The sequence below is a fragment of the Rhinopithecus roxellana genome, chromosome 4 (assembly GCF_007565055.1).
Source record: "Rhinopithecus roxellana isolate Shanxi Qingling chromosome 4, ASM756505v1, whole genome shotgun sequence".
In the NCBI taxonomy this organism is placed as follows: domain Eukaryota; kingdom Metazoa; phylum Chordata; class Mammalia; order Primates; family Cercopithecidae; genus Rhinopithecus; species Rhinopithecus roxellana.
In genome coordinates, this window is record NC_044552.1 from 16397647 (window position 1) to 16469735 (window position 72089).

Sequence of the window (72089 nt, forward strand, 5' to 3'; positions counted from 1 at the left end):
CTTCAGTGGTTATGGTCACTCAGTGGACTCCTTGGTTCCCAGCAAGCTCTAGCTGTCCAGCTGAACTTCTCTTTGTGGGTTTTCAGAGGGCTGGGGAATGGAAATGCGTTAGCGTGTTTCTCCAGTTTGCTCATTCTTTGCCGTATGGCACTCTTACCTGCAGGGTTTTCACACACAGATGGGTTGCTGAATGTTCTATCACTGCAGGCTTGCCTCCAGACCCAGGTATATTTCAAGAGCCGAAGCCATTGGCACAATCACCCCTTATTCTGTTTGTGGAAGAAAGTTGCCATCCACACAGTTTTGGCTGGGCACGGTGGCTCACAGCTGTAATCCCAGCACTTTGGGAGGCTGAGGTGGGCAGATCATGAGGTCAGGAGTTTGAGATCAGCCTGGCCAACATGGTGATACCCTGTCTCTGCTAAAGATTTAAAAAATTAGCCGGGCGTGGTAGCGCATGTGTGTAATCCCAGCTACTTGGGAAGCTGAGGCAGGAGAATCACTTGAACCTGGGAGGCGGAGGTTGCAGTGAGCCGAGATCACGCCATTGCACTCCAGCCTGGGCAACAGAGTGAGGCTCTGCCTCAAAAAAAAAAAAAAAAAAAAAAAAAAAAAAATACAGTTTCTACACATGTGGGTTTGGAATTTGAACAAATTATTTTATTCTGGGAATGCTTTATAATCGCCTAAAATGATGACTTGTTTCCTAGTTGTGATTTCTCTTTGCCACATTACCAGGATGCACAGAAGGCACAGGGAGGAAAGCTCTGGGTTTGCCTCTTGCGAAACTCCAAAGCCACATTAAGGATGAGGCAGTCATCTGAGCCAGCATCTTGTCTGGAAATAATTATGCCTTGCTAACAAAGCTGTGGAAATCTGCAATGCACAAAAGTACAACATCCATGCAAACCCAAATAAAGGGAAGCAAATTCCCCTTGGACACAGCTATGCCTAAGACTCCTGGAATGAAGGGAGCAAAACTGTACCTATGACCTACTATTTCTATTACAAACCCTAGAATCAATGTCATGCTCATCACCCCATTAAAAAACAACAGATTTATGAGGAGAGAAGCTTCCAAAAAGACTGCAGAATTATCTTTTTTTGGTGCAGTTTGGGACATTAATTCTCAAAGTATTAAAACCTGTCCAGGTTCTTCTGGTATGTTCCTTCTGTCTATACAAGGAGCATGTGATTTTTTTAAAATGTTGACTTTGCGGATCCCATTAGTTAGGTGGGAAATTGAGACACCAGAGAGGCATTAGGTTCCTCATTTAGTCTGGACCCAGTTCCTTTCCTAAATTAAAGGAAATGCACCATACTGCTGACTGTGTGAGTTTGCTTTCAGTGCACGCTATGTATGAGGTTGTAGAGAGTATGGGATCAAGCAGTGTTGGGAACAGGCCCCCCAAAATCTGGCCATAAACTGGCCCCAAAACTGGCCAGAAACAAAGTCTCTGCAGCATTGACATGCTCGTGATGACCATGACGCCCACGCTGGAAGGCTGTGAGTTTGTGGGTTTACCGTAACGAGGGCAAGGAATACCTGGCCCACCCAGGGCGAAAACCGCTTAAAGGCATTCTTAAACCACAAACAGTAGCATGAGCGATCTGTGCCTTAAGGACATGCTCCTGCTGCAGATAACTAGGCAAACCCATCCCTTTATTTGGGCCCATCCCTTTATTTCCCATAAGGAATACTTTTAGTTAATCTATAATCTATAGAAACAATGCTAATCACTGGCTTGCTGTCAATAAATATGTGGGTAAATCTCTGTTCAAGGCTCTCAGCTCTGAAGGCTGTGAGATCCCTGATTTCCTACCTCACATGCTATATTTCTGTGTGTGTATCTTTAATTCCTCTAGCTGGGTTAGGGTCTCCACGACTGAGCTGATCTTGGCAAAGCAGCGTGACCTGTTTCCAACATCTGACTTTTTCTTTCTATTCTGCCCAGCACAGGGGCCAGCCAGAGCTCACAGTCCCAGCCTAGTAGGGATTGGCTACATAAGTCTTTTGAAGAATAAGCCCAGATGCATATTTATTTTGAGTTGCTTAAGAAACTCTAGGTTGATAAAATCGCAAGCGTGAGAAGTGAGGCAGAAGAATCTGTAGTTTTATCTGAGAATTCTCCTGCCACCATGTGTGTTGGAGAAAACAAGTGCACAAAACACTGGGGCTAGGGGGTCACCAGGGGCTGAGGGAAGGAGATGGGGAGTCGATGTTTAATAGGTACAGAGTTTCCATTTGGGATGATGAAAAAGTCCTGGAGATCAATGGTGGTGATGGCTGCACAACACTTTGAATGTACTCAATGCCACTGAACCGTACACTTTCAAATGGTTAAGGTGGTAAATTTTATGTCCTGTGTATTTTAACATGATTTTTTCAAAATTTAAAAAGTAAGGTAGCAGGAGTAAGTAACTCAATTAGGCAAACTCTAAGATGGCCCCACGAGTCCTTCTCCTGGAGCATGTTCTCTGGAATCTCTCCTTGAGTGTGGATAGGACTTGATGGCATTTCACTCCTGTGATTAGGTTACTTATAATGGAAAGATAAAGGGATTTTGCAGGTATAATTAAGGTCCCTAATCAGTTAACTTGGAGTTAAGCAAAAGGGAGATTTCCCAAGGTGAGCCTGCCCTAAATAGACCCTTTACCTGGGGGGCTTCCTGAGGAGAGAGTTGAAGTAGCAGAAACCACCTCCCTTGGCCCCAAAGATTTGCATGTTATGGAGAGGGCCACTGGGCAGGGAACTGCAGGTTGCCCTAGGAGCTCAGATGCTGCATCCTCCAACCACAAGGACCTGAATTCTACCAACAGCCAGGGAGCTTGGAAGGGGAGTCTGTGCCTCAGAGAGAATTGCAGCCCTGGGCAACGTGAGAATTTGAGCCTGGTGAGACCCTGCAGGAGACCCCACTGATGTGTGCTTGGATCCCTGGCCCACGGGAACTGTGAGTTAGGAAGTTTGGATTACTGGGAGTGGCTAAGTTTGTGGTCATTTGTTAGACAGCAGTAGAAGATGACTGTAGCCCTGGTAGTCACTGGGGTGTTTATGCTCAGCATCTGCTGCAATATAGGCAGATATTGTCCATGTATCCAGTGCACCTTGGCAGCTGCTCTGCACAGGTCAAAGAGGCCAAAGGTATCCATCCATGGAGGGAAAGCACTGTGTGGGGGACAAGGTGCAGGTGACCTTGTTTTATTTGACTAAATTAATATCAAACAGGGGATCCAGTGGAAGAGCCCCAGGGAAATCAGAGCTGCGTCCTACAAAACACGTTCTCCCCTCATAGGAGACAAAAGCATGGGTTAAAAAGCGCACTTTAATGCAGCACACAAACTTCCAAGTGTGGGTGCAAAGGGAGAGACCTCTTCTCTTCACACAGTCAGGCATGCAATTTTCATCTTTTGTGTCCATGAAGATGTGTGCCAGGGAGGAGGGAGATAGCTGAGTTATGTGTGCCTGGAGCTGTGAAACATTGAACCGTACGCTGGAAAGCAGTACCAAGTGGATGTGGTCAGTAACTGCGACCACGGGCAGTCACATGACTTCTCAGTTTCTGTACCTATAAAATGCCAGGACCAAACTGGAGTGCTGGTGGTGGGGATGAGATACATCCAGGGAGCCACAGTCCTCTGATCAGAGGCGGCACCAGCACTTCCATCCCAGGGATCTCCCCCAGAACCCAACTTTTCAAGCGTCAAACATCTCTGAGGTGCCCACGGTTGTTTATTACTAATCATGCAAGAACCGACCCAGAGGCTAGGAGAGGGAGGATGGACTTCGTGTCCCTGTGGAGCCACATCCTTCACATCACCCAACAGGCCCTGCCCGGAGTAGAAATAAGTGAGTGGGTAAGCGTTGTTGACGTGCCTAGCCACCCTAGTTTCGGGAGCTGGCTGTGGGGTGAATGAGTCCATGGCTTACAACGTCAAGCATGCATTGTGCTCTTCTTCACCCCTGTCCTCCCACAATCGATTCTCGGCATTGTAGCCGGAGTGATGGCTTAAAATACAAAGCACATCATGTCACACCCTTCCTTGAAATCCTCCAATGCTTTGACACCTCACTAGGCATCACCAGCAGACTCTCGGCCTGCTCAGCACACAACGGCCACCCTGACCCTGCCCTGACTCCTGGCGCTTTGTGCTTGCTGCTCAGACTCTCGGCCTGCTCAGCACACAACGGCCACCCTGACCCTGCCCTGACTCCTGACGCTTTGTGCTTGCTGCTCCTCTGCCTGGAATCCTTTCCACTGTGTGTCCTCACCCAGCTCAGCTCCTCAGGGAGGCCCTCCCTAACCAACCCCTCTAGACAGGCCCCTCCCGCTTCCCCAGGACTCTTCACCTTCTTTGTCATATAAGGCTGAGGAATGGAGGAGACTGGAAAGAACCTTGAGGTATCGAATTCAAATTAGACATAGAGGTATAAATTCATGAGATACATATCTGTATCTTACATATACCCAGAGTTAGAGAATTGTTATAGATGTATGTGCATGTATGTATATTTATGTATGAATATATATATGTGTGCACATATATACATGCACATACCTGCTATCTCTGTCAGCTGGAAGGGCCTAGAAGCAATGACAACCTGGCAGGCACAAGCACAGCCAGCACTCAGGCCTTGGTTGGAGAAATAGCCGATTCCAGCACAGGGGTGGGGAAAGTCCAAGAGAATTCGGGAACATATTTTTGTGCCAGATAGCAAAGAAGCACCCAAGAATAATAAGAATAATGGGGATATATCAAAAAGAGGCAGGTATTTCATTCCTGTAATTAGGTTAGTTATAAGGGAAAGATAAAGGGATTTTGCAGGTATAATTAAGATCCCTAATCAGTTTACTTGGAGTCAATCAAAAGGGAGAATTCCCAGGATGAGCCTGACCTAACTAGGCCCTTTAACTGGGGGCTTGAGGGGGCTCTCACAGGCCAATTTTAGAATAATTTAAGCATCAAAATAAATAATTGGATTACAATACATTGTATGAGATAGGAATCCATGAATGCATACTCATTAAAAAAAAGTAATCAATAAATAAACAAATGAGGAGAAGGAAAAGCTCTTCCTTGTAGTAGCATGCCAACTAGTAAATGCAGAGGGAATGATGGAAATAGATAATCACTCTTAGGCAACAGTAACAGTAGTTGTTGATCCATGTGGGTGTTCCTGGTGTGTGGAGGTTTGATGAGAAACAGGATGTTGGTGAAACACTGGACTACCTTCCTACAAACCACTACCAAATGCAAGGGGGAGGCGGCAGACACAGCTTGATTGCGTAATTAAGGTGAGACCATCTCAGGTAGGACAGGTGGCACCATGCGCCTCATGGTTTGATGCACGAAGAAGGACACAGCATCTCCTCGGTGGTATTACAGCCTTGAGTGCCGGGGGGTCTCAGCCCGTGGGATGAAGGACCTGTGCTCCTGTGCCAAGGGCACAGAGGCAGAAAAAGACTGTGGGCTGTTCCATATGGGAAGAGACTGAGGTGACCAGAAGCTCAGTGCAAGGCGTGCTGTCTCACAGCCTGCACAGGAAAGGCTGGTGGGCCCTTGGTGGAATTTGAACCAGGTCTGTGGATTGGATGGCTGTGCTGTATCTGTGTTCATTTCCTGACTTGGACAATCTTGTGTTGGGGTGACAAAGAGTGTCCTTGTTTTTAAGAGGTACACAGTAGGATATTTAGGGATGAGGGCACTGCTATGGTCTAAAGGTTGTGTCTCCCAAAAAGTCATCTGTTGAAACCTAATCACAAAGGTGATGGTATTAGGAGGTGGGGCCTTTGGGAGGCGAGTGGCACCCTCATGCATGGGATTAGTGCCCTTACACAAGTGGCGTGAAGGAGCTTCCCCTTCCTCTACGTGAGGACGCAGGGAGAAGGTGCGGTCTATGAGGAAGAGGGCAGGCCCTCACCAGACACTGAACCTGCTGACACCTTAATCTTGGACTTCCAGCCTCCAGAACTGTGAGAAACACATTTCTGTTGTTTATAAGCCACCCAGGCACAATGTCAGGATATATATAGCCAATACATGTCAGTGTATATATACACAACCCATTGTATGAGATAGGTGACATATCCTGACTATATATATATATACACACACACACACATATATATACACACTGACATACATATATATTTGATATATATGCATATATAGAGGGAAGGTGATGAAGCAATGTAGTGTTATTAACAATTATGAACAATTAACTACACAGTTGATAACAATATTAACAATTGGGAAGTCTAGGTGAAGGGGAAAAGGGAGCTTTTTGTACTGTTCTTACAACTTTTCTATACACTGGTAATCTCTTCTTAATCTACCTTTCAGGGTTTTTGAAAGGACCAGATGAAATAATGTTAAATCTCTATTAAAATATTTTTAGTGCAAACATATGTAATTACCTTGATCATGTCTCATTTACTTATTAGCCATCTTCCTGCACGAGACCGTGAGCTCCATGAGAACAGGGCCTTGCCCTTTACATCCTGCTAGATCTCCCTGCTTGGAATGGTGCCTGGCATAACAAATACCAAAATATATTTCAGTAAAAATACTCAAATATCTGTTGAGTAATAAATGAATCACAGAAATTGGGTTAATTTTATACTTACCATTATTATAATATCATGATGTATATGTTAGTAAAGAGAACTGTAATCACCTTTAGTCTGCCTCTTAGAAATCTTGAAACCTGTTTGGAAATCTACTAGCTTATTGATTTGTTATTAGAGTAATTACTGATATGTAACAAAAATATACTTCTACATAATTAAGTATGTTCATTTGCATGATAGAATTTGATCACTTTCTTACTGTAGTGGTTGTAGAGAACTGTCATTTAAACAGTGCAGATAAAGCCCTGAGAAATAAGTACGCATTTCCTATTACAGAAACATTCTCCAAGAGACATTTAAAAGGACCTAGGATGAAGACCCAGCATGGCCCTGCGTGGAGCCAGGACTTGGGTTTTGTACAGTTGCATGAACTGCCACTGGCTGTCTTAGAATAAAGTGCTCTACAAAAAATGTTTTCTAGCAGATAGTACCTTCTCATCGTATAAAAGCTTGGGTAAATTTTCAGGGTGGATGCAAAGTCAAGCAGGATCATCAGCAAAGAGATGGACGATAAATGAAGAAACATTTGTTCTTATCAGAGCCAACTCCGTGTGAATGATATTCTGCAGTTTGTCACTCCAGCTGCTGGAACAGAACATTCCAGGGAGATGGGATTTGCCCCATTGCTTTACTGGAAACAGTGGGCGGGGGTGCAAATCTGGTTCTTAGGAAAAGACGACTTCAGCCCTGAAGAGCCAAGATGTAGTCCCAACGCCTCAGAGAATGTGTCTGGCATGAAGTGTAAGCAGCAGATGTAGCTCTGTTATTCCTAATAACACAGACTACAGAAATCGTTCTTTCCTTTTTTCTATTCCTCTTCAAGCTGCTTCACGTACCTTCGCCATCCCATAAGTCAAAATCTGCCGCTGCGATTCCCTATTTCTTTTTTTCTGTAACTGGGGAAAATCCCTTACCACGCTACTTTCCCTTCCTACCTTTCATCCCTATAATTTCAGAATACGAACTTAAAATAATCTTAGGGAGAAACTGAGAAAGACTAGCAGTATAAAGGATATAAAATGTGGAAGGCACATTCAAATACCAAGATTTCAAAGCCAAATAGAACTATGGATTCAGCAGTCTGAAATTCCTGATGCATGGAATTTCTAACACGATACTGAGTAAAATATCTTTATCTGTGTATCTGACTCTATTCGGCCTTTTTTCTCTCACTTACATTTTGAATTTTATCCTTTTGAGTTTCATATCTCACCCTAGGTGCCTTAAATTCTGTGTGTATGTGTACCACCCACATCACTGCCCAATTTGGGAGCAGTCCTAGTTACATTTTATTTACTACAGAATCATAAATAGATGTACTGTAATATCAAAGGCACTTTCATAAGCCATCTGTTGACAATATTCTAGATCTTCTCACAAGTCGTATCTTATTAAAAGCCTGATTCATACAGACCAGATGTCCAACAGTCAGGAAATGGCTTAGTAAATGATGGTACATCAAGATCATGGAATATTATGTCATCATTAAAGTTACAATTACGAAGTCTATTTTGAAACACAAGACATTTTACAATTTTATGAAAAATACATAGGAAGTAGGTATTCTCTGCTGATAACTATGCTAAATATTGATGTACTGGAAAAAGTTAAAGGTAATATGCAAAAATGGTGAGGATATATATTGTTTTAAAAATTATTTAATCTTGGCCAGGCACAGTGTCTCACACCTGTAATCCCAGCACTTTAGGAGGCTGAGGCGGGAGAATCACAAGGTCAGGAGATCGAGACCGTCCTGGCTAACACGGTGAAACCTCGTCTCTACCAAAACCACAAAAAATTAGCTGGGCGTGGTGACTTTTTGTAGTCCCAGCTACTCGGGAAGCTGAGGCAGGAGAATTGCTTGAACCCGGGAGGCGGAGGTTGCAGTGAGCCGAGATCACACCACTGCACTCCAGCCTGGCCGACAGAGTGAGACTTTGTCTCAAAATATACATATATATATATATAAATCTTGATGACGATACATTATCCTTAAACAAACAAACAAACAGAAACATAATTTGCAAAATTTCTGAAGGAAAGTGTGACCCATAGGGTGATCTGGAACTCTATTGCTTGTGCACTAAATGCATTTGGTCACAACCCTGCCTGAGAACACTAGGTAGTTTTCTTCCTCCCTGTTTATATTATTTTAACTCTGTAGAGAGAGCTAAGTATGTCTGATTTGCCCAGAACTGTAAGTGGAATATGTCAGTGAATGAAGTAGTCAGAGAAACAGTAGGCAAAATTCATTTCTTCATTCAGAGAATATGTACTGGGACATTCACTCTGAACCAAAATCTGGGGGATACCAAGGCAGACATAGTGCCTTCTAGGCAGAAACACACATCTAATCCCAGGTAGACTTGTCAAGCTGACATTGCACCTCTGCAGTTTTTCCATAAAGAAGACATTTAGATTTCCAGAGCTGGATGGAGGCCGGGTGCGGTGGCTCAAGCCTGTCATCCCAGCACTTTGGGAGGCCGAGACGGGCGGATCATGAGGTCAGGAGATCGAGACCATCCTGGCTAACACGGTGAAACCCCGTCTCTACTAAAAAATACAAAAAACTAGCCAGGCGAGGTGGCGGGCGCCTGTAGTCCCAGCTACTCGGGAGGCTGAGGCAGGAGAATGGCGTAAACCCGGGAGGCGGAGCTTGCAGTGAGCTGAGATCTGGCCACTGCAGTCCAGCCTGGGCGGCAGAGCGAGACTCCGTCTCAAAAAAAAAAAAACATCGCAGTTAGGAACAAGGCAGACCTAGGGGCGAATCCTACTTCAATCATTAAGAAATCTGGACAGTTCCTGAAGCTATGACTGCCTCAGTTTCCTCATCTGAAACTGGGAAGAATGACCACTACCTCCTTAGTGAAAGCTAATGAGAAAATACAAGCTAAGAGTCTGGCAGTGTGCCCTGCTCATACCAGGATATTCCAAAATACTATTTTAAAAATTCCCCTTTCTTTCCTCTCTGTCCTTTTCCTCAAATAAATACTTGAGGAAATCTCTTGGCTGGTAGAACTTTAAAAACAAACAAAGGAAATTAGAATCTATTGTTCTTTGCTCCTTAGTTTCTGGTTTTCGCTCCCATAATAAATTCTCAGGATAATCATTGGCATAACATTTACACCTGTAGAACTGGATAACTGGATTTTAGTAATTCTAAAATCAGCAGACAGTTTGCTAATGGAGTAATCTTCATATTTGTTGACAACAGTGAGGAATAGAATCATACATTTTTGTTGACAATATTAAAAACCAAAGCTGAAAACCCCTTTCTGTTCACTGTTGCCCATAAAGGGAGATGCAGGGAATTTACTCCACTGTCAAATGATATATATATATTTTTAAACACAACAACAAAGACCCCAAGCTATCTTTCCAAAATGTCAGGACCAGCTGGCCCCACAGTTTAATCCAGAGCAGTGGGAGCAGCCACAGCAGCAGGCTCCAGTGAATTGCTCTAGGGATTGGCAAAGTTGACGTCCCATCTCAATACAAGCCTCACTGCAGGAGCAGCGCGTTCAGCCTGGTTGGGAAATAACCATCAAGATCTGGTTTTGTGAATGGTAAGGTCAGACCCATGGTGGGAAATAACCATCAAGATCTGGCTTTGTGAATGGTAAGGTCAGACCCATGTATAATCAATCTGAATTTGCGTAATTCACTTGAGTCTGCTTTTCCTCAGTTTACTCATTACATGGGGCTGAACAAAGCCTGAGATCCTCTAAAACGTATTATTAATTCATCCATGGACCTGGCCAGACAAAGAGGAGCTGGTTCCTAAAAATGATGATCTTGTGGCTTTGGAGACAGGAGTGCAGTTCACAAAACTTAGAACACTGTGGCTGAGGCTCACTCTGGGGCCAGCATCTCTTGTTCCACCAGACACCTCAGCGGCTGGTGTTTGCAACATATTCTCCATCCACTAATTGAAATGTTACAAATAATTTAATTCCACAGGATGATTTTATGTAATAAGTAAACAATCCAGTTGATCTCATTTTTCACTCTTTGACCTAGACCCTAGAGAAATGTTCCCAAAGAAGGAAAAGGAATTCGGACTCAGTATGCAAACAACAAGAGTAATTACTCAACAAAGAAAGTCAATTAAACAAATTACCCATGAACTTAGTGGCTTTTAAAGCATAATCATTATTTATTATCTTGCAGTTTCCACGGGTTAGGAATGTGGGAGTGTCTCGGGGTGTCTCATGAAGCTGGCAGTTACTTGGAGGCTTAGCAGGGCAAAAGCGTCCACTCTGCAGGCGACACCCTCACGATGGCAGCCAGCGGGTGCCAGTGGCTGTCTGGAGACCTCAGCTCCTCTCCACATGCTCTTCTTCACTGCGCTGCTTGTTGCCACAGCATGCTGGCTGTTTTCCCCTGAGCTTGCAAGCCAAGAGTCTAGGTCTGTGGTTCTTAGCTGGGAGCAGTTTTGCCCCCTAATATGGTTTGGATCTGTGTCCACGTCCAAATCTCATGACAAATTGTCATCCCGGTGGATTTCTCATGAATGGTTTAGCACCATCCTTTGGGGCCCTCCTCATGGTAGTGAGTTCTCATGAGATCTGGCTTAAAAGTGCTTGGTATCTCCCACCTTCTTGCTCCTGCTTTTACCATGTTTCGCTGCCTGCTCCTGCTTTGCTGTCCACCATGAGTAAAAGCTCCCTGAGGCCCCCCAGAAGCAGATGCTGCCATGCTCCCGGTTCCTGTGCCTGCAGAACTATGGGCCAATTGAACCTCTTTTCTTATAAATTACCCAGTCCCAGGTATTTCTTTATAGTAATGTGAGAATGGACTATTACACTCCCTCATCCTGAGGACATTTGGCAAAGCCTGGAGATGTTATTTTATGTTTACTATTGAGCAAAGGGTGCTACTGACATCTGATGCATAGGCCAGGGAGGCTGCTAAACATCTTACAATGTGCAGGACAGCCCCCACAATAAATAACTATCTGGTCCAAAGCGTTAACAGCATGGCTGTTGAAAACCCTGGTTATAGGTGGAAGCTGCAGTGTCATTCATGATCTAGCCTCAGAAGTTACCTTTGGTCACGTTCATCATATACCATCAGCCATCCCTGACCGCATGTGGGAGGGTGCAACACAAGGCTGTGACTGCTGGGAAGCAGGAGCTGTCGGGCGCTCTTGGAGCTAAGTCTTCGAGTGGGAGGACTACCAGTGCCTTTTTCCCCCTTTCTGCTTATCTCTATTGTCTGAATTTTCTGCAAGAAAAATAAACATTTATGAAATTACAGATACACACACACACATATCGTATTTAATACAAAACAAACATCAAGAACAATGCACTAGGGCTAGGTATGGAGCTCACACCTGCAATCCCAGCGCTTTGGGAGGCGGAGGTGAGAAGATTGCTTGAGTCCAGGAGCTGGCAATCAGCCTGGGCAACATAGCAAAACCCTATCTCTACCAAAAAAAAGGTTTTTAAAATTAGCTGGGCATGGTGGTGCATGCCTGTAGTTTTCTGGACTAAGCATCTTGCGGTGGGGACCCACTCAGGTGGGAGCATTGCTTGGGCCCAGGAATTCAAGGCTGCAGTGAGCTATGATTGCACCACTGCACTCCAGCCTGGGCAACAGAGGGAGACGGGGTTTCGCCATGTTGGCCAGTCTGGTCTCGAACTCCTGACCTCATGATCCTCTCACCTTGGCCTCCCAAAGTGCGGGGATTACAGGCATGAGCCACCATGCCTGGCCCACTAACTTCTTAAATGAGAGGTCTGTATTACTGCCTACATATCTCCGCCTCTCAACCCCCTTTTTGTCCTCACTGAGGCTAATGGGCTGCTAAAGACAGTGGTTTTCTCCTCTTATTTGCCACAATGTTTCTCAAAGACTGGGCCCCACTCATTTTCAATAGGATCACCTGGAGTTCTTCTGGACTGAGCATCTTAGGGTGAGAACCTGGCAGAATTGTAGATTTTGAGGAGCTGCCCCTGTGATTCATGCCCACCAAAGTTTAGGCATCTTGGGATGGGGAGCTGCACAGGAGGCTGAGGTGGGAGCATCGCTTGAGCCTAGGAGTTTAAGGCTGCAGAGAGCTATGATGGCGCCACTGCACTCCAGTCTGGGTGACAGATGGAGACTATCTATTAAAAAGAAGAAGAAGAACAATGCAATAAATTCTCAGCTACATTGCCCAGGCTGATCTCAGACTCCTGTACTTAAGCAATCCTCCCACCTCAGCCACTAGCTGGTCCTCAAGTGCATCCTCATAGGTGAGATGCTGCTTCTTCCCACGAGCTATATTTTGGTGCCTCTTTCAAAGGCAGAACTGGATCTGATTTGCAACAGAAATTCTCCTGATGTGAAACTGCACACAATGAAAAAGAAGAGAAAACTGTCCTGAAGAAAATGACTAAAGTTTGATCTCATTTCCTTTCCCTTTTTTGCGAGTTATTTATAATTGAACTTGAGATTCATCTTGGCTTCTTTGGACTTTGCATCTGAAGGCGGGACTTGAATCTTTACGGAGTAACACAGATCAGAATGATCCATCTGACCCAGTTAATATTTAGCACAAAGAAGCAAAGAAGGAAACGATTCGGCAAAGACGGAAGGGGGCTTGGAAGATCAAAGTATTTAACTCTGTCACTTCATAGCCCACAACATCAGATATTATCAGTGGCGTTAGATGGTTGATACAGTCAGAAATGTGCTGTCTTGAAAGACATATCTCTCTTTAAAAAACAAAACTAACGTGTCAAGCAGACCAAGGCCCTTATCTCCTGGTTAAATATTTGCATTTACTGAGTCAGAAGGGTGTGGACTGGGGCTGGTGGGGCCCAAGGGATGCAGTTGTAGAGGAGACTTAAGAGGCAGGAACACACTGTACCCGAGGTCAGCATCAGCAGGAAACAACGGCTCTTGGGGGATACCATTCTGGGAAGGAATCCTCAGTTGGCCTGCTGCATCCTCATCCAGTCCCCATGTTTCCCATCAAGCAGGTTCTTCTGTGCAGACTGTGGCCCTGTTCTAGTACCTGTTCCTTTTTCTCTTTGCAAATGGCCTTTTCTAGTGTGGGCTCTATAGACGGGTCCTTCTGGCAACAGGAGAGAGAAATGTCCCTATCCTGTAGCTCCAATCCTAAGATCGCCGTTTATGCAGGAGGAGATTGCTTTGCACTCGCTTTCAAGGCAGTTCCAGGCCCTCATTTCCTAGAAACATAGAAGGAACTGATCTCATGCCCATTATCTGGCCCAGGTGAAACCCTGAAGGATTATCTGGCCCAGGCGAAATCCTGAACACTCTTCAGTCACACAAAGGCTCAGTTTGAATGCCATGTCATTCTCTCCTGTTAGCCTCTGGTGGGTCTAGAACATGGCTTCAGAGAACCTTAGTGTCCTGATTTCTTCCTGTTTGAAGCCTGCCTCATGATGGAGAGACAGAAGCAAAACTGTCTCTACATGGAGAGGTGGCATTTAGGCATTTGGAAGCATTAAAGGTGGCTAGAGTGATAGGAGGGGAGAGATGTTATAAAAGAGATATTTGCCCTTTAACGTATTAATATAATGGTAAACTTAAAAGACAGATTTTCAAAATTGCATATAAACTTATATAAAGTTTAATGACAAAAATATATGTCAAGTTTACATACACATACATACCTGGGACAAAAATGACTGGGAGAAAAAAAATCAAAATAATAACAGTGGTTTATTCTGAGTAGTAGCATTATGAGTGATTTATTTCTTTTCTAAGCATGTATTGAACTTACAATATGAAAAACAAAACCCTATAAATATCATCTAAAAATTATATACAAGTTCTAGAGGAGGCAAAGGAGTCCAGGTTAAACCATATTCCAGGAGAGTTAAGTCAGAATTCTCTTCCTCTAAACACCGATTGCATCGCTAATTTCCTGTGCTCCGTGAATTGACCTAATTTGCGCTCCAGCAATGCCCTGCCTCTCTCCCTCCTACATGGGGCAGCAAGTCCCCGGCAGCCTGGACGCTATTCAAGCTCCACAAGCCCTCAAATGAGCATTTTCATCACACAGATGTTAGAAGTGAGACAATGCCATAGCAATTTAACCCAGCGAAGAAGAAAGAACGTGTAAAAAGCCATATGGTTTCATAGAATAACAAAGAACATCTGTCTCCAGACTCATGGGCTGCGTACATCTCTAAGAACAAAGCCCTTTGCCAGCCTTTCTGGAACAGGACTGCTGCTTCTAGTCAGAATGAAGCCACACAAATCCCTTTTCCACTGCTGAGGCAGAACCCTCTTTTCTGACTAACTCCCTAGTTAGGTCAGAGACCTCTGTAAGGGTCAACTCGTTGGCTCTGGAGTGTCAGGAGGTGAGGCCACTGACTCTGTGAAGTTGGCCTTTTCAGGACGAGCCCAGGGCCTTGGGCAGAAGTGCAACTGGCCGAGGGTTCCACAGAGACTCAAGAACAAACTTGAGAGCAGGTGTGGGGCCAAGACAGTCGCTGGGCACCATTGGAAACAAGAGGCTGCCTGAAAAACATGCCTTCAGCAGTTTGGCAAGGAGAAACCTGTCTGAAAGGGATGGAGGCTTGCCTTTGCCATCTGCTCTGGTTCTGGATGGTTTGGTGCTCACCGAACTCTGTTCTCTTTACATCTCATGCTCATGTCGCTTCCTGCTGGTCCAGGAGGCTACTTGTCTCTGCAGAGGGTGTCTTCCTGTCTCTCTTTGCTTTGTAAAGTCTCAGAGAGGAGATATTATGAGTCTTGGCATGGAGAACACAGTGTTTTCTGAACTGTGGCTTGGGATGCATTAGTGGGTTGAGAAATCAGTTTTGTGGGCTGAAGCCAGCATTTAAAATGTAAAGGAAGATGAAGAAACAGAATGGAATAGGAATGAATGAACTGAATTGAAAATATTGGTCTATTGTATATGGTAAGGGTGAGTATGATTTACTAGAACTTACGTGAAATCTGGTTTCAGTTTTATGAAACATACATACAGTTTTGTGCACATACATAGATATGTGTGGGTGGTGACTGTGTACTTGGCTGGGATATAAAATATATTTAAGAGTCATGGCCAGACAGATTTAGAAGCCAGTGGCTTAGGTAGATGTTGCTTATACGGGACTGTGGAATAAGAAGGGATATATATTTGGTCTTTTTCCCCAGTTCCTGGCACAGAGCTTGGAATTTCCTGAGTGATGGGCGTGTTTTTTGTTGTTTATAATGAGCCTCTTTCATCACACTTGAGTTTATGCTATGGAGGTGACTCCTGTTGGGGGCTCGTTGCCAGAGGAATCAACCATGTGATTAGAAAGGGGGAATTTTCAGCTCTAATCCTGACCTTCAAGGAACGGAGAGGAGCCAGAGATTTTTAATTACCAACAGCCAAGAATTTAATCAATTGTACCCGCATAATGAAACTTCCCCAAATCCCTGAACAATGCGGTTTGCTTCTGGGGTGGTGAACACAGAGGTGCTGGAAGGGTGGTACACCCAGAGAGGGTCAGGAAGCTCCATGTCAGCCCCTCTCATCACTCATCTTGTGCGCCTCTTCTATTTCGCGGTTCTTCCTTGCACCCTTTACAACAAACTGGTAAATGCAAGTAAAGCGTTTTCCTGAGTTCTGTGAGTGAATTATCAAGCCTGAAGGGGAGGGTCGTGGGAACACCTAGATCTGTATTCACCGGACAGAAGCATCGGAGCCCAGGCCACTCATTGGCAGCAGTAGTGTGAGGAGGGAGCTGTCTAATGGGGCTGCGCCCTCACCCTGTGGGGTCTGTGCTAACTCCCGGAAGTCAGTTCCAGAAGCAAAGGAAAGGCAGCTGCCCCCTGGCGCTGAAGCATCGATCGTGCTGTGGAAAAGCCCACACATTTGGTGTCAGAAGTGGAGTCGGTCCAACACAGGACCAAGAAGGAAGAACTGTGGTCCACCATGACTTTCTGTCTCTTCTACACACGCTGGTAATGACTGTGCGGCTCAGTCAGCGTCTTTCCCTCCGTGGTATCTGTGCTCATAAGCGAGTTTACTCTGCTGCTCCTGCAAGTGAGAAGCTGAGCGTCCACCTATGTGCCGCTTCTCCCTGCTCTACCTGCCACTAAATCTGCTCCTTCCTGGCACAGACAAGGAGCATATTATCTGTGTCATTTATTTAGAAATTAACGAAATAGGCCAGGCGCAGTGGCTCATGCCTGTAATCCCAACACTTTGGGAGGCCAAGGCAGGCAGATCACCTGAGGTCAGGAGTTCGAGGCCAGCCTGGCCAGCATGGCAAAACCCCATCTCCACTAAAAATACAAAAATCGGCTGGGCATGGTGGTGTGTGCCTGGAGGCTGAGGCAGGAGAATCGCTTGAACCAGGAAGGTGGAGGTTGCAGTGAGCCGATAGCACACCACTGTACTGCAACCTGGGCAAAGAGAACTAAATTCTGTCTGGAAGAAAAAAAAAAGAAAAGAAAAAGGAAAGAAAAATAAGTAAATTAACAAAATACTGTCATGATATTAGTGACTTCTTTCTGGGTATGCATCTTCACACTCTAATAAGGAGGAGTGCTACCAAAACCAGGCAGAAGCTGTTTTGTCTAGCCTTATAATCTTTTATTTTATATGTATATATAAATGAATTCTCACTCTATCACCAGGTTGGAGTGCAGTAGCACGATCTCGGCTCATTGCAACCTCTGCCTCCCTAGTTCAAGTGATTCTTCTGCCTCAGCCTCTTGAGTATTTGGGACTACAGGCTCGCACCACCATGCCTGGCTAATTTTTGTATTTTTAGTAGAGACAGGGTTTCACCATATTGGCCAGGCTGGTATTGAACTCCTGACCTTGTGGTCTGCCTGCCTCGGCCTCCCAAAGTGCTGGGATTACAGGCGTGAGCCACTGTGCCTGGCCCAAACCAATATTAAGTAGCAGTGTTCACCCATTACATTGCAAAGATGAAAAAACATACCAAGAGTGGGCATGGATTTGGGGAAAGAAACATTTTTATATACCGCTGATGAGAATATAAATTGGAGCAGTGTTTTTGGAGAGTGTTGAGTTATTGATTGCTAAGTAACAAACGAACCCCAAACTCAGTGGCCTAAAACAATATTCAACAACCATTTTATTCCTTCTTATGATTCTGTGTGTCCATTGGGCTTAGCTGGATGGTTCTTCTGCTATGCATGTTGTTGGCTGGGACTGGAGTCATCTGGTGGCTCATGTGGGCTCGCACATCCCAGATGGGTCACATACATGGTTATAGCTGGCAGTTGGCACTGGCTGTGGGCTGGGAGCTCAGGTTGGGCTCAAGTGAGACATCTACACATAGCTTCTGCATGTAACTTGCCATTTTTCAGCAAAATGGCTAGTTTTTAAGAGAGTGTGCCTTTTTAATGCACATTTTCCAAGGGGCGGGAAGCAGAAGCTGACAGGCCAATTAAAAGTTACATCCATGGGCACAGCGTCACTTCCACCATATTGCATCGCTCAAAGCGGTCACAAGGTCCACCAAAGCAGGTGGAGAGGAATACGTTTTGACAGAGGAATAACAAGTCCACACTGCATTGCAGAAGCGTGTATAGGATGAGAGATGTATTGTGACTGTCTTTGGAGAATTTAATATGTTGCAGAAAGTAACTGGGTAATGTTTATTAAAAATTCCTAATATCTCTATATGTTTTGTTCTGAGCAACTCTGCTCCAAAAATTTATTCTAAATACATAGTGATAGATATTTCTAAAGACTTGACTATCAGGTGGACATTTCAATTTCCTTCTTAATAGGGTAAAATTAGAAAGTATTCTCACGTACCCAAATAGGAAATTGATTAATGGTTGTATACCCTACTATATTGTCTAAAAGTGACCCTAAAAAATAATACATAGGGTAAATCATGTCAACACTCATTATTTTAGAGAAATAGTGTTCTGGGACATTTTTCTTGGCAGGGTGGAGCTTGACAGGGATCATTTTACCCGTGTTTCTCAGTATGTTGAAGTTTGCTGGGGAGCATGGGGCAAACTCACATGGATCAGAGAGCTTTCTCAGAGGAAAGGGACCAAAACTTCAACCCTGTCATGGGTCAAATAAAATGTTTATTCTAAAATTCAATGAGGTATTCCTCATCTAAGTCATGGAAATTGACTGGAACTTATATAAAGCTTATAGCTTTACCTGACTTAAGGTCTTCTCCCTCAAGGACAAGCTGTGGAGAGGTTAGCCCTGATCTGATAATTGGGAAGGTTTCTTTATTTAACTATTTCATTTTATTCTATTAATGGTCTGAGTATTACAATGGTCTGATTCTATTTTATTATATTAATTACTCTTCTGTTTGCCCATTTAAAAATAATCAAAAATATTTAAAATAATCTACCAATACCTCTTGAAGTCCTCAATCTGCTCCTTGAAAATCAAGCTCTTGTTACTTAGGATACTTTTTGTGGTTTTCTAAAAAATCAGTTCAAACTGTATTTATTTATTTATTTATTTATTTATTTATTTATTTATTTATTTATTTTTGAGATGGAGTCTCTCTCTGTTGCCCAGATTGGAGTGCAGTGGCACGATCTCGGCTTACTGCAACCTCCACCTCTGGGGTTCAAGGGATTCTCCTGCCTCAGTCTCCTGAGTAGCTGGGACTACAGGCACATTCCACCATGCCCAGCTAATTTTTTGGTTTTTGTTTGTTTGTTTTAGTAGGGATGGGGTTTCACCATGTTAGCCAGGATGGTCTTGATCTCTTGACCTTGTGATCATCCTGACTTGGCCTCCCAAAGTACTGGGATTACAGGCGTGAACCACTGTGCCCGGCCTCAAAATTTTAATTATAGTTTTATATTTTAATGGGTAACATATTTGCATATTCACAATTCAAAAGGTACAGCTGGATATACTGGGGAAGTCTCTTTCTCATGCCTGTCTCCTAGCCATCCTATTCCACTCCCCAGAACCAGACAGTGGCTTCCAGAATCTTGTATATGCTTTCAGAGATATTCTAAGCATAATATGAGTGAATATATCTATCATTCTCCCTCTGTCCTTTTTTATCAATAGTGGCACATTATATATATTGCTTTTCCTCACAGACTTTTTTCCTACTTAAAAACATACCTTGGAGCAGAGCAGCAGTGTGAGGAACTTGGGGAAAGTTCTCTCCCAGAAGGACAGCTATTAAGCTAATCAAAGTTAGCAAAATCTGATCAGCCAAAATCTCTGAAGATGGATCAAAGTGCTTACAACAAAGCAAACCTACGCAAACACAGTAAGAACGGGGGAGGCTATCCACTGAGCTAGGGCTTCCCCTCATCACCATAGCTTTGTGTTGCAGAGGAGCTGCTCCAAAGAATTTGAAAGCTGAGTGGCAGCTTCCGTCTCCCCCAGCTCCTTGGGGTAGAAGAGCTATTCCCAGTGGATTCCACAGGCGTTGAATATCGGTAGATCTATTTCCCAGAGCTCCATGCTGCAGAAATCCTATACTGAATGGTGGTGGCCGCCAGGTAGTGGAGCCTGTTTTCCCACCCCTACAGAGAAAGGATCTGGGTGGGACTGGTAAAAAATGCAGTCTCCCATTCCCTCCAGCACTGTGTTGTGGGAGAACTGCTCTGGTGGGCTTGGCAGCTTCCATCTCTTCCAGCTTCTGGAGGTGAAAGAACTATTCCAGGTAGATTTGGTAGCTGGTGAATATTGGTAAATCCTATCCTTCATTTCCCTGCCCCCAGCTGTGGCTCACAGAAGATCTATACTGAGCTGTCATGGCACAAGCTCTCACCTCCCATACACACGCAGCTCCTTCTTGGTAAAGAGGACCCAGGTAGGGCTGCCGGGTCCCCATCTTCTTGCATCTCCAGCTCCTGCTCCCTAGTGCAAAGTTTCTGCCAAGGAAAGCGTTGGAGCCAGTTTCAAGACTCACAACACACCGTCCTTGCCAAGGGGCTCTACTTTAATTGGATTAGACTGTTGAGCAATTTAAGGCCCTAGGTAATTATTGAAAACAATAGAACAGTCAACTAGCAATTAGTGGAGATTAACAACTGAGTGTGATACCAATAGAGGCAGACTAGCCAGAAACTTAATGCGGAGATCAAAGAAAGAGACAACCAAAGGGATCCCAGCTAAACCCACAGTCCTCCCAGGTGGTCAGGAGCTCTGTGTGCTTGCCCAGAGCTGAGTCCTCTGAAGGGTGAATGAAGAGGAACTTCTGAGCTACTATTCCTTGGCTGAACACGAGGCAAACTCACAAACTCCCTGAACAGTGAAAGCAGTCTCGAAGCCACACACAGATCCAGTGGTGCAAACCTGACTGGTTCAGGGGCTTAAGTACAACCTCTGACAAATCAGAGACTGACTAACCATCTGAGCTGACCCGGGGTGACCCACAGAAAACCACAGGTGTACAGATAAAATTGAGAGGGAAAATGTTTGGGCAGAGACGTCAGAGGCTGCCCAATGGAGGAGACTAGACTTCGCTGAACTAGTCAGGGCAAGACACTGAACAAATATACAGTCCCCACAGGGAGAGAAATCAGTATGTAGAGTTGCTACAATATATTAATTAAAATGTTCAATATTTGATGAAAGTTATCAGACACACAAAAAGGCCAGGCACAGTGGCTCATGCCTATAGTCCTAGCACTTTGGGAGGCCGAGATGGGCGGATCACTTGAGGCCAGGAGTTGGAGACCAGCCTGGCCAACATGGCAAAACCCATCTCTACTAAAAATACCAAAAAAAAAAAAAAAAAAAAAGAATGAGCTGGGCATGGTGGTGCATGCCTGTAATCCTAGCTCCTCAGGGGGCTGAGGCAGGAGAATTGCTTGAACCCAGGAGGCAGAGGCTGAAATGAGCTGAGATCATGCCAAGGTACCCCAGCCTGGGTGACAGAGCAAGACTCTGTCTAAAAAAAAAAAAAAAAAAAGACACACAAAGAAACAGGAAAGTGTGACCTAAGCAAACAAGCAATAGAAATAGCCCATGAGGTATGCAGACATTGGGCATAGCAAAGACTTCAAAGCAATTATTATAAACATGTTCAAAGAACTAAAGGAGACCATGGCCAAAGAACTAAAGGAGGGTATGATGGTAATACCTCACCAAATAGAAAATATAAAGAGATTGAAGTTATAAAACTGAATGAAATAAAAATTCTGGAGTTGCAAAGTATGATAATTGAAATGAAAAATTTACTAGAGAGGCTCAAAAATAGATCTGAGCTGGCAGAAGAAGGTATAAGCAAACCCGAAGATAGATCAATAGAGATTATGAATTGGAGAAACAAAAATAAAAAATAAACAGAACCTCAGAGCAATGTGGGACACCGTTAAGCACACCAACATATGCATACTGGATGTGCCAGAAGGAAAGGAAAGAAAGAAAGGAACGGAAAACGTGTCTGAAGAAATAATGGTTGAAAACACCCCAAATTCCTTAAAAAGAATTAATCTATACATCCAAGGAATACAATTAATTCTAAGTAGGGTTAAAACAGAGCCACACTCAGATATATCATAATCAAAACATTGAAAGCCAGCAATAAAGAGACAATCTTGAAAGCCACAAGAGAAAAACGACTCATCATAGGCAAAGGAACTCAAATAAAATTAATTGACTTAATCCTCAATATGCTGATTCCCCATCAAAAGTAAGAAGCCAGAAGGCTGTATTCAAAGTGATGGGAAAAACAAAAAATTCAAACCTGTGAATGAAGAATCTTACGTCCAGCAAAACTGTCTTTTACAATTGAAGATTGAATAAAGGCGATTCTTCGATAAACTTACAAACTAGGAATTTGTGGCTTTCAAAAAGAAGAACAAAGTTGTAGGACACACACTTCTTTATTTCAAAGCTTACGACGAAACACCAGTAATCAAGACAGTGCAGTGGTGGCATAAGGATAGCTGTATAGATCAATGGGATAGAAATGAGAGTCTAGAAATAAACCTATGTGAAACAAACCCAAATTATTGATAAGGACGCCAAGACCATCCAATGGGGAAAGAAAAGTCTTTTCAACAAATGGTGCTGGAACAACCAGATATCCACATGCAGAAGAATGAGATCAGACAATTACCTCCCACCATATACCAAAAAAAAAGACTCAAAATGGATCAAAGACATAAATGTAAAAGGTAAAACTATATAACTCTTCAAGGAAAATAGGAGTATATTCTTCATGACCTGGAGCTAGGCAATATTTTCTTAGATATGATACCAAAAGCACAAGCAACAAAAGAAAAAAATATGTATATATATACAGGATTACATTAAAATTATAAATTTTTGTGCTCATAGAATACCATGAAGAAAAAGACAACACATAGAATGTGAGAATGTTTGTAAATCATATATTTGATATGGCACTTGTATCTATAATATATAAAGAAATTTTATGAGTCAATAACAAAAGCACAAGTAATCTCATTAAAAAGTGGACAAAGGATATAAATAAAAATTTCTCCAGAGTAGTTATACAAATGATCAACAAGCATACTGAAAGATGCTCAACATCAGTAACCATCAGGAAAATGAAAATCAAAACCACAAGATACTGCTTCACACCCACAAGGATGGCTATAATAAAAAAGACAGATAATAATAATTAGTGTTAGTGAATTAGCAGAATTCAGGAAGCAGAGAATTTGAAAGCCTCATACACTACTGGTGAGGAAACTGAGAATTTGAAAGCCTCATACAATACTGCTAGAAATGTAAAATAGTGCAGCCGCTTTGGAAAACAGACTTGCAATTCCTCAAAAGATAACACATAGAGTTACCATATGACCCAGCAATTCCACTCCTAGGGATATACCCAAGAGAAATGAAATAATATTTATGTACCAAAACTTGTACACAAATCTTCATTAGCAGCATTATTCATAAAAGCCAAAAATTGGAAGCAACCCAAATGTCCTATAACTAGTGAATGATGGATAAACAAAATGTGTTGTATCTACTAGAATGTTATCTGGCCATAAAAGGGAAGGAAACCCTGATACATGCTACCATATGGGTAAACATGAAAATGTCATATTAAGTGATGGAAACCAGACACAAAAGGCCACATAGTAAATGATTCCATTAATGTGAAATGGCGAGAATAAGCAAATCTATAGAAACCAAATAATTACTGTTTTCCTAGAGCTGGGGAGGAGAGTGAGAATGGGGAGTATCAGGTGATGGGTAGAGGGTTTGTTTTTGTAGTGATAAAAATGCTCCAAAATTAGATTGTGGTAATGTCTGCACAACTTTGTGAATATACTAACAACCATTGAACTACGTACTTTGGATGTGTTCTATGGCATGTGAAATATGTCTCAGTTAATACATATATATTAATTATATACAGATGGGATCGCTCATGAGACGAGTTGAGTTGCTGGCTGGGCTGCAGTCATCTGAAAGCGTGATGGGGCTGGAGGATCTGATTCCAGGACTGGTGCCCAATTTTTGCTGGCTGGTAGCACGTGGCCTTTGTTCCTTGTTCCTTGCCAGGTGGCCCTTTCCAGCTGTCTGAGTGTTCTCATGATAGGGAAGCTGGCTTCCTCCAGAATGAGTGATCCAAGAGAGCAAGGTAGTACATGAAAGGTACAGTGCCTTTCATGACCTTGTATCGTATGTTACATGCTCTCATCTCATCCATGTCCTAGTGATTACATAGGGCATGAAACCAACAAAGAATCACTGGGGGATTTGGGGAGGCTGAGGCGGGTGGATCACAAGGTCAGGAGATTGAGACCATCCTGGCTAACACGGTGAAACCCCATCTCTACTAAAAATACAAAAAAAATTTAGCCGGGTGTGGTGGCGGGCGCCTGTAGTTCCAGCTACTCAGGAGGCTGAGGCAGGAGAATGGCGTGAACCCAGGAGGCAGAGCTTGCAGTGAGCCGAGATCGTGCCACTGCACTCCAGCCTGGGCGACAGAGCGAGGCTCCGTCTCAAAAAAAACAAAAAACAAAACAAAAAAAAAAAAACGAAGAATCACTGGGAGTCCTCATGGAGGCTGGTTCCCACAAGTGGGGTTAAATCCTGCTGCTTTCTTAGTGACTTCAGTCTCTCCAGCTCATCAGTCATAACCACTTTGTAATGCTGCCCTAATTAAACACATTCAGTTCTCTGGTGATCCCTGAAGCCTGTGAAGTTTCTCCTGGAGATCCCTGGTGATCTCCATGGTGATCCCTGGAGCCGTCCAAGTTTCTCCTGGAGATTGAAATGTGTGTGTGTGTGTGTGTGTATACACATATACATGCACATATTTATATACATATATTCATATGTGCATTCATATTCATATACACATTCATATATATCCACACATACATATATATTCATGTTCATATACATATACGCATATTGTTTCTCAAAATTCTGACTTATTGGTCTGAAGGCAATAAATTGGAGAAAAATAAATTTCCAGCTTGAGTTAGGTATGAGAAAAATCTAATTTTTCTTTTTTCTGTGTAATATTATTTACTATGACATTTACTTGGCAAAAATACATGAGTCCATAGGAAATGCCTTTCCCTGCTGCAATCCTCCAGCTAAGAACATAAAACCCCTGTCCCTCATTCTGAGGAATCAGGAAAAATACAAATAAGATCCTGATCCCCAAGCCCCCCAGATCAATATAGTGGCATCTGCTTGTGTCAGGCTAGTTAGGGGTCTGTCAGTCTATCAGTATTTTCTGAAGTAGCTTAATTAATCATGGTTTTTCGAGAACACGGGAGATTTTGTGATGTTCCTGAGAGCTCATCTCTATGTGGGGTTTTTCCACAATAACAATATAGGAAGACGTTCAGAGTGGGCAGTCTTCAAGCCAACGTTATTTTTCCTTCATTGCATGAGGATTGCCTTGTCCATCCCACAAAAGCAGTTGAAAACAAATCAAAGATTTTCTAGCTGGCAAAGGGAGGGAACACAGCAGTACCCAATAGTGAATGCAGGCGTTAGGAGAGCAGAGCAGGACTCCTTAACAGGTACAGCCTCAGGACTGCAGGTGATGGGCTCCCTTGGTCGCTGACGTCAACACGAGACTTTTATTCTCCTTACGCGTTTTATGGGTCATCAGAAATCTCACCAATCATATGAGGAACACGGCGTTCCTCATATTATACCAGTGCAGTGCCCCTGAGAAGAGGAGGAGGGCAGGAGGGAGCATGGGCATCAAGTTCTCAGGTCCAATGCCCGTATTTGCTAACCAGCTTTGTGACCTTGGGCAAGACACTTCCCTGCCAGAGGCCTCACTTCTGTTCTGTTAAATTAAAAAGCTGGACTCATTCAGGGGTTTCCAGATGTTGAGATGCCAGTGATAACAGCAACTTCCAGGGGTGATCATTTTTTACTATGGCCAAATAAAATTATTAAAGAAAAAATGCTTAGCATCTACAATAACTATAATTTCATTATAAGAAAACTTTAGTACCAAATAAAAAGATATAAAAATGAGAAAACACAACATAAATTTTATTCCCTTAAATGGGAAAAAACCCTTAGTTTTATAAAAACTTATCTCATCATTCTTCTGGTTCTCATTTCTCCAGAGACCTTTGAAAATGCCACAGAGCAGCATTTGGGAACTCTGGGGATGGCTGTCAGGGCCTCTTGTGCACTCACATGCTGGGACTCTCTGGTTCGTTCAGTTGTCAGCTCACGCCAGATGCTAATGGTGCCAGGCATTATTTATCCAGGTTTTTCCATTTTATTTGGAAACTACTCAAGGTAGAAATAGCTTTTCAAATCTGTACCAAAAGTGCCCTTTTACCCAGGGATATGCCTCACCAGCGCTATCCCCTGCTCAATGTTGCCTGGTGTTGGTGTTGGGGCCCCCTGTGGATAACCTCCTCCTTGCTGACCTCCTCCTTGCTGAAAATCCTCCCGTGGGCTCCATGACCCAAACCCCGGCAGCCATTGGCGAGTGCTATGAACTGGATTGTGTTTCCACCAACTTCATATGTTAAAGCCCGAACCCACTATGTGACAGTATTTGGAGATGGGGCCTTTGGGAGGTAATTGAGGGTTAGATGAGGTCATGAGGGTGGGGCCCCCTTGATGGGATTAGTGCCCTTTCCTAGCATCACACAAAAAAGGCTGACTAGGAAGATGACAAAGTGGATGCTAAGCCCGAAGATGGTACACAGAGTAAAAACCCTACCTCCTAAGCCACATGGGGCAACAGTAGAGGTAATGTGGAAGTCCTCCAAAAAAAAAAAAAAAAAAAAAAAAAAAAAAAAAAAAAAAAAATTAGGGGAATGTATGCCTGGCAGAAAAAATAGCATGTCCATTCTAGAGAGTTCCCTGTGGTCACCAAAATGGTTGAATCCCCCAAAATTCAGGGCTGTGTACAAAAATGGAAGCAGTGAAGTATCACAGTTTGAATCCCAGCTCTGCATTTACTAGTTGTATAACTTTGAGGAGATTACTTAAGTCTCTTTGTTTCTCATATGTAGAGTGGGAATAAAAGCACCTGTTTCATAGGACATGAATAAGGATGAAATTAATAAAAATAGTTGAAGTGGGCTGGGTGCAGGTGCTCACACCAGTAATCCCAGCACTTAGGGAGGTTGAGGTGGGAGGAACACTTGAGGCCAGGCATTCAAAACCAGCCAGGGCAACACGGCAAGACTCTACGTCTCTACAAAGAATAAAAAAATTAAACAGGTTAAATGGCGTGCACCTGTAGTGCCAGCTACTTGAGAGGGTGAGGTGGGAGAATGGCTTCAGCCTGAGAAGTCAAGGCTGCAGTGAGCCATGATCACACCACTGCCTTCCGGCCTGAGTGACAGAGCGAGACACTGTCTCTAAAAACTAAATAAAATAAAAGGTGAAAAAAATGTACACAGTTGAAGTGCTTAGAATAGTTCCTGCCGTATATTGAATGTTCACTCCTACTAGTTTTTTTGCAAGATTCTGCAAACTGAAGAATGTGCAGTTGGCCAATAATACACAGACCAATAAGAGTGGCTGTGAACAATAAAATTATTAATTCCAAAAATGACAAAAGATTGTTTATAATATACTATGCAGCAGGTATATGATCATAATATTGCAAGCACATGAATATTGATTGAATCAAAATTACTTTTTACTTATACTGGAAGGATGGGTGGTGGAGAGTGTTCACATGTGTGGTAGGGTTGATAGAGAAGTAGAGGGGAGAAAGGATGCTAAATTCTTGTCATCTATAATAGGAAGTCCAAAGGTAATGCCTGAAACTGAAAACTCAAGTAGCAGCAAGATACACATGTTGTTTAGAGATGCAGAGATAAATTTCTAGAGGATCTATTGATAAGTAGTTACCTTCGGGGAACTGGAAGTGAGAAGGAGAAAAGGAGACTGCTGCTTTTCCCAGGAGCCTGTAGCACTGTATCTTTAGACAATGTGCATGCTTAATGACAGTGAATAAACATGCAGTTACAAATCACAGATGCTGAAGACAAACAGGTTTGGGTTCAAGTCTCTGAGAAAAGACTGTGACTACGCTCTCACACAGAACACTTCTGACATCAGATGTGTGGGTTTTTTCCTACTATGATCAATTCTCTGACACCAACTGTGGGTGTCCTACAATTCAGTTCAATTCTGACACTATCTGCCTGTTGTTAGCATCAGATCCTGTAACCATAATAGGTCCACTGCCTGCTGTGCGTGGTGGTGTCAATATGCCGACATACCAGGTTGCAGCAGAGAGATTTCATTGTAGGGCTGGCAAACAAATAGAAAAGAGGAAACCTCACATCCATCTCTCCAAGGAGTTTGGGACTAGGATTTTTAAGGGTTTTGTGGTGGGCCAGAGTGTGGAGATTGTTGATTGGTCAAAGAGTGCAGGTTGAAATTATGGGACAGGGAAATGAAGAAATGGTATTCTCGTGCCGATTCCATTCCCTTATGGGTCTCCAAACTGGTTGGCATCAGGTGTTTTGCTGGGATTCAGGAGGTGAAAGACACTTAAGCAATACTTAAACAAAAGCTTTAGGAGTTTAGCGTCAAAAATGATACGTATAGGAACAATGGGGATACACATGATCAGTATCTAATGCCTTTCAGTTACAAGGAAGTGGGTCAAATGCAGTCTGATTAATGCTTATTATAATAGGAATTCTCTCCAGAATTCCTGTTAACTCCGTGAGGATGGCTTCAATCCCACAAATTAAGGGCCCAGTCTCGCAAGATTGCCCCTGCTTCATACACCAATTGTGTCTGAGCCTCCTGTACTTCTGATCAACAGGCTATAAAGTGGGAGTTTCCATGACCCTACTTGCTAGAGCAGCTCTCAGAACTCAGGGAAACAACTTACATTTCCTGGCTTATTTTAAAGAATATTACAAAGGGTATAGATGAAGAGGTGCATAGGGTAAGGTCCAGAAGGGTCCTGAGTGTAGAAGCGTTGACTCTTTGTGGAGTTAAGGTACACCACCCTCCCTGCACAGAGATCCATTCGCTACCCAGAAGCTCATCATATCTTGTTGTTCAAGAGTTTTTGAAGAGTGTTCTGGGTGCAGTGGCTCATGCCTGTAATCCCAGCACTTTGGGAGGCCAAGGTGGACAGATCACGAGGTCAGGAGATGGAGACCATCCTGGCTCACACGGTGAAACCTGTCTCTACTAAAAATACAAAAAATTAGCCGGGTGTGGTGGCGGGCACCTGTAGTCCCAGCTACTCAGGAGGCTGAGGCAGGAGAATGGCGTGAACCCGGGAGATGGAGCTTGCAGTGAGCCCAGATCACGCCACTGCACTCCAGCCTGAGCGACAGAGCGAGACTCTGTCTCAAAAAAAAAGAGTTTTTGAAGAGTGTCACCTCTAGACTCCCACTCCCTCCCCAACTGTCTTGGAGGTTGGTGGGTGGGGCTGAAAGTTCCAATCCTCTGGTCACTGTTCTTCTGGTAAGCATCCCTATTCTGAAGCTAACTAGGGGCCCCACCCTAGGTTACCTCATTAGGGTAAACACAGGTGTCATTGGAAGGGGTTTGTTATGAATATCAAAAGACACTCCTATCACTCAGGAAAATTCCAAGGGGTTAAGGAGCTCTGTACCAGGAACCTGGGACAAAGACCAAATATACTTCTTTCTACACAACAAATTCCCACTTCTAAAATTGTATGACCCCGTTTCAGTGACTTCGGCCCACTGAGATTCAATTTCTTCATCAGACAAATGGTGCCAACAATCTCAGGGGGTTGCTCTGATGACTGGTGAAATATGGCATGTCAAGCAATCTGGCACACCTGGGAGTCTGAGGATGCACTTGACCCCATCCTCCCCTGGGATCCATCTGTGACAGAAGCTGCTGGCTCGTCCCAGGCACATTTGGTCACCCTGTCTCTTGCTGTGCATGCAAGGCCGGCCAGGTACCCACCATGGCTGCAATGATAGGGAATTCTTAGAAAAATTTCAGAAGGTTGTTGTGTGTTGGCTATTTCTCCTTGCTTTCAGCAGAGACCTGAGTAACATGCATGCAGGCACGAGCTAACCTGTCTGCCAGCAGTGCTGGGAGAGATAGCCTTGCCCAGCCAGGGGTCCTCACCTACAGACTTCAGTCCAAGTCTGGAGCTCTGCATGACATAAAAAGCCAAATGCTTCATTACGCCCAGCTGAAGTTACCATCAGTGGCTTCAAAGCTACAGCCTCAGCAGGAGATAAGATTGATGCTGGGTGCCATATAAAACTGGAGAGGACACTAATGGGCTCATCCTCCCACCCCAGTCTATTGTTTTCAGGTATCCCTCGTTAACTTTAGGGAGTGGGGTGGAGAGAGTTCAGAAGCCAGCAAGTAAAAACCAGAGTTTCATACTTACCATCATGTCTAGAAAATAACTTGGGCTGGGATTAATTCATTGCACATGGAACTGACTAGAAATCCATCTAAGTTTTTGAGAGGACTGAATTATCAAAAAAAAAAACCCATTAGCCTAGACTGAAAAACCTATGAAAGCAATCTCTGGTTCCCAAATCTGCATCAGCAGGAAGCAGGCAACAAAAGATCTGCAGCTCTGCCAAATGGGGCTTGGATGTGGTCATGGAGGGCCAGGAGGGCAAAGCCAGAGGGTATGAGAGACAATGAACTGGGGAGTTCCTCCCAGACAGTGGACCCAGGGCAACCAAGGGATGATACCTCCAAGGCAGACAGAGAGTCTTTGCAATACTTCCCAGCAGAATCTGATAGTGGCCAGAGAACTGGCTCTTGCTGATGCTTTGCATCCCCTTTTCCTAACGTTTGTATTTGTTTCACCATTGCACATCAGGTACGTGAGAGGACGGATTGCTTATTCTTTAGTTTTTAAGTAGCTAGATGACAAAGAGCCACATTCAGACTTGAAGGAGAGGCCTGTATGTCTCCCCAGATATAACTACTGGGCCCTTGGGGTAGTCTTCTTTGCATTAGGACTGAGTGTGCTATGTGTGGGGAAAGGATACACTTGGATATTTTTTGTAGCAAAAGGGATAGACTATATCAGAAACTGTATTTATCCCCCGATTTCTGCTATTTTTTCCCATAGTAATAGAACTTGGCTTCCCAGATAAGGACTGTATCTCCCAGCTTCCCATGTAGCTAGGTGTGGCCAGGTGACCAAGTTCCGGCAACCACTATAGTGTTTGTTGGCTTATAGGACTCTTCCTTGAGAGACAGCTGTTTTAAGTCTTTTGAACTTTCTTTCTCCCCTTACCTTCTGTTTTCCAGGATGTAGATGTGGTGGTTAAAGCTGGAGCTGCCATCTTGGATTATGAAGTAACCATGGATATGGAAGACACATATGATGAAACAAGGTAGAAGCAGCCTGGGTCCTTGATGTTAGCCAACTTTAACCTCTAGACTTCTTTGAAGCAGAGAAATAGGCTTGCTTAAACTACAGGTACTTTGTGTATTTTGTAATGTGCAGTTGAACCTATGTCTAAGTAACACCAAAACAATTAAGAAATAAGGCAGGATTTAGATTGTAGTCAGCATACCAATTTTTTTTTTTTTTTTTGAGACGAAGTCTTGCTCTGTAGCCCAGGCTGGAGCACAGAGGCACAATCTTGGCTCACTGCAACCTCTGCCCCCCAGGTTCAAGTAATTCTCCTGCTTCAGTCTCCTGAGTAGCTGGGATTACAGGTGCCTGCCACTGTGCCTGGCTAATTTTTTTGTATTTTTAGTAGAGACAGGGTTTCACTATATTGGTCAGGCTGATCTCGAACTCCTGACCTCAGGTGATCCACTCACCTCAGCCTCCCAAAGTGGCTGGAGTTTTTACAGGTGTGAGCCACTGCGCCCAGCAGCATACTAACTTTTAAATGAAAACTAGATTGGTGAATATGGCTTAGACAAGCAACCAAAGACATGGGGTTCTACTATCAGTACCCTCAAGTTTAGGTCTCGATCTGCTGTGTTGCAAGGGCAGAATAAACAGCAGACATCCAGCCAGCCAGTTTCCAGAAAGCGTCATGTTCCTGTGGCTCACCTGGGGACCTTGCTGGAAAACACATTGATTCAGTAGGTCTGCGGTGGGGCCTGAGATTCTGCTTTTCTAACAAGCTCCCAAGTGCCGATGCTGCTGGTCCAAGGGTCTCACTTCAGGTAGAAGAATCTGCTTCACACCCTAATGAAGTGTTCAGAGCCAAGAGCCTGTCCTGGGCCCTGACCCTACTTGCACCTAAACTCAGGGGGAGGAGTTCATAAGAGGTGGAGAGAAGGCAGCCATAGAGCATTTGTTCGCCAACCAAATAGCTGGGGAGCTTCAAAACACTGATGTCCACTTCTGACCCCGAGGTCTGGCTCTGGGTGTGACCTTTGAATTGGAAAATTTAAAAGCTTCCCTGATGACCCAATGGGACAGCCACTGGGACCCACTGCCCTAGAGGGCTAATGTTTCAGTGGAAGTTCTTGCTTACGGGCTGAGGGAAGAACTCTAAATGTCCCTCCTATACTCTGGGCTGGGACCGGGATGAGTGAGGCACCAACCTCGGGAATTAAGGTTAAGGTGAAAGAGATGCCCAAATACTTAGTAACCAAATAATATCTGAATACTATATATATATATATATATATATATATATATATATATATATATATATATACACACACACACACACACACACACACATATATATATGTGTGTGTGTGTGTTTGAGATGGAGTTTCACTCTTTCGCCCAACCTGGAGTGAAGTGGGCGATCTCGGTTCACTGCAACTTCTGCCTCTCAGGTTCAAGCGATTCTCCTGCCTTAGCCTCCCGAGTAGCTGCGATTGCAGGCACATTTTTGTATTTTTAGTAGAGACGGGGTTTCACCACGTTGGCCAGGCTGGTCCCAAACTCTTGACCTCAGGTGATCCACCAACCTTGGCCTCTCAAAGTGCTAGGATTACAGGCGTGAGTCACCACATCCGGCCTGAATACAGTATTTTTAAAAATCAAAATTAACACAAGTAATCCACAATGAATAAAATACAAACATTTTCAATAAAGACAGGATCTGTAACTGTGCCCTTTGGAGTCATATTGGAGCAAAAGGAAAATCAATGATACTGACCCTGCAGGCTACTTGCATTAGCTCCCAGTCCTCCTAACTTCTGGGCTAAACAACCCAGCTAAAGGCAACTAGAGGGGGGTTGCTCCCCAACCTTTGCAAGCCCCCTCCTGCTGGCAACTGCTGATCCGGGGACCAGTGATGGGCAGGTCCCCCTTTGCCCTCAAATGGTTCTGAACTAGGTCACTGAAGTCTTTTAAATAAATTAACCAAAACCATAATAATAACAAAAAACATTTATTAAGTGCTAAGTGTTTTACAAATATTAACTCAATGCTCACATCCATCTTTTAAGGTAAGTGCTCTTGTTATTTCCTTTTACAGGTGACCAAACTGAGGCATGGGGGTTTAATAAGCTTACCCAAAACTACACAGCAAGGAGGAAGCTGTGTCGGGAATCAAACTCAGTCAGTGTGGCCCCCAAGACCATGCTCATAACCATGAGGTAAAAAATGTGCCTCCTCTTCTAATTTCTGTCTCACAGTGGGCCCAGTCACGGTTTCAATACAGCTCAGCAGAGCAATGCAGCAAATCCAGGTAAGCAACACTAAAATACCCAGAAAAGACCAACCAAACAACCAAAGCATAACATCAGCAATAGGACAACCAATAGGAATCATGAGAACCCTCTGTCTTTATTAGATTTGGGGGAAGAAATCAAGGTCACGAAATCAAGTGACTGGTGGCGGGGCATAGAAAGGAGGGTCTCCCCCGGTTTCCCCTCTGGCAGGCGGGTGTCAGCGGATGGTGTACTTGTCCCACTTCTTCTCGGGGTCGTAGGCCTCCCAGCGGCTGGCGGGGAAGATGTGCTTGTTCTTCTCGTACCAGCTCCGCAGCACCACCTTGCCCGCGTGCGACTCGTCCTTCTCCATGGTGGCGTCGCTGAGCAGGCGCACGTCGTCGTGCACATCGAAGCTGAAGAGCGGCCCGCTCTTGCCCCTTGCCTTGGCGATGATGAAGTCATAGAAGGTGTGGTAGTGCGGCAGGATGAGGTCCTCCTTGATGAACATGAGCTGCTCCACGCCGGCGGAGCGCAGCTCCAGGAAGTCCTTGCGCAGCCCCTGCAGCGCCTTCTTCAGGAACTGCTGCACCGTGTTGCCCTTGCGCACGCGCACCGTGCGCCGGTGGCCCGAGCCGTCCCAGTAGCTGAAGGTGACCTCCATCTCCTCGTCCTTCACTTTCTCGCGCTGCGCCTCCCACTCTTGGCGCAGCTCCTCTCGGAGCCGGTTCTCCTCCTCCTCGCGGTCGCGGTCGGGCAGGAAGCTGGTGTCCACGTCCGGGTTCTTGCCCAGGTTTCCGGCGCGCCTGGCCTCGGCCGCGTCGGCCTGGTCATCGAGGTCGTCGAGCGCGAAGGACAGGCAGGAGATCTTACGCTTGCGCTCGCGCCGCTGCTCCTGGTCCCGTAGCCGCTCCTGCTGCAGCCGCTGCTCCTCCAGCTGCTGGCGCTTGGCCAGCTGCCGCTCGCGCTCCCTGACCAGGGCCTCCTGCCGGGCCTTCATGTCGTTCAGGGTCACCAGGCCCACCGTGCTGGACTTCAGCTCGGCCTCCACGGCGTCGTAGTGCGCCGAGAACTTCTTGTCCACCTGCGACTTGAGGATGGTTTCCTCGGCGATGCGCTGCTTCAGCACCTCCATCTGCTCCCGCTGCTTCTCGCGCTTCTTGAGGAGGTGCATGGCACGGCCTGCCTCGCGCATGGTGCCCTTGTACTGCGCCATGGCCCCCGCCTACCCGATGGGCTCTGCAGCAAAGAGGAAAAACGCAAGTAGAGCGGGGCCCGTGCAACGGCGGGGAATGCAAAGCTCTGCGCCTCCTCACAGGGCTTTCGGCAGTGATGGAAGCCTTTAGGGGCTGGGCCGACCTGCTAGGGTAACCACCAACCTGACCATGTCACCAGGCACCAATTTCCAGCATTTTCTTTGACCTCAATAAATGCAAATGCAAATGGCCCCACGTAACTGGTGGCTGCCATGCCTGAGCGCTGCGCTGAATTTGGGGAGCTGCATACAGAGAGGGTTGGGCTACTGAGCGGACCCTTACCTGCCCAAGCACGCTGTCGAGCGGAGACACGCGGGAGTTGACCTCCACGAGAACCGCCCACCAGCAAAGGCCCACCCGTCCCGGGCTCTCGCGACAGCCGTGGACACAGGAAGTGGAGGCGGTGCGCCCCCTGGCGGGGAGGCGGGCCCTCGGGCGAGCGCCGGGTTCCTGGTAGGGCGGCTGCGGAAACAGGAAGTGGAGGCGGCTCGCCCCCTGGCGGGGAGGCGGGCCCTCGGGAGAGCGCCGGGCTCCTGGTAGGGGCGGTGCTCCTGTGGGGCGGGCCAGCGCGGGGAGGAGCTCGGAGGAGGCGCCTCTGGCCCTGCCCAGCCAATGCTGGCCGGAGCTCCTGTTTTCATGCTGTGGGCAGGGAGGGCCCACACCTGTGGTGCGTGCCTGCTGAGCCTTCTTGTGCCCAGTTGTAAACACGCAGAAGCAATGTGGGCGTAGCGCAAGCGGCTGTGGCCACCCAGAGAGCCTTGCAACCGTCCCGCAAGGCTGCAGCCCTGCTCTGCAACCCTCCTCCTCCCGCGTCTCCTCCCGCCTCTGATGCTACCCCGCTGTGGCCGTCTCGTGAACATTACCTGCACACCACTACTTGTAATTCTTTCTTATGGCCCCAACATAACAACCATTCTTTGATAATGGAACCCTACTCGTCCCCCAATTTCATGACAAAACCTGCACTCAGTTTGACCTCTTCTATACAGCAGTTTCCCCCGGGTTCTAAGCTCTAATAACCATGGGAAACTGAGTTAAAGTATAGCAGTGTCTTTACTGTGAGCCTTTAACATGCCATTTTCCACTGTAACTCTCCAAGGGCAGGGCAGACCAGTTCATGTTTTGTGACCGTTTCTCTCCTGCAGGAGATCTGGGAGCACTCGCTGAAACCAGTGCTTCCTGGGACCTGGTTTGGAAAAGCTGGTTGTGAAATACATACTGCAGTTCAGCCTACTCGCGTCTTAAGAGCAACAATGCCTGTGAGCATAACCTTACCAAGAAGCGTGAATCATATGATAGTTACGTATGGCACTCACATATCCAGAGGAGAATAGCGGGTGTGAGCACTCATCAAATTGTCCAAGCCAGAAACCTAGGCCTTTTCCTGGAATGACGTTCCTTCACGTGGAATCGATTACAGAAGAGCCTTTCACACTTTCCTTTTTCTCCCATTCCCCACCACTTGCCTTAATCTAGGAAATTAGCATTTTCAAAAAATCTAAAGCCTTCTCATTGTTGCCCCATCACCAGAATACAAGAATATCTTATTTTATTGAGCTCTGGCATACTGTGTGTTTTGTTTTTGTTTTTACAAATTGAAGATTTGTGGCAATGCAGCATTAAGCGCCTACTGGCTCCATTTTTCCGACAGCATGTACTCACTTCGTGTCCCTGTGTCACATTTTGGTAATTCTTGCAATATTTCAGACTTTTTCATTATGCTATCTGCTATGGTGATCTGTGATCATCGTTCTGTGAGGTTACTGTAATTGTTTGGGGGCACTCTGAAGTGTGCACATAGAAGACAAAGACATTTACTGATTTGAGTGATAAATGTTATGTGTGTTCTGACTGCTCCACTGACTGGCTGTTCCTTCATCTCTCTTCCTCTCCCCAGGCTTCCCTAGTCCCTGAGACACAACAATATTGAAATTAGGCTAATTCATAACCCTACAATGGCCTCTCAGTGTTCAAGTGAAAAGAAATGTCACACGTCTCTCACTTTAAATGAAAGGCTAGAAATGATTCAGCTCAGTGAGGAAAGTATGTCAAAAGCCAGGATAGGCCAAAAGCTAGGCCTCTTTTGCCAAACAGCTAAATTATGAATGCAAAGGAAAAAATCTTGAAGGAAACTAAAAGCGCTTTCCTGGTAAACATATGAATTATAAGAAAGCAAAACAGCCTTATTACTCATATGGAGAAAGTTCTAGTGGTCTGGATAGAAATTCAAACCAGTCACAACATTCCCTTAAACCAAAGCCTAATCCAGGGCAAGGCCCTAAGTCTCTTCAATTCTGTGAAGCTGAGAGAGGTGAGGAAGCTTCAGAAGAAAAGTCTGAAGGTAGCAGAGGTTGGTTCATGAGATTGAGGAAAGAAGTCATCTCTATAACATAAAGTGCAACGTGAAGCAGCAAGTGCTGATAGAGAAGCTGCAGCAAGTTATCCAGAAGATCTAGCTAACAGCATTGATGAAGGAGGCTACCCTAAACAATAGATTTTCAATGTAGACAAAATAGCCTTCTATTGGAAGAAGATGCCATTTAGGACTTTTATAGCTAGAGAGGAGAAGTCAATGCCTGGCTTCATAGCTTCAAAGGATAGGTTGACTCTCTTGCTAGGGGCTAGTGTAGCTGGAGACTTTCAGTTGGCGCCAATGCTCATTTACCATTCTGGAAATCTTAGGACCCTTAAGAATTATGCTAAATCTACCGTGCCTGTGCTCTATAAATGGAACAACAAAGCCTGGAGGATGGCACATCTGTTTACAGCATGGTTTACTGAATATTTTTAAGATAAGTGTTGAGACTTACTGCTCTGATGATCCCTTTCAAAATAGTACTGCTCATTAACAATGCACTTGGTCACCTAAGAGCTTGATGGAGATGCTCAAGGAGATTAAAGTTGATTTCGTGCTTGCTAACGCAACATCCATTCTGCAACCCATAGATCAAGGAGTAATTTTGACTTTTAAGTCTTATTATTTAAGAAATACGTTTCCAAAGGTTATAGCTGCTGTAGATAATGATTTCTCTCATGGATCTGGGCAAAGTAAATTTGAAAATTTTCTGGAAGGCATTTACCACTGTAAGTTCCATTAAGGACATTCACAGTTTTTGGGAGGAGGTAAAATATCAACATTAACAGAAGTTTGGAAGAAGTTGATTCAAACAGTATTACATGCTACAAAGAAATTTTTCACAAAAGGAAGAATCAATCAATGTGACAAACTTCAGTGTTGATTTATTTTAAGAAATTGCCACAGGCCCAGCCTTTGGCAACCACCACCCTGATCAGTCAGCAACCATCAACACTGAGGCAAGACATTCCACCAACAAATAGAGCACAGCTCACTGAAGGCTCAAAGGATCATTAGCGTTATTTAGCAATTAAGTATTTTAATGAAATTATGCACATTATTTTCTTAGACAAAATGCTACTGCACACTGACTGCAGTATAGTATAAACATAACTTTTATATGCACTTGAAAATTAAAAAATTTGTGTGACTGTCTTTGTGGTGGTCTGGAACTGAACTCACAATATCTCCGAGGCATGCCTGTATTCTTGTTCTTACCTAATTTCTATACAATGTATCTTCATAAAAATATCTTCATAAAAAATGAATCTGATAACATTACTCTCCTACTTGAAAAACTCCAACTTCTCTTGTAAGAGCCACATCAGAATCACTTTGTTTGTCCTCTAAGGTCTCTAATAGGTGGACCCATGCAGCACTCACCCAGCTTTTTCACTGCACCTGAATAGAAGATGCCCTTTTGGGCCAGGCGCAGTGGCTCACGCCTGTAATCCCAGCACTTTGGGAGGCTGAGGTGGATGGATCACGAGGTCAAGAGATTGAGACCATCCTGGCCAACATGGTGAAACCCTGTGTCTACTAAAAATACAAAAAAATTAGCTGGGCGTGGTGGTGAGTGCCTGTAGTCCCAGCTATTTGGGAGGCTGAGGCAGGAGAATCGCTTCAACCCAGGACGCAGAGGTTGCAGTGAGCCAAGATCACACCACTGCACTCCTGCCTGGCGACCCAGCAAGACTTCATCTAAAAAAAAAAAAAAAAAAAGATGCCCTTTCATAACTGTTACCTTTGGACATACTCTTTCTAGAAAGTCCTGCCTTTTGCTGTGCTATATCTGAAGATCAGCACAAATATCATCTCCTAGAGGAAGCCTCGAGCACCCACCATCACCATCACCACCCACAGATGGACAAAGTTACCAATAGTCTCCTCTCTCAGGTTTCCCATATAATTACCTTTATTACACTTAACATAAATAAGATAGCCTCGCCACGTCTTTTTTCAATTAAATGATCCAACCTGCTAAACTTTAATTCAATCGACAATAGTTTGGCCACAAATGTTATATTCACTCTTTCTCTAATTGAATCAGAACTTGAATGTCAATATAATCCCTAAACCTTATCATCCACCCTCCCATTATCCAGCATCCACCTCCTGAACTCAGTCACGGCCTCCAAATACCATAGCCAGCTCCCAGAATTAAAAGGTTGAGCCTCAAATTCTCTGAAAAGTTTAACAAGAAAAACAACTAGAAAGAAGATTTATCCTAAAAGTCTGATATCCTGTTCTTTAGAATTTTCCCCTAAGTTCCAAGATGGTAACTTCCTCATTCGGCCTTAATTCTCAGTGAAAAGTACCCACCAAACTAAAAGCTACTGCTTTAAGCTCTTAAATTTTATCAACAAAATGAGGTCAAGGACCTGAGCCCACACAAATGGTGAAACTTTAAGAAAGAAGAATAAATATAACAAAGAAGAATGATTGTTCTAGTTATTCTTACCTGATTCAGACGTTGTGGTTTGCTTTTATTCTTATTTTATTTATTTATTTAGAGACAGAGTCTCGCTCTGTCGCCCAGGATGGAGTGCAGTGGCGCGATCTTGGCTCACTGCAAGCTCCACCTCCCTAATTCACACTATTCTCCTGCCTCAGCCTCCCGAGTAGCTGGGACTAAAGGCGCCCGCCACCACGCCCGGCTATTTTTTTCTTTTTGTATTTTTAGTAGAGACAGGGTTTCACCACGTTCGCCAGGATGGTCTTGATCTCCGGACCTCATGATCTGCCAGCCTCGGCCTCTCATAGTGCTGAGATTACAGGTGTAAGCCACTGCGTGGGCTTGTTTTTTAAATAGGTTTTGTCATAAAGGAAGAAATAGGCATATTACAGACAAGTTTGAAAAGAAATGTAAATAAAAATTTCACTCAACATGAATATATAAGTAACATAACTATCAATGTTTGAGAGTTCCCTTCCAATATTTTATGTGCACATAGATCTGTATATATTTAGCAATTTTAATCAAACTTTGCATCCCATTTGATGACTTTTTTCATTTAAGTTTTTTTTTTTTTTTTGAAATGGCGTCTCGCTCTGTCTCCCAGGCTGGAGTAGTGCAATAGCACAATCTGCTCACTGCAACCTCTGCCTCCCGGGTTCAAGTGATTCTCCTGCCTCAGCCTCCCGAGTAGTTTGGATTACAGGCACCCACCACCATGCCTGGCTAATTTTTGTATTTTTAGTAGAGACGGGGTTTCACCATGTTGGTCAGGCTGGTCTTGAACTCGTGACCTCAGTCGATCTGCCCTCCTCAGCCTCCCAAAGCCCTGGGATTACAGGCATAAACCACCGCGCCCGGTATTCTTGTTTTTATATAATCATCATAGTCATTGATTTAAATAAATGTGGTACATTCTATTGTAAAAATAATAATAATAATAAAAGTATCAATAGCAACAATACAGCAGTGGGGAGGGAGCAGCATTCTGTTCTAATGATTCAGAAATGCTGATTAAATATACAAACTAATTTAGAAAAAAATGTGCCCTCCTCCAGGGTTAGTCACAAACTAAAATATGCAAACAGCAGCAACGTTTTAAAAATCTCACAAAACTAAAAAACTGTTTTAACAGGAGAAAAAAGAACTTAGTTTTCAATACAAGCAAAAATAACAAACCCCCCCAGAAGACACCTTTTGTCGTGATCGGTTTTCATGTTACTTTCTACTAGTCTGAATTCTATTTTAAACGGATTATCCTATGAGTGGCTATACTGTCCTCTCCAGAGTCAGCCTTGAAATGATGGTGGGCCCGGCCTGCTACACGCCCCGATAGCATCTCCATTCAGTGATCCCTCCAACACCACCACGGTATCCTGAACCTTGTCAAAGCAAAGCCACGGCACCTCACATCAACCAGGTGCCAAAAAAGAACTAGTGCATGAATTCAGAATTCCACCACAAGACCGGAAGTCCTTCAAACGATATCTAAATAATATTGTTGCATGCTTTCTAATAAAGGGTTTAAAAATGTCTTCCAAACTTTGCTTGGTGGAAAGCCTGCAATCAGGTAGGGTTAACGGGAAGAACCCTCACATGTTCAGAGACAGGGAAGTACAAAATATACTAGAAGGGAAAAGCTTGAACAAGCAATCTATAACTTCTGTATGTGTTCCCCGGGGGAAAAACCCGGACCATGAGAGAGAGAAACGAAACCTAAGGGATGCCACAATTTCAAAATCAATTCTGCACCATAAATGTCTGAGCTGTAAGACCTAAAGTTTTTCTTTCATTTGTATCAACGTAATACATGTTTGATAAAACGCTTTAAAAGAATGGAACCTGGTTTTATATTCTTGGTTTAAAAAGAAAAGTAATCCTAGAAGGGTTATTTTCACAAAAGAAAAAGCGAGCAGTTTCCTGTCTATTTTTCTCTTCCCTGGAAGCAAGCACCTCCAGTCCTTTCAGTTGCTGCTTCTGGTGTTTACCTCCTTATTTTCTAATAATTCTTACATTGCTATTTTGTGACTAATCCATTTTAAATTTTATCTACTGACTTTTTGTTTTGGTGGATGAAGATTTAATTTTTCTTATGATAGACTGAAATGTCTGGCCAGGTCATTTGAAGAAGAGGGTATTATAGATGTTGTCAGTTTCTAAGCCAGACAGGAAAAATGCAAGAAATTAAAGTACAGGCCAATCCTAATTATAAATAGAATGGCAAAATGCCCAAAGAAAATATTAACAAATGGAATTCAGCAGTTTATGAATACATACATGAAAACGGACAAAATAGGCCTTTCTCAAAGGTAGCTTAACAGTAGAATCTCTATGTGTGTCACTTACCACACTAATAACATCTCAATCCCTGCAGATAAAATATTGATTGTGAACTAGACCTAGACGGGTCCTTCAGTTGATGAAAAGTATTTTTTAGAAACGTACGGCAAGTGTTATTTTCATAGTATGCTTTTATGTCTTTTACAATTTTCTCAAAAATAAAATTCGGGGGTGTTTTCACCAGTACGGGGCTTGCTATAGCTGGGTGAAGGCAGCTAGGGTCCCAGAGGCACCTTAGGAGAAGGGCAGAAGCAGAGAGAAGCTCTGATGCTCCTTCACAGGGCAGTGCCTCTTTTGTTTTGAAGTGGCAAAGCATCACCTGAGGGGCAGCTTTTAGAGGTGTCACCAGGGAAATGAGGGGCATGACAGAAGGCAGGGGCTGAGGAGAGTGGCTAGGAGCTCATACCTACACAGAAAAGAGTCTGAGAAAAAGAAAAAGTCAGAAGCCTGCCTGGAATAGCATATGTACTAAATGTCTCAGGAATGTCCTCCCTCCCACTGTCCTTTTAAAGGAACGTAGAAGAGGAAAGCGTTGTTTTATGTAGAAACATGTAGAAAGCATCACAATATGACACTGGCCAGTTTTTCCAGGACCTTTATTCTTTTTTTGGAAAGTGCTATGGATGTGGCTTCTCACGCTACATTTCACAGCTGCAGCCCACAGAGGCAATTTAAAAATGTGTGTCGAAGCCAACGCTGGCTCTCTGGCAGTCCTCTCCTGTTGTTTCCAATACTGTCCTTAGCAAAGATGATTGGTATCTAAACACCTCTGTGCTCTTCTTCCTTCGTCAGGCTGAAAGCAGGTGGTTCAGGTCCCGGGAAGGGAACAACGGTGGGATCAATGATTGCCTTGAAACTTTCATTTCCTCCCCAGTTGGAGTGATTCTGGGTGAAGCGCTCCTCTGCTGGGGCAGCAGCTGCTGCTTTGCTGGACCTTTGACTGGGCTCAGGGATGGCCACAGTGCACACTGCTCACAGCCAACACTGAGCACCCGGCGGAACGTCACACAGAGGCCAGCAGGCCGAGGGACAGCCGGGTTTGCAGCAGGCAAGGCTGTTCCTGGAGCTGCTTTCCAGGATGACTGCTGCAGGATTCCTGGATAATGAGACTGGTAGAGGGAGGCCACCCTGAGATAACAACTTCCTGGCGCTTGAAGCAGATGATGACCGATTGTCTAATTAAGTTCAGGAATTGAAATTCTAAGATAGGAAAGTGCTTTAGAAAATACCTGAGGCTGGGCGCGGTGGCTCAAGCCTGTAATCCCAGCACTTTGGGAGGCCGAGACGGGCGGATCACGAGGTCAGGAGATCGAGACCATCCTGGCTAACACGGTGAAACCCCGTCTCTACTAAAAAATACAAAAAACTAGCCGGGCGAGGTGGCGGGCGCCTGTAGTCCCAGCTACTCGGGAGGCTGAGGCAGGAGAATGGCGTAAACCCGGGAGGCGGAGCTTGCAGTGAGCTGAGATCTGGCCACTGCACTCCAGCCTGGGCGACAGAGCGAGACTCCGTCTCAAAAAAAAAAAAAAAGAAAAGAAAAGAAAAGAAAAGAAAATGCCTGAACCTAGTATTGACTTTGGGTAAGCAAGTGAAGGTCCAGGCACTCTTGGGGAACCCTGAAGACAAAACAAATCAGAGAGGTGCTGGATGTTATCTCATTTATGGTGTTAATATGTTCATCAGTTATTTATGTTGTGTCTGACAACATTATAACAATCAACAGAGACAGAATGTGCTGTTTGACTCTATGTAAATTTGTTCCCTTCACTTTCAGCCCTTTTGTGGAGAACGCCGCTCTGAGGTCTCCCCTGTGACTGTGCCTACCTGCCCAGGGAACCACCACCTTGAAGCACACCGGAGCTTTTGATAAACCCACTCACACCCCCAACTTCATGGAAAACCAGACCGCTTAGTAATTTTCCCAGAGCTCTTGTGATCCTCCAGGGACCCGCCAGCCCCAGGGGAGTTGGGTTATCCTCTGTGGTTGCCAGTCTGTATTTTACTTGGCTCATCGCTGTTAGGGTTTATTCTTTAAACAGCTTGTAAACACGGAAGATACTGCCCCAGTGACAGGACAGTTGTGCAATGTATAAACAGGACAGTTCTTGCTGCGGCTCCTAACAGGTCAGACCCACGGCCCGCCCTCTCCATCTCTTAACTATCTGCAGACTTGTATTTTCTGTTAGAAGCACCATTGATTGCAGTAAGAAATCCACAAAAGAAGACACAACTTCATGGTATATATTCTTGCCATTCATTGCTCTAATTTGGGGCCAAATAAATAAAAAGACATGAGCCAGTTGCTTAACATTTATCCCTAGTTACACTTTGAGCTAGGCTTTTCCCTAAAGCTTTTTTTTTCATTCATTTGTAAATGTATGTACAGCAGCACCATTTGCTCTTTTTGGTGTATAGTTATGTAAGTGTTGACAAATGCCTGGACACCTGTAATTTTTGGTAAGGTCTAAATCGTGCTCATCTTTCACTTTGATTTCAAAGGTGCTGTTCAGGGCACACGTGGCGGAAAATCCGTGATTTATTCCAGCTGACCTCAGCTTCGGAAGCACCCACTGCACCCTGTGAGCTCATTTGCTGATGCTCCAACGTGGGGCATTCTGCCTGCTGAGGTCCAAAGAACATGTTCCGGCCTTTGAGTGGTGCTCGGCTCTGTTCGTTGGAGGCGGGGCAGGTGCAACACACCAGCTGGTTAGATCCTAGACTCTATGACTGTTACATGCCGTGACTCCACAGCCCTGACTATATGCTGTGGTTTTTTGTTTTTTTGAGGATATTTGCTCTTTTTGCCCAGGCTGGAGTGCAGTGGCACGATCTCGGCTCACTGCAACCTCTGCCTCTCGGATTCAAGTGATTTTCCTGCTTCAGTCTTCTGGGTAGCTGGGATTACAGGCACCCCCCACAATGCCCGGCTAATTTTTTTATTTTTAATAAAGATGGGGTTTCATCATGTTGGCCAGGCTGGTCTCAAACTCCTGATCCACCTGCCTTGGCCTCCCAAAATGCAGGGATTACAGGCTTGAGCCACTGCTCCTGACCCTATGTTTTGTTGTGTTGCGGTTTATTCTGAAGAAACCCTTGGCCTATGACTTCCTGGCTAGCATGTCCCAGTGTCTTGGTTGATATTAATAGTTTACCATGGGGTATGGGAGGGAGGGAGGATGCTTTGTTGATGACTGCTGTTGCTCTCCTATGGGAGTATATGTGAGGTATTGCTGAAGTCTTGCCATGAAATATTCTTCACAGAATATTTTAACCAAATCGAAATATAGCAAAAGACAGCAATATTTTTGGTATACAGTTCTATGAGTTTTAACACACATAAAATCATGTGATCCCCACCGCAAGTAGGAACAGAATGGTTCTGTCATCCCAGAAAACTCCTTGTATTATCCCTTTGAGTCACACTCTTTCCCCATGGCTACCCCTGGCAACCACTGATATACCTTCCACTCCGCTTAGTTTGGATATTTGACTCTCCAAACCTCATGTTGACATTTGATCCCAATGTGGGAGGAGGAACCTAGTGGAGATGCATCCCTCATGGATAGATGAATGTTCTCTCTGGGGGAGGAGGTGAGTGAGCTCTTGTTAGCTTCTGAGAAAGTTGCTTGTTAAAAAGAGGCTGGCAGCTCCCCTCTCTCCTTTTGCATCCCCTCTCACCATGTGACCTTGGCACATACCAGCTCCCTTTTGCCTTCTGCTTGAGTGGAAGCAGCCTGAGGCTTCCCCAGAAGCAGATGCTCATGCCATGCTTCTTGTACAGCTTGTGGAACTGTGAACCAAATAGACCCCTTTTCTTTATAAATCACCCAATCTCAGATATTTATAGCAACACAGACAGACTCTGATGCATACCTGTATTTTTTGCCTTTTCCAGAATGTCACATCATGAAATCATACCATATGTAAATTTCAAGTCAGGGTTATTTCACTCCAATATAATGCATTTGATTGTCATCCATGTTGTTGCGTGTATCAGTAGTAGTTCATTCCTTCTTTTTTTTTTTTTTTTTTTTTTTTGAGATGGAGTCTTGCTCTGTCACCCAGGCTGGAATGCAGTGGTGTGATCTCAGCTCACTGCAAGCTCTGTCTCCCAGGGTCAAGCAATTCTCATGCCTCAGCCTCCCAAGTAGCTGAGATTGCAGGTGCCTGCCACCATGCCCGCTAATTTTGTTTGTATTTTAGTAGAGCTGGGGTTTCACCATATTGACCAGGATGGTCTCGATCTCCTGACCTCACGATCTGCCTGCCTTGGCCTCCCAAAGTGCTGGGATTATAAGTGTGAGCCACCATGCCCGGACCATTTTTGTATTTTTAGTAGAGACAGGGTTTCACCATGTTGTCCAGGTTGGTCTCAAACTCCTGACCTCAGGTGATCTGCCTGCCTTGGCCTCCCAAAGTGCTGGGATTACAGGAGTGAGCCACCACACCAGGCCAGTTCATTCCTTTTTGTTGCTGAGTAGTGTTCCATTGTATGTAAACACCACAGTTTATTCCTTAACTTCTTGAAGGACATTGGGTTCTTTCTAGCTTTTGTTTTTTTTAGTTTTCTTAAAAAAGATGGGGTCTTGCTCTGTTGCCCAGGCTGGAGTGCAGTGGTGCAATCATAGATCACTGCAACCTCAAACTTCTGGCCTGAAGTAATCCTCTTGCCTTGGCCTCCCGAGGCGTGCACTACCAGTCCCAGTCGCAGCTTCTGTTTTCTTTTTCTGTTTTCATTTCTATACCTATGAATAGGATTACTAGGTCATATGATGAGTCTTTGTTTAACTTAATAAAATCTACTAAACTGTTTTCTACAGGGACTGTATCTACAGGGACTGTATCAGTTGTCGTTCTCAGAAATATTGAGTTCCAGTTCCTCTGCTTTCTTGTCAGCACTTAGTGCTATGGTTTTAAAGTCCTCTAAAAGTTCATGTGTTGGAAACCTGGTCCCAGTGTGGCAATGTTGAGAGGTGGAACCTTTGAGAAGCGATTGGGTCATGAGGGCTCTGTGTCATGAATGGATTAATCATTTCATGAATTAATTGATTAACGAGCTAAAGGATTAATGGGTTACCATGGGAGTTGGTTAGTTATCACAAGGGAGGGTCTGTTATAAAAGCCAGTTCAGCTCTCCCTTGTGGGCCTCTCTCTCTCTGTGATGTCTTCTGCCATCTTGTGATGCAGCAAGAAGGCCCTCACCAGATGCCTCAGTGCCATGCTCTTAGACTTCCCATCCTCCAGAACTGTAAGAAATAAATTTCTGTTCTTTGTAAATTACCCAGTCTCTGGTATTTTATTATAGCAACATAAAATGAGCTAAGATGCTGGATATTATGAGTTGTTTTTTATATACATATTTTTTGGTCATTCTACTTAATAGGTATGTAGTGGCATCTCATTGTGGTTTTAATTTGCATTTACCAAGTGGCAAGTGATGTTGACCATTTTTTCATGTGCTTACTTCCTATCATCCATCTTCTTTAGTAAAATGTCTGTTCAGATCTTTTGTTCATTTTCTAATTGGGTTGTTTGTTTTCTTACTATTGAGTTTTGAAAGTTTATATTGTATTCTGAGTATAAGTCTTTCATCAGGCATGTGATTTCCAATAATTTCCACCAATCTAGCTTCTCTTTTTATTCTCTTATCTTTTGTAGAGTAAAATTTTTAATTTTGATTAACTTCAATTTATCAGTTGCTCATTTATGGATCATGCTTTTGATATCTTATGTAGGAATTCTTTGCCTAAACCGAGGCCACAAACATTTTCTCTGATGATTTCTTCCAAAAGTTTTATAGTTTACATTTTCCATTTAGATCTGTGGTCCAGTTTGAGTTAATTTTTATGTAAGTTGTGAGGTTTAGTATCCTTTTCTTTCCATCTAAATGTTGGACTTCCTTCAACGTTCTTTTTTTAAGACATCAGACTAGTCTGTCACCCAGATTTTCCAAAAGCTGATGAGATGCCTGTATCTTCTCTTGATAATGCAAATCTATGGTGGAGGCAGAGGATTATTACCCTTCAGAGTGCTGAAGATGATCTCAGGGACCGTAGCATGCCTCCCTCTGCCCTTGGCTTCAATACATAGTGTCCTTCAGTAGACTCAGGCTCCTCGGCACATGCTGGGCCACATGTGCAATATAACTGGCTGTCAGTGGTGTCAGTGATCATGACACCAACGGCATTGTGCCTTCAGGCTTGCCCAAATGCTTCCTCAAAACATGTACAGATAGCCATTCTGACACAAAAAAAGCCCATTTTCAGACACACTGTTCCTAAGATATAATAGTTTGAGAGTCTACTAACATGCAGCCATGTTTTCTTTGTAACCAAAATTAACTTGCTGGGTCTTGACCGAGCCAGTGGGATTATCTATAATTGTTCAAGGTATTAAGATTGGGTCTTGGTGTCTGCTAGATGGTGCATACTGTTTTCCCTGGAAGAACTTACTGTGAGTGATGCTAAGGATACTGAGATTCCAGTGGCAGATGAAATGTAAACAGTGAAAGCTTCCTGCATTTTATCCTTGAGAACATCCATGCAACCACCATACACAGCTACCATATTCACAGGGTTTGCCTCCAAGAGTTGATTGCAATTGAATGTTGCTAGAGGGTCTCCAGTAAACTGAGTGTTGTGCAATGATATAGTAATTCTCTATACAAGGGTTGCCAAGACCAAAGGCCGGGGGTCTAGGGGACAGGACCAGACTGACTGAATAAGGATGTTAAAATTATTGCTGGGTTATATGGCCCCTTTGCTATTGCTGTGTGGTTTTATTTTATTTTTTTCTGCCGCAGGGTCTGGCATGATGTACATGCTCAGAAATGTTGATGAATGAATGAATAGATGAATGAACAAATATCACATTGATGATATGACACTGTAATACTACTGACATTGACAACACTAGGCATTACAGTAAAAGCATTCAATGCTACATTTTCATTTTCAATTCTCTATTTTGAGTGAAGGTGCCGAAGTTCACTCTTCACAAATCCCTGAAGCTCTGGAATCCTGCAGCTGGAAAGGCAGCAGCCAAAGACATGGCATGCAGAGTGGAAATAGCCCCGCCTGAGGTCGGGAGTCCAGTGTCGGGAGAATTGCGTTCTCATGTTGGCGTTACTGCAAAATTTGTTATGGGCTTAGAGGAAGTTACATAAGTTTTCTAAGCTTCATTTTTTATCTAAAGAATCACACACTGAGAATTTCTGATCCTTTTGAGTTGTACAAGGCTAGGATTCAGCCGAGAGAACTTTCTCATAACTCATCTAAGTTGATCACAAGACATGAAACAAGGGAGCCCAAAGCTTGTTTGTGTCATTCCTCCTGTGGCTTCTTATCTAGAGACTCCAAACTCCAGTTTCTTCTGGCAGGGGTGGAAGTGAAGAGATGCCAACTCATCTAAGGTCCTAATCTCATGGATCACATCAGACTTTAGCTGTTCATAATGGGGCTGACTGATGTGTTGTCAAATTAGTCCAAAGTCAAGTCCAAAGGGCAGAGGAGGGATGAGATCAGTTACCAGAAACCCCGGGTTGGGCAATAGTGGGGAAGGAGGCAGTCACTGGGCCTTACAGCCAGAACCTGGCAAAACAGCAATGGCAACTGCACAGGCTTCAAGAAGCCAACTCTAGGACAGTGAACGCTAGAAATGCAACTCCTTATGCTCCCCTGGAGCCCCCTGTGAAGTTTCTCCATTTCTGGTTTCCTGGTTGGGGAAAATATTTCCTTCTCTCATGCTCCTCCTCCTCCTTCCTTCCACCCTTCCCTAACACAACAGGACTGTCACCTGCTGGGCACTTCACTGACATACAGAAACCCAGGACAAGAGGAACGCATTCTACCATCAAGGGGCTGCAGATTATCCCAAACTGAATTTCTCTCTGATATCTCCTCACTTATTTATTTTAAAATAAAAATATTTTTGTACTGCTTGAATTTTGTGAAAGCTTTACATAAAACGGCCTCTATGCAATTCTACACCTGAGATATAACCATTATTAATTGTTGGCATTTACCCTCAGACTTTTAATGCATATGTTAATGTATATTTTAATGTAAATAGGATCATTCTGTATGTTGTTTAATATCCTCAAAATATAGCATACTTCTTTCCATGGTAACACTAAAAGGCCTACCTGATCTTTTTTAATGGTTCCAACATATATTTCAATATAAGACTATATCAAAATATATTTTACCAGTTTTTATTGTTAAACATTGGTTTTTATTTTTTAACTCTATAATGATCATTCTTGTATATGCATCTCTGTGAGATAATTCTTATAGTGCCTAGAACTTGATGATTATAATTAGTAACCTTTTTAAACCTGATAGCCCTTGACTTTGATCTTAACTTTAGCATCTTTTCATATGTTCTTCAAATTTTATGATCAAATCTTTTACCAATTAAGATTGTTTTCTTATTGATTTATAAGAACTCTTTGTATGTTGAGGCTATCAACTGATCTTTCATATAAGCTCCAAAAATTTCCCTCAGTTTGTTACTCACATTAAACTCTGTGGGTTTCTTTTTTCTTTTCTTTTCTTTTTTTTGCCATATATAAGTTTTTGTATTTTTATTTTTATGGAGCCAAATCTGACAGTCTTTACTCTTATGACTTGTGAATTTTATACATATTTGAATATAAGAATAGATCATATTCTCACTCAGTGTCACACACAACTCACTCAGTTGTATAGGTTTTAAAATGCCTGTTTCTTTTTACATATGTAATTATTCTTGTTGGGATCTAGTTCTGAACATACTGTCAGTCGGTTCCAATTTTTTCCAAAAAAGGGTACTAAATTAAAATAAAAGCTTAGAAATTTTTCTCAACCTGCCCCATGGGTCATAGGTATTCTTGCTAATTCACAGTGGAAAAATAATTTTAAAAATGTTTTATATTCATTTGCAAGTTACAAAGCTTGCTTATATACTCTGTCAGTTGAGAGTCTTTCTGTCCCTGATAAGAGAAAGCCTGACTTACACTGGTTTAAATAAAATATTTAATAACTCATTTATTTGAAAAGATCAGAGGTCATGTGGGCTTTGGATGTGACTTGACTCAAAAGTTCAGTAATCTCACCATCCCTCTTTCTGCTTCATTGTTAGGCTGGCACTCCTTAGGGCCACATGATGATTTCTAGCAGTCTCCAGGGGCTACATGCTGTCTTACTTGATTGCTCCCTCAGAAGGGTGATCAGATCTGCCAGTAAATTTCTTCTTGCTTTTTAAAATCAATATAGCCAGGGAAATGATGAATAGTCCCTTTAGATTAAAAATATTTTATTTAGGGACTACCCTAAAGCTGGGGGTAGAGGGGAGAATGGTGGTAAAACACAGGATGCCCTGGGGAAAGGTGATAGCCATTCAAACAAAAACTGGAATCACATAACCAAGAGGAAGGGAAAATGGAAGCTGAGCGATGAAATTAGCAAATGCTCACCACACACGCATGGTCCTGCTTGATACAAGAACGTTGTGAAGATCGGTAACTACTAACACACCTATCTTACAGACGAGGATCCTGAAGACTCCAAGAGGTATATGTCTTGCCCTTGGTCACTCATCTAGTTGGTAGCAAGGCTCAAATCTAGATCTTATGATTCTAAATTCTCTGCTCTTGCCAGTATCCTAAATTACCACCCTACAGGCTTAAAACTACTGCAGACTATATGGGACTGAGTCAGTTCTACAAATCTGTTTTTAAAAATTAAGAAGGTTGCCAGGTGCAGTGGCTCATGCCTGTAATCCCAGCACTTTGGGAGGCCAAGGTGGGTGAATCACCTGAGGCCAGGAGTTCAAGACCAGCCTGGCCGACATGGTGAAACCTCGTCTCAACTAAAAATGCAAAATTAGCTGGGTGTGATGGCACATGCCTGTAGTCCCAGCTACTCAGGGGCTGAGACATGAACCTGGGAGGCGGAGGCTGCAGTGAGCAGAGATCATGCACCACTGTACTCCAGCCTGGGTGAGACAGAGTGAGACTCTGTCTCAGATTTAAAAAAAAAAAGATTAAAAAGGTCAAAGGAGACACTACTATTCAACATAAGGGTGAGTCATGAAGATCTGAAGCTCCTACTGTGGGCAGAACAGCATGTGAGGTTCCATTATGGTGGCACCAAAGAATTAGGAGGATCCTGTTCTCTCTTAGACTGCGTTCCCCCAAGGAAGTGTGTCTCTGGAGTGTGTCTCAGAACTGTGGGGTGGGGAGAACAGGAGAAGCTTTGACTCAAGAGCTCCCATCCGCAGTGAAGACGGTTCCTTCACAGGATGTTGTTACCCCACATTTTTGGGGTGTATGAGTGAGTGCCCCGTGGGTTGCCTGAGACACCCCAGCCAGTCACCGCATCTGAGATGCCAGGGACGGGCAGTGAGAAGAGGCATTCTCAGCGTGCTGCTGTGTGAAGCTGGTTGGATAAACTGTTCACTGTAGCAGTGGCTGCAAGGAGCGGGGACGAGAACATTTTAAGTGGGGCATGAGAGGTCTTCCATACATGATCCATTTACAAGCTAATAATACAAAACTCGAGTTAAGGAACCCAAATTCCTCTGCACTTAGTTCATTTCTGATCATTCTTACTTGAAATATTACAACCACCTTCTGAAAAGGTCTTCCTAGTTTCTCCTCATTCAACTACTACAGTAGTCTTTCTAAAACAAAATTTTAAAAGTTGTTATTATTTTACTGAAAGGTTCATTACTCCCCACTGCTTCCAGGAATATGTATGAATTCCTTTGCTTGACATTCAACATGCTTCGCAATAGGCTTTACTCTAATTAAACAGCTGTACTTCCCACAGCTGCCCCCAGATGGACTCAAGCCAGTCTAATTTCCTTACCGTTTGATAAACAGGCCACGATTATTGCTTCTCAGTGCCTTTGCTAATATTCTTCACTCTAACAGGCAGGGATGATATGCAAAACATTTACCAACTGCTATGGCAGGCACTAACCAATGAGGGTGGAGACCGAGCCAATCAGAACTGATATCAGGTGTAACTGCCAACATTGGTTGACCAGTTGACTCAGTCCTGCCCCCAGCCTCCATTTGCTCTACTGAAATTCTGTTTCTTTCATCTTCCATGAAGTTTTCCTGGACTACTCTTACCCATGTTGGGTTTTGTTTTTGTTTTTTTGTTTTTTTTTTGAGACTAATTACTACTTTAAATTCTTGTATCCAGAATCTTATTAAAGATGTTCATGTGATTATACAAGAGCCTGAAACACCACTTTTTGGGTAGCACACTCCTCATCACCTCTCCATATGGTAACACCTTTGTGATATTTTCTATAGAGAGTAGAAAGATAGAAGTCAGTCTTTCCTATAGCATGGTTGATGAAAAACAATTTTTATTGTTAATGTTTCAGAAAAGTTTCAGCTTTGAAAATCCATAACTAAAACAATTCATGACTGGTAGTGACATAAATTTTAGAATTTTTGTCAAATACGAGGAAAACCTTTGCTAAGTTTCTTTCAGGTGTAACTATAAAATTTCAGGGAATTTCAAATATCCTTGAAATGCTCTTTGAATTGCCATTAGATATATTCCTGGAAGCCATCCCAACACCACGATGGCTGGCAATATTTTAACCTGTGTAGTAGTTAACACATGGGCCCCTCAAAATGCTTTGATACTCCCCCCATTAAGAGGTGGGTCTACATCTCCTTCTCTTGAATCCGGGTGCGACTGTGACTTGGTTGTAACCAGCAGAATGCAAGATCGCAAAGGTGAGGTGGCTATGGCTTTGGTCCCTGGAATACTCACCTTTGGTGTTCTGACTCTCATAGAAGTCTAACTTCTCTGCAGCCCCCAAGCTTTGAGGAAGCCTGGGCTATGTTTAGGGGATGCAGCTGACAGCCCTAGCTACAATCCCCACGGGCAGCCAGTGTCAACCACCAGACATGAGTGTGGATGCCTCCGTTTGATTCCAGTCCCTGTCAGTAGGGTCACCCCCACCATGGAGTCTTCCCAGCTTCCCAGAAGTTGCTGAGCAGGGACAAGCTGTGCCCTGTCCAAATTTCTGTCCCACAAAATCCATGAGCATAATAAAATGATTGTTTCATGCCACTAAGTTTTGGAGCAATACTTACACAGCAGTAGTGACAAAAACAACTATGGGCAAAATCACTACGACCCAGGTGCACTTCTAATATTTCTGATGCCCTGGGCTTGAGTACAAATGGCCTATATAGACCAAATGTCTAAATGTGTAAAGGCTTTAAATAGCATAAAGAACGCTAATGAATGGTTAAGTAAATGTGTTCTCTCCTCCTTCTATGAAAACTACGCCCTTATAATGAGCTTAAAGGCCAGGTTTGGATTTAGAATTCCTATGGAAGCCTGGCCTCTCACCTCCTTTACCCACCCCAGGCTCCATCCTGCACTTTGCACCTTGCCAGGCCTCACATGTATGCAGACCCGAGTTACATCCACACTCCCTGTAGACAGTCGCCTCTTGGCCACCTCTTGGAGTACCAGTAAACTCACCAGCAGTGAAGTGTGTTGTCCTTAGAAAGGTAGATAGAGATGAGGGCCCCAAGCAGGCTCTGATGCAGGCTCCAGGTGTGGGGCGGGAAATTCCAGGATTCCAGATATGGCGTGGAATCTGGGGCTTGGGCTCTGGGTGCATCCAATCATTTGGCCCCCAAAACTTCTCACCTTATGCCAGACAATGGCCAGAGGGGAGCAACCTTGCTGCAGCCGAAGGCACTACTTGTGCTAACCACAAAAATATACCCCTCTCAACTCAAACCGAATGTTTCCTCAACTCAACTTTCCCTTTGTAGTTTTGCCACACTAGACAAGGGGAAGCCAGAGTGGAAAGGCACAGCAATCCTCATCAAGGAAAACATTACAAAACACAAGGCCCCAGGGAAAGAAGGAGCCAAGAAGCTGTGGCTTCATTAGCTTCCTGGAGATCCACCTCTACCTCCATTTCTTTTCATTCTTTCCCTCTTGATAGACACCGTGGGGAAAACAAGATGCTTACCAGATATGTCCTGAGAGTTCCAGGAGAGAGTTTCAATGAGTGCAGAGGTCAAAGCTCATGGCTCTCCAGCTGCAGGGATCTGCAAATATGCTTTTATTTGGCCTGTGCCATGTTTAATTTTTTTTTCTGAATAAGTGGCTAAAATTTAAAACTGGAAGATTTTACATTAGAAGCTGGAGATCTTGTTTTTCCTGGAAATTAGGAAGATCTGGAAAATTGGACCTGCATTCCCACAGGGCAATAAGTAGCCAGGAGGGATGAGTGGTTGCCCCTTAGATAAGCTCTGAGCTCTGCAGGTCTCCACGGCCTCACCAGCCCACAGAAGGCCTCACACTCATCTTGTTCACCATCTGATTCTTGGGGTTGCTCAAGCACGCACTGTGTGGGTTGGAGCAGGGAGACACGAACCCAGGTATCTACGGAACAAGACAGTGAAGAATAAGTATTGTGCTGCACGGTCCCTGAGCAGATGGCAGAAGCTTCATGCCTGTCAAGGGAACAAATGGCTGCAAATATGAAAGACTATAGTGCAGTTTTGGTGAATATGCCAGGGAGATGGAGAGTCGAGCAATAAACTTAACTCTTTCAGAATCTTCTCCAAACAGCACATCTCATACAGCTTTCTTCCTTTCCTATTTAGTCTTTAGTATAATACCCATAATCTGCTAAAAATACTAGACCTTACTTTGGATCCTTAAAGAGAAGAAAGCTTGTAAAAAAAACTTCTCAAGTAAGTGGATAAATGAGAAAGAAAAGGCAAAACTGCAGTCCCATTGGTGAATTACTTCAAATTTGTCATGAAACCTAGGTTTATTTTTATCTTTCTTTTAGACGTAACCATAATTTTGTCCATTCTATGTAGCCCTTAAAAAAATAAACACCATAGTATGGTGCTCCTCAAATATTAGAAATAGAATTACAATTTCAGCAATTCCACTTCTGGGTATATACCCAAAATAATTGAAAGCAAGGACTCAACCAGATGTGTGCCCACCCGTGTTCATGGCAGCATATTCACAGCAGCCAAAAGCTGGAAGTGTCCATCCACAGATGAACAGATAAGCAGAATGTGGTTCAGCTGCACAATGGAGTATTATTCAGTCTTAAAAAGGAAGGACACTTTGACATGTGCGACAACATGGATGAACCTTGAGGACATTATGCTCAGTGAAATAAGCAAATCACAAAAGAACAAATATTGTATGATTCTACTTATATGAGGTGCCTAGAGTAACCAAATTGGCAGAGACAGAGAGTAAAAGGGTGGTTAGCAGGGGCTTGGGAGATGGGAGTTATTATTTAATTGGGACAGAGTTTCAGTTTGGGAAGATGAGAAAGTTCTGGAGATGGATGGGGGTGACAGTTGCACAACAATGTAAATGAACTTAATACCACCGAACTGTATACTTAAAAATAGTTGATGATAAATTACATTATGGGTATTTTGCCGTAATACAAAATAGGTACAAAACATACACTTGTGAATTTCAGTTTCTCATTTAAAGTCAAAATTAAACACAGATTGCTTCCCTGAGAGGATACGGAACAGCTGTCAGAGAAGCAGATGGAATGGGACGGTGAAACTCAGAGTTCACTAGGCTAATTGGTTAATTGAGGGGGACCCACAGTACTTTAATTAAGGTAAGCTACTGTCTGACCTCTGCAACCCTCCAGGCCAATAAACATCTCCTCCCCTTAGTTAGACAAATGCTAGGAGACATCAGAATTCAATTTTCACAAACTTTTTCAAACTATTTTTAAAGAAGATGCAGAAAAGCCAGGTAAATGTGGGTAAGACTGGCCTAACCAACGTTTTTAGAAAACATTTAGCATTACTTGGTCAAAGTAACACTGTAGCCCAAGAAGACCAGCCTGTGAAGTGATAACATCTACAGCTGCAGAGGTCTGTTCTGGGACCAGCCAGGGATGCAGATCCCAACCTGGGACACAGAGGATCCAGGAGGGTTACATAGTAATATTTGCAGGTATTGACAGTTAGATAATATATATATTGAGTTGTACATTTTCTTTTTTCTTTTCTTTTTTTTTTTTTTTTTTTGAGATGGAGTCTCATTCTGTTGCCCAGGCTGGAGTGCAGTGGCTGATCTCGGCTCACTGTAACCTCTGCTGCCTGGGCTCAAGCGATTCTCCTGCCTCAGCCTCCCGAGTAACTGGGATTACAGGCACCTGCTACCATGCCCGGCTAATTTTTTATTTTTATTTTTATTTTTTGAGACAGAGTCTCGCTCTGTCGGCCAGGCTGGAGTGTAGTGGTACGATCTTGGCTCACTGCAACCTCTGTCTCCCGGGTTCAAGCAATTCTCCTGCCTCAGCCTCCCGAGTAGCTGGCATCACAGGCGTGTGCCACCACGCCTGGCTAATTTTTGTATTTTTAGTAAAGATGGGGTTTCACTATGTTGGCCAGGCTGGTCTCGAACTTCTGACCTCAGGTAATCTGCCTGCCTCGGCCTCCCAAGGTGCTGGGATTGCAGGCGAAAGCCACCGTGCCCGGCCAATTTTTGTAGTTTTAGTAGAGACAGCATGTCACCATCTTGGCCAGACTGGTCTTGAAATCCTGACCTCATGATCCACCTACCTTGGACTCCCAAAGTGCTGGGATTACAGGCATGAGCCACCATGCCTGGCCAGTTGTATATTTTCATTAGTGTGGCTCTAATAAGCATAAATGTCTAATCTCATCATGCCAAATATGATTATACTAAAATACACAGGGAGTTTCTGAAACACATACATGCATTTTTAATAATGGATCTGCTTATTATCACATTATTCTCTGAGATCGCACAGCACACATACACTCACAGTTGTTCAGAATCTTTGCCATCAGTCTGGGTTCTGACCTTAGCTAGCTGTCGGACCTTAGGCAAGATACCTCCTGGGACCTGAGTGTCCTCATCTGTAAAACTGCAACAACTCTATCTACCTGGCAGCATTGCTGTGAAGATGAAATGAGTTAGTGCAGGTAAAATCCTTTTTAAAGCTGGGTCTATCACGTAGTAAGTGTTCAATAAATTTAGCAATATGTGTTTGTGAGCAGGTAAGAGCAATATCTGGATAGCTCCTGCCTGTGACCCACCCGGTCCCTTCCTCGTATTTACAAGTCATTGATATTTTAGTTTCAAATTCATATGTCCAAATTGTTTGTTAGACTTTTCCTTTCCTATTAGCACTTTCACCCCAGAGCAAGGATGGTGAGATGCCCAGGGAAAGGCTGCGATGTGATCACAGCTTGCTGTCTATATTCACACTCGGCTAGGATTACTTGCAGGAGAACCCTGCCCCTAAGCACAGAGTCCCCATGTGCCAGGGGTGGACGCACACAAGGGCCTTGCTGCCACCACAGCTGGGACCTCACCTGCCTTGGGCACAGGCAGGGCCCAGCTTTTCAGATGAGATCACCAGTATCTGACCCAGGAGCCAAGTGCTCAGGCCAAAAGACTCCAAATTAAGCCAGCTGATGTGCTTTCTTTTGAGATGGGAGAACATGTGTTCCATTCTTAAGGGGAGAAAGCAACTCAGGACTTCATGTTTTGATTACACTTGGCTCTCACTGTCTCTAACTCCAGGCATTTGTGGAACAGGGAAATGAGCTCCGAGTCAAATGATAAAGCTAATATGATTCATGTGTCTTTCAGGAGGAAAGAAACAGGAAACGGAGGCCTGGCTGCCCAGGCTGTGACGTCGCCCCTCTGGCATGCTGTCCGGGCCTGGAAAAATGCAGCTGGCACTGCCTTGAGGATTTGGAGGCAGGAGACAGGAGCTATGTGGTTGCTTGGCCAGCTCCCGAGTACAATAAACTTAATCTTGGAAGTCTTACTCTCAAGGGCGAGGAAAGGGTGAAATGTCGGTATGTAGACTCTGTCGCCAAGAAGCACCAGGAGAAATGAAAGAAGAAACAAAACCCTTCAGTTAAAATACCTGTGGAAAAACACTTCTTAAAAACAAACACCGAGAAGCACAATGTGCTTTTTTATGTGCTTGAGATTTTTTTTAAAACGAGTTTTGGAAAGTAGTCTCTTTATGTTTACATAGTTCCCCCTGAATAAAGGGCAACTGGGAATTTGGCCTGGCCTGGCTCTCAAGTAGGGGTCCACAAATGCAGCCTGAGGGCCCGTGGGTCTCTGCTGGCTTCTTTCTATGAATGGGGTCCTACTGAACACAGCTGCGCCCCTCCGTGAGCTGTGCCTGCAGCTGCCCTCATACTACCACGACAGAGCGGTGGGGGGCGTTGCAGCACACACCTCACAGCACACACACATCAAAATAGTTACTATCAAAATAGTAACTCCCAACTATCTGAGGTTGGGAGTTCGAGACCAGCCTGGCCAACATGCTGAAACCCTATCTCTACTAAAAATACAAAAATTAGCCAGGCATGGTAGTGGGTGCCTGTAATCCCACCTACTCAGGAGGCTGAAGCAGGAGAATCGCTTGAACCTGGGAGGCAGAGGTTGCAGTGAGTGAGATCGTGCCATTGCACTCCAGCCTGGGCAATAAGAGCAAAACTCTGTCTCAAAAAAAAGAAAGAAAGAAAGAAAGAAGGAAGGAAGGAAGGAACAGAACAAGTTGACTGATCCTTGGTCTAAAACAGGAGAGGGAAGTACTCACTCACCTCAGTGCTCATTTCATGCAGAGCTGCAAGAGCTGTCTGCCCTACCACAGTGTGGCCACCTAATTGTCTCTTCCTGGCAGAACACATACTTGGCTGGCGGCTGTGGGGAGGGCACTCTGGCTGAATAATGCATCAGCAGGGCTGCCTCTGTTCTTAGTTTCCCTGCAGCCTTTGCTGGGTCATGCAGTTGGGTTAGATTTCAGAGGGTCCTGCAAGACCACACTGACTTCTAGTTCCCTATCTCCTTGTCTGCAGGCTTTGTGAGTGCAGGGCAAGGCCAGCTCATTTTTGCATCTAATTTGTACCATAGAATTGGTGCTGAATAAATGTAATTTTTTTTTTTTGAGACGGAGTTTCACTCTTGTTGCCCAGGCTGGAGTGAAGTGGCGCCATCTCGACTCACTGAAACCTCCACCTCCCAGGTTCAAGCGATTCTCCTGCCTCTGCTTCCCCAGTAGACGGGATTACAGGCACGCACCACCATGCCTGGCTAATTTTTGTATTTTTAGTAGAGATGGGGTTTTACCATGTTGGCCAGGCTGGTCTCAAACTCCTAACCTCAGGTGATCCACCTGTCTCGGCCTCCTAAAGTGCTAGGATTACAGGTGTGAGCCACTGCGCCTGGCCAATAAATGTGATTTTAAATAATAAACAAGTGCACACACACTAGATTACATTTTCAGAATTACCAAGTGAGTGGGCATCTCAACTCCATCTGTTGAGACCTTACCCCACGCAGACTGTCCAGAACCTCAGCCCAGCAGAGTTCGACCCAGACATGAGGGTTGCGGGGCAGCTACGAAGGTAGCCCTTCTTCAAGCCAACATACATCTTTTTACATTATTCCACATTTTTTAGTGGGAAGAAATGAATTTTCTTTTAGTAAAACTTGGTTTTATTAAAACTCCCATCCTCTGGGGATGGGTCGCAGGAATCCTGCCTTATTTACAAGCTTCCCAGGTGGTTCTTCTGCGTACTAAACTTGGGGAATATATGTATATTTATTTCCATCAAGGGCTTTATCAGCACGTTGAATATAACAGAACATCTAAACGTGCTGAATTTGGAATTGGCTTTTCATTCACAGTTTTTCCATCACTTGTGACTAGCTTATGATTTAGTCATTCACACAAGGAATTGAAATAACAATCTAATTCAAAATTGATTTAATAACTATTAATTATTTTTCCTGGCTTTCATTACCCTAAAAACATGTTTTATTTTTTTTTCTGGAGGCCTTATTCTCTTGAGTTTTCTTTTGCAATTTTCTGAACACAGTTTCTTGGCCACATGTTAAATACTTTGAAATGTATGCAATAAAACAAAACAAACCATGCAGTCGCAGGAAACATCCGTCTACAATACATTACTTGGTTTCAGAATCTCATTGACCACGTGGTCAGCAACCTTCAGCAGGCTGGTTTCAAGTTTGGTGATGGGAACCCAGGGGCCACCCCTTCAATATTTCCCCGACTAAGAAAGATGAGCACAGGCAAGGCGATCTGTCTTGCTTCCTCTTTAAGGATTGACTACTATGGTTGGTATAGGACAGGCTTATATTTAGCCATTTATCTAAAGCGTTGTATGTGGAAACCTGAATTCGTCAACATCCCGATTGTGATGGATTCCAATAAGGTTGGAGCACATCCATATTCTTGGTGCAAGACAAGTCTCCTGAGTGTACCGCCTCCTAATCCTGCTTAGCTGCCTCACTTCCTTCTTTCACAAAGATGGAGTCAACTTACAGTCTTAGAGCAACAGATGACCATGGAACAATAATGATAGTAATGATAGCTCCCATCAGACCATGAGCTCCATCAACAGGGATATTTGTCTCTGTTTGCTCACCACTACACCACACTCCAGGGCCCAGTCCAGCACTGCTATGGCCAAGGGAAGTAGAGTCTGGCTAGCAATCCATCAGGGTGCAATAGACAGGTACCCAATAAATACTTGCCAAATGAATGAATTTGCTGAAAGCTTACTGTGGGTAAAGTTCTTTCTGTGTCATTTCATTTAACCCTCATGACCATTACTGTAAGCAGAGCATTGCTATATCCATTTAACACGTGAAAATTTGAGGTTCTGTGTGCAGTTAATTGACTTGACCACATGCATTCAGTTGGTGAAAGGGGCACCCAGCTGAACTCAGGCCTACTTGGCGTCATGACCTTTACTCTTTCCACAGTGGAACTCAGTCCCTGGGGCCATGCAGTTGGCTCTATTAGGGAATGAATCCTGGTATTCAGACCGTCAGGCATGGAACATGCCTGTGCAGGTATTGGCTCACCACAAAATATTAATTACCACAAGGGAATAGGTTAAAGGCTATTTGTAGGGTAGCAGGAAGCCTAATCTATTGCCAGCTGCAGATAAAGACCAGCCAGAACTCTAGCCTGTCACTGGCAATGAGGGGTGGCTTTGTTTGACTCTGTATGGGCAGGTTTTTTCAGACAGCAAGAATAGATGGGTTGGTATTGCAGAAAGCAGTGTATGAGGATTCTCTAATCCTACTCTTAATTTGTCTAGTCAAATGCAGGTTTTGTAACAGATGGGCTGTAGCTTATGGTCCACGGCCAGACAGGGAGAACTATGTATCACATGTAATGTAGTCCCATGTGTGTGCGCTCCAGGTCACACAGCACCAGGTCACGTGCTCCAGGTCAGCATGGCTAAATATGAAACGACACACCTGGCTGGGCATGGTGGCTCACGCCTGTAATCCCAGCACTTTGGGAGGCTGAGGCGGGCAGATCACGTGAGGTTGGGAGTTTGAGACCAGCCTGGCCAACATGCTGAAACCCCATCTCTACTAAAAGTACAAAAATTAGCCAGGCATGGTAGTGGGTGCCTGTAATCCCACCTACTCAGGAGGCTGAAGCAGGAGAATCGCTTGAACCTGGGAGGCAGAGGTTGCAGTGAGTGAGATCGTGCCATTGCACTCCAGCCTGGGCAATAAGAGCAAAACTCTGTCTCAAAAGAAAGAAAGAAAGAAAGAAAGAAAGAAAGAAAGAAAGAAAGAAAGAAAGAAAGAAAGAAAGAAAGAAGAAGGAAGGAAGGAAGGAAGGAAGGAAGGAAGGAAGGAAGGAAGGAAGGAAGGAAGGAAGGAAGGAAGGAAGGAAGGAAGGAAGGAAGGAAGGAAGGAAGGAAGGAAGGAAGGAAGGAAGGAAGGGTACACACCCTACCCCTAGCAGCCAGCACCAGCCAGCTCCGGACAACACACCTTAAAGCGGAATTCAAAGGTCACTAACATCAGAATCACTGCTGGGGGCTAAGGGCTGTTAACAATGAAGACCCTAATCCAGACCTGGTAAATCAGACCCTCTGGGCATGGGTCACAGGAATCCTGGCTTATTTACAAGCTCCCCAAGTGGTTCTTCTGCGTACTAAACCATAAGAATCACTGTTCACGGGCTTGGGTAGAAAGAGGAGGTTCATTTTTCACTTTTGGATGTGTGCAATATTTGGTACTTTTGTAATTTGAAGAGTATAGGTCTTGGGGGAGAAAGGAAGGAAGAGAGCGGAAAAGAAAGAAGCCGGTATTGTGAGAAGGCTCTGTGTGGGGTGCTGGGGTGCAGGAGCCACATCCCCTGGACTCTGGATGGTCCCGTTGGAATCGTCTGCCTCTTTGTCTCCCTTCACCTGTTTTCCTGCCACACTCTCTCTCTGTGCCATCTCATAGGGCCACCACCACCCAGCAAACACCACAACACCCTCCTCTGCCCTCCCCATCCTCCTGGATGCTGGAACTGTCTTGTCCAAGAGACAGACGTTCCATATTTCATGAGCAGCAGAGCAAAGTCAAACCTCCCAAGAATTGTATACAAAGTTGCCTTTTTAATATGAACAAATAAATCCCCAGTCTTTAACTAGTTTCCGGTCGATGTGGCATGGGGCTTATTCAGTATACTCCATTATACAATAAAGCATACTCCATTTTTTTGTTTGCTTATTTATTTATTTGTTTGTTTGTTTATTTATTTTCTGAGACAGAGTCTTGCTGAGCCCCAGGCTGGAGCGCAGTGGCATGATCTCGGCTCACTGCAACTTCCACCTCCCGGATTCAAGTGATTCTCCTGTCTCAGCCTCTCGAGTAGCTGGGATTACAGACACGCGCCACCAGGCTCAGCTAATTTTTGTATTTTTAGTAGAGATGGGGTTTCACCATATTGGCCAGTCTGGTCTTGAACTCTTTACCTCATGATCCGTCCGTCTCGGCCTCCCAAAGTGCTGGGATTACAGGCTTGAGACATCATGCCCGGCCTGCTTTTATTTTTTTAAAATGACTTTCTCTCACTTCAAAACACAGAAAGAGTACCTTCTGAAGAAGACATTCAATTCTAAAATACTTCGGTTTTCACTGTCTGAGTCTTTAAAATGAAGCCATTTTCACCCTGACTTCACGGCAGGGCAGCAGTAGGTAATAATAACACTAAACCCTCACAGAAAGTGGCAGGGTCTCGCATGTACCAGAAGGAATCGCTTCCCATGCAGGCTTTTCACACTGGCGAACGTGAATCCCAGACATCAGCTGCTCTCAACTTCTCCACAACTGGCTGCTCAGGTCTATGTATGCCCTATTTATGGATAATAGCTCCCATTTATGGGGTCTGTAGCCTGAGTCAGGTACTTGGCGGACAACCCCACAAAGGTGGCCTGAAGACTCTATTCACAGGTGAGGAAGGCGAGGCTGAGGGAGACTCAGCCCTGTAACCAACCACACAGCTGTGGTCAGCCCTTCCGTGCCTCCTCCCTGTGTCCTGCTTTGCTGGGAGCACAGGCTGTGGCTGTTACCACTCACTGTTCTCCAGCAGTCTTCTGGCTGGCTCCACGTGCACTGAAGGGGTTAAAAGAGCTCGCTGACTGCGGGTCTAGCACAGTCTTCGCAGGTGTGGTGAGAGCTGGCTGCATGGGTGGGGCCCTTTCCAAAGAGCCAGGACTCATCGTTCAGAGCAGGGGCCCTCAGCCTCGGCTGCACGTGGGAATCACCAAGGGAACATTTAGACATCCTGTCCCTGGCCACACCCAGACCAATTAAGTCAGAATTTCTGGGAATGTGGGCAAGACATCAACATCTTATGACACTCCAGAGGCCCTTTCAAAACAACCGAGGCTGAGCCCCGCTGTTCTGTGTTTCAGTCATTCCCCCTCCACCCTTGCTACTCCCAGTGTTGTTCATGGACCCCAGCAGGGCATCACCTGGGTGACTGTGAGAAAGGCAGACTCTCGGGCCAGCCCACAACATGCAGTCAGAATCCACACCAACAAGGCCCCTGGGTGATTCGTTTGAACAGTAAGATTTCAGAAGCACAGCTTTAGAGGGCGGCTTCTAATGTGCTGCAAAGTTTGAGAATCAGGGTAGATCCTTAAGCTTCCAGATCTGTATGGGAGTGAAGGGAAAGGTGGTGTCTTAAGCCCACATCAGAAACACCTTGGGAAACTGAAGTATGGGAATGAAGATGATGACTCCCTCCCGTGCTCTCCTGAGTCTGAGTCTGTAGCATCCACAGATAGGAAGAGGAGCAGGGGCAAGTGAAGTGAAATTACTCACAGGCTAGCAGCAATATCCTGGTTTTTTTGCATTAAAAATATATTACCTGTGATAACTGGTTATTTTCCTACATCTTAATGATCTATTTCCATGTAACAAAGCAATCTGTAACTTAGTAGCTTAAAATAACCATGTATTTGCTCACAATCTTGTGATTCAGCAATTTGGGCTGAAATTAATTGGGCTGGGGTCACTCTCGTGGCTGTAGTTACCTGGTGGGTTAGTTAGGCCTGGATGGTCTGCAGTGGCCTCATTCACATGTCTAGGGGTCAGCTGTGGTGTTGGTCAGCTGGGAGGGGGGTCCTTTAGGGAGCCCTGACTCTCCTCCGCGTGGCCAGGTGAGCCTAAGTTTCATAAACAGTGGCAGCAGCAGCAGCATCTCCATTCCACGAGAGCAAGAGTGGAAGCTGCAGCAGCTCTCTTACAGCTTTGCTCCAAAGCTGCACAAGGTCACTTCCAGCACATTCTATTCCTTAAAGAAAGTCAAAAGCCCAGGCCAGATTCAGGGGGTGGAGAAATAAACTTTATCTCTTGAAGGGAGGAGCTGCTAAGAATTTGTGGCTATTTTTAACCTGTCCCATTTCACCCTATGGCCATTGTTATTTACGTCATTTCCCCTGGCAAAATGCACTCCCCCATCCCAAGACCATGCACCAGGGCGTGGTCATCCCATCATGGAACTAGGCTCAGAACCTGTCATCTCATGCCCTGGAGCAGGTGCAGATATAGGAGAGTATCGTGGAAGGGTACAATTTCTCTTGATCTTGTAATCCAAAAATAAAATCCTAACCACCCCCTAACTGACTGATGGACCCTCCTCTCAACCAAGGGCATTCCAAAGTTAACCTGAAAAACTAATTCAGGCCATGATGGAAAGTAAGGGTCAGATATGTTTCACAAACACTAACACAGAGACCTTAAGACTGACAGAACAGACTCTTTTAAGTCTGATAAGAAACACTTACCATCTATTTTCTCTGACATCTGCTACTTGGAGCCTTCATCTGCATGATAACCCTTTTGTCTCTACAACTCCTAATTATTTTAACCCAAACCTTCCTTTGTATTGATTTCAGGTCTTTAGATAATAACTTTTTCAACAAATTGCCAATCAGAAGATCTTTAAATCTACCCATGACCTGGAAGCCCCCGCTTTGAGTTGTCCTGTCTTTCCAGATTGAACCAGTGTACATCTTCCATGTATTGATTGATGTCTCATGTCTCATGTCTCCCTAAAGTGTATAAAACCAAGCTGTACCCTGACCACTCTGGGCACGTGTCATTAGGATCTCCTGAAGCTGTGTCACGGGTGCATCCTTATCCTTGGCAAAATAACCTTCTCAATTGATTGAGACTCATCTCAGATACTTTTTCATTTACAATCTGGAGGCTTGTGAACTAAAAGGACAAATTCCCTGCCCCCGCACACATACATAGTGGGGAAACAGGGCCAGGGTAATTGCAGTAAGCACTCACAATTGAAGAGGGGAAAGACAAGCGGCTCTTGGCAATCACGAGTATGCAGAAATTCTGAAATCCACCATGGTGGTCAGGGCTGATCCTTAGCTGGGGCCTAGTTCTGCCCTCTGGAAGTGGCTCTCTAGTCCACTGTTCTCAGGTGGCTCATGGCTCAGCCCTCTGAGGTCTTAACTACTTTCCAAGAGGTCCTTCCTTCTCTATAATAACAAGTCTACAGTTGAAACTTAGTGCCTTTCTCAAGTCTGCTGCCTGCTCATAGAAATTTGGGATGCCAAGGTGGGAGGATTGCTTGAGGCCAGGAATTTGAGATAAGCCTGGGCAACAGAGTGAGACCCTATCTCTACCAAATTAAAAAAAAAGTTAGCCAGGCATAGTGGCATGTGTCTTTAGTTCCAGCTACTTGGAAGGCTAAGGTAAGAGGATCTCTTGAGCCCAGGAGTCTGAGGCTGCAGTTAGCTATGACTGAACCACTGTACTCCAGCTTAGATGACAGAACAAGACTCTGTCTTGAAAAAAAAAAAAAAAGAAAGAAATTTGGGAGTCTGGAGTTCTCTTTTATATGTGATCTGTCTTGTTTTCTTTTAGTCCGAGCTGGTGGTGCCTTCACCAGGACAACTCTTTTAAGACTGTGTAGGTTTCCCATGAATCACATAGGATACATTCCATGCCCCAAAAGCCACACTATACATTTGTTTCGAGACAGATTTCTTTCTATTTGTTCTTGTCAAGCCACTCTGAGACAATGCCCTAAAGTTTAGCTGAATTCTACTTTCTAACCCACTAAGTCCTGAGCCCTCTATAGTTCTTCTAAATTCTGTTTGCAAACTCAACAGTTTCTTCTTAGCTCATTTCTCTTTTGCAGTGTCTATATTCTGCTAAAAACATTCACGAGGCTGTCAACATTCTGTGTTAGAGATGTACTTAACCAGAGCTACAAATTTCATAAACACGTTTTTCGTTTTCTAAGTTACCACAGGTGACATTTTCCCAGTTGTTCTGTCACTGTATAACGTGTGTTGCCTTTTTCCCAACCTGAAATAAGAATCTCCTCATTGGTTTTTCACCCTCCATGAACAGTCTGTCTGTCATTTCTCCAACTGTTGCTAGTAGCCTCCTCACTTTTCCAAACTCAGCCTAACTATTCCCAAAGATGATGTCACGTACATGCAGTTTTTTTTTTTTTTTTTTCTTTTTAATGCCAGCATCTCACTTCTGGAAACAATTTCTGTGATGTATCATTGCGGCCTGGTACGCCATACCATACCAACGTTTAGTCACATAAAGCAAATGCCATTTATTTGCTAAAGATTCTGCTCTGTGATCTGGGCTCAACTGGGTGGTTCTTCTACCAGTCTTATCTGGGGTCACTCATGTGGCTGAAGTCATCTGGAGGGCCTACCGGGCCTGGTCTAAGACACCTTCACTCCCATGGCCGAGAGTCAGCTGGGGCTGTTAACTGGCTTTCCAGCAGGCTAATCCAGGCTTCTTATGTGCAATAGCAACATTCCAAGAGAGCACCAGTGGAAGCCGCAAGGCCTTTTGGGTCCTGTCTGGAAGTCACACAGCATCACCTCCACCATATTCTACTATGAAATCAAGTCATGGATTCAGAGAATGGAGAAAGAATTTGTGATCATTTTTATCCTACTAGACCTTGGAAAAGGAATATTTCTTGATAAATATAATTTGGCAGACAAAACCTCAAATCATGGGGCACAAGAGAGTCAGTAATTTTAAGCAGGTGCTTGGTAATAAATATTGAGAGCCACAGAGACTCAGGGAGTGGGGACAAGAGACCCCTCCTAAGAGGGAAGGGTCGGGTGGGAGAGAGGGCAGGGCACCTACATGAGAAGTGGATTCATCTGTATAATAACAAAAGCAGCAGCAACAATACAATAATAACCTCTGCTAAAATTTACTTAACACTGAAGATGTGTCAGAAACTATGCTAAGTGCCTTTACATGCATAGTTTCACTTAATTCTCGTAACAAACCTTAAGTACTTTTTTTTTTTTTTGAGACTCAGTCTCGCTCTATCACCCAGGCTGGAGTGCAGTGGCGCAATCTCAGTGCAGTGGTGCTCACTGCAACCTCCACCTTCCAGGTTCAAGCGATTCTCCTGCCTCCTGTCCGAGCAGCTGGGATTACAGGCACCCACCATCACACCTGGCTAATTTTTCTATTTTTAGTAGAGACAGGGTTCCGCCATGTTGGCCAGGCTGGTCTTGAACTCCTAACCTCAGGTGATCCACCCACTTCAGCCTCCTAAAGTGCTGGGATTACAGTGTAAGCCACCGCGCCCAGCCCAAACCTTAGGCACTTTTGTCAGCCCCACTTTATAGACAAGAAAAATGAAGCTTAAAAGGTAAGAGGTGTACCCATGAAGCTCCAGAGCCAGTAAGTGGATCTGACGTGTTCTTCCCCATGCGTCCTGTGGCAAAAGCTTCTGATGGTTGGTTTATTGTGTATTTGGGCAATTCCACAAGGATGGCTATATTAGCAAAGATTGCTCTCAACGATTTGATATTTGATACAAATGAAAAATAAGTACAATCTTCCTGGGAATGTGATGTGCTTTTCCCTGGTTCTAATTCTGTCTTCCTGACAATTGAAGACACCAAATTATGATCAAAAAATCCCTCTGGAGACCAGGTCTTATCACAAGCCAGCAATTAGACCTGGGAAAGTTATGCACTCTCTTCGGATCTTTCCTGTAACATGAAAGGGCCATGATTAGGAGATGTCTAAGACCTATCCAAGTCCTGATATGCTGTGAAATACACACACATATATTCATGTACTATACATATGATATACACATATATGTGTGTGTGTATGTATCACAGCATATCAAGACTTTTTTTTAGGTGGGGTCTTGCTGTCACCCAAGCTGGAGTCCTGTGACAAGATCTAAGCTCACTGCAGCACTGAAATTCTGGCTCAAGCAATCCTCCTGCCTCAGCCCCCCTAGTAGCTGGAACCACAGGTACATATCACCACACCTGGCTATTTTTTTTTTCTTTTTTGTAGAGATAGGGTCTCACTGTGTTGCCTGGGCTGGTCTCAAACTCTTGGACTCAAGCTATCCTCCTGCCTTGACCTCCCGAAATGCTGGGATTACAGCCATGAGCCATGCCCCGCCCTGTCATATGTTTTTTAGCATTCAAATGACTGCTTCTGTTTTGAGCCAGCAAATCCTGACTTAGCTTTGATTATAGACGTTGTGGCCAGCAGCAGGCGCTTCCTTGCAGGACATAGGAAGAGATCCTGATAAACAAGACTGTCAAGACCCAGAAAGCAGGAAGCTCTTGGGCATTTCAGAACAAGGCCAGAAGTGTTAGGGTTGGATCTCACGTGTGCATGTGTGTAAGCGCAGGCACAGGTGCAATGAATGTACTGCCCTGATACATTTAAAACTGGAAGATATGCCAAAACAATGTTATCAAAACTGTGATATATTATAAATGTTTGCATTTGACATTCAACAGATGAATACACTCACACCATGAAGTTTCGCTTACGTCATTTAGTTTTAAGTCCGATATCAGGTAAGGCCTAAGCCCATTGGTTCTCCAGCTACCTCCTGTCCACCCACACCCTCTCCATCCCGTACATGGCCCCATTGGCAGAAAGTGGGGGCTGCCATCCCTAATGCCTATTAAGGACAATCTCTCTATGCTCCTTTAGCTTGAGGGCAGGAGAACTTGATAGATTTTTATATATTAAAACCAAATCTATTGGAACCTTGTAGAATCATAAATCGAATTTGTTTAGAGTTTTAGAATGCAGGGGTGTGTGAATTATTGGTTTATTCAAGCACTCATTCACTTGACAAGTATTTATTAAGCGCACAATAAAACATTAGTTCACGGCCAGGCACGGTGGTTCATGCCTGTAATCCTAGCACTTTGGGAGGCCGAGGTGGGTGGATCATGAGGTCAGGAGTTCGAGACCAGCCTGGCCAATGCGGTGAAACCCCCTCTGTACTAAAAATACAAAAATTAACCGGGCATGGTGGTGGGCGCCTGTAATCCCAGCTACTCTAGAGTCTGAGGCAGGAGAATCGCTTGAACCTGGGAGGCAGAGGTTGCAGTGAGCCGAGATTGCACCACTATACTTCAGCCTAGGCAAAAAGAGCGAAACTCCATCTCAAACAAACAAACAAACAAATAAGAAACAAACAAAACATTAGTACTAGACTCAGAACCAGGGTCCATCCACTTACAAGATATTTGATAATCCAGGGCCTCATCCTGAAGCGACCTGGACTGGTGTGTGACTGAAACAGTGAGATATGCAGCAGCAGCACGATCTGCACTCTGTGACCTAGGAGAAATCACACCACCTCGCTGTGGCCTCCTTCCCTCCCGCTCTGAGAGTCTATGCGTTTTGAGAGTGGCTTCAGTTTCTGGTTTCCAGCTTTAGGAATCTATCAGTGGGCATTCTAGTTTCCTCTGTGGGGCTGCTATGAGCACGTCCTAGTCCAGGATCCGGAAGTCACTGATGGACTCAGAGGAACTGCCTGGTCCAGTAAGCACTTGGGATGTCTGGTTGGTCCTCACTTGCTTTTGTGGCTGGCACAGTTTGGCTGCAAGGCAGGACTGAGCTGGGGCATGCAGCAGTGGGCAGCTTCTGCTGCCTTCAGATGCTGAGTGCTGTGGAGGTTTCTGGAGCGGAAGATCTGGGGTGAATCAAGGCCATATAATTGCCGTGTTGAGTCTCCTGTTTTTCTTTTAAAAAATTTTAAAATTATTTTCGACAAACCGTAGTTTTATATATTTATGGGACACAAAGTGATGTTATGATTTTGAATACAATGTGAAATGATTAAATCTAGCTAATTAACATTCATCATCTCAAATATTTGGCACTTTTTGTGATGAGAACATTTGAGATGAACTCTTTTAGTGATATTGAAATGTACAGTGCTCAGTTATTAAGTATATTCACCACACTATGCAATCAATCTAAAAAAAATTGAACTTATTCCTCCTAGCTACTTGAGACTGTGACCACCATTCTACTCTTTGCTCCCACGAATTCAGTCGTTTTCAATTCTCCTGTTTCAACTCCAACAGGGGAGAGAACGTTTTCTCTGCTTGGCAGCTTGTATCTGTCATCTGTCTACACATTTATCTATCAATTTCTTTCTTTTTTGCTTTTTTTGAGACAGGATCTCACTCTGTCACCCAGGTTGCAGTGCAGTAGTGTAATCATAGCTCACTCACTTCGGCCTCAAAGTCATGGCTTTACGCAATTTTTACCTCAGCCTCCCTAGCAGCTATCCCTGGTTAATTTTAAAATTTTTATTTTTGTAGAAACAACAGTCTCACTATGTTGCTTAGGTGGGTCTCGAACTCCTGGCTGCAAGTGATCCTCCTGCCTTGGCCTCCAAAGTGCTGGTAATGGCAGTGGTGGGTGGGCCATCTAGAGCTGCTCCTGCCATC

The 72089-nt window shown here is 44.2% G+C and overlaps 1 protein-coding gene and 1 long non-coding RNA gene across 3 annotated transcripts; one reads left to right on the plus strand and one right to left on the minus strand.

The window, feature by feature from the left end:
• Positions 1-33289: 33289 nt before the first annotated feature.
• On the minus strand, positions 33290-59725 carry FAM50B (family with sequence similarity 50 member B). 2 transcript variants are annotated; one of them, XM_030929549.1, is made up of 3 exons: positions 59613-59725; positions 54980-55395; positions 33290-34809 (listed from the first exon to the last, which is right to left on the minus strand). In XM_030929549.1, the coding sequence occupies exon 3, from the start codon at positions 34784-34786 to the stop codon at positions 33809-33811; it is 978 nt and encodes a 325-aa protein (XP_030785409.1). In that variant the 5' UTR covers positions 34787-34809; positions 54980-55395; positions 59613-59725; the 3' UTR covers positions 33290-33808. The 2 variants fall into 2 exon arrangements, with proteins under 2 accessions (XP_030785409.1, XP_010364393.1); XM_010366091.2 differs by lacking the exons at positions 54980-55395; positions 59613-59725 and adding an exon at positions 35109-35274.
• On the plus strand, positions 47072-50115 carry LOC104664555. The gene is made up of 3 exons (XR_748302.2): positions 47072-47225; positions 48954-49058; positions 49763-50115. It is a non-coding gene; the product is annotated as an uncharacterized LOC104664555 (long non-coding RNA).
• Positions 59726-72089: the final 12364 nt, after the last annotated feature.

What these genes read in the sequence shown, in the direction of transcription:
- FAM50B (XM_030929549.1), bottom strand. Translation starts at nt 34,786, where the DNA reads ATGGCGCAGTACAAGGGCACCATGCGCGAGGCAGGCCGTGCCATGCAC.